The following is a 72089-nucleotide window of genomic DNA, read 5'->3' on the forward strand; positions in this document are numbered from 1 at the left end:
CTTAATGTGGCCATCAGTCCTTTCAAATTAAACACACCTACAGGAAATCACCTGTATGTCTTTCTTGTTTCCTAAATTCATTTGTGTTTGTATTAGCATGACAAAGACAGCCAGAAATTGTATAGAAAGATAAATATTTAGAATATAATGCATAGAGAGTAGCATTTTAGACTCTAAACTGATTTGGAAGGCATCGAGAAAGTGATTGAAGCCAGTACTCCTCAGAGTTATTTTTATTTAGTTTATCCTGGTTGTATGCACAAGATTTATGAAAAAAATCATATTGAGGCACTTAAGAACACCAGGATATAAGATGCTGACTGTAATATTTATTGCTTGGATAAGTCAACAAACTTTGGCACTTTTCACTATTCCTTATTTGTAAGTAAATTGCAGAATAGTTGATAAAATAATATTCCAATATAGTTATTTTTTCAGAACGATAGAATATCTCAAGTTTAAGAGTATCTCAAGTCTTTGCCACTGTACATTTTATTAGTTAACAATAATATTAAAAATAACAGATGATGCCACATTAGAGCCTGAGCTTTCACTCCTTGATGAACAAAACTGTTGAGTATCATTTTATATGCCTAATGACAGTATTTGGTTTATTTGGAGGGATGCCAATGAAATGTCTTTGAAAAATAATTGTTTTATTTATTGCTATTAAGTTATTTGATACGTACTTTGGATATATAACTTTATTTAGATATGTCTTTGTAAATCTTTACAACCATTCAATGGGTTATTTTGAGTTTTTTTTTTTGAGGAAAATTTTAGTTTCCCTCTCCACCTTGAGCAGAGCCCCAGCAGCTGAAGACCTCAGGAACCCAGCCACAGCCATGCTGAGAGCACTCTACACACACTTGGACAAACCTCACGCATGAAGGAACCGGCAGAGGAACCCATATATGCGGGACCCGGGGCTGAGATCTCCAAGCCTGCTTGGTTCAGGACTGGGCCTCCTCCTCCTAGATCTCCCATCTTCCAGTAGCTAGACAATTAAACCCAATAGCTTCCATGTAACGCCATCAATGGCCAAGATCCAGAGACTATAAAACCAAATTTCGGCCACGTGACCTCTTATTCTGTAGTTCTCACTCTCAGAGAACCCGGCAGGCTACTGAGAGTATACTGCCCGCATATATGCCTGACTAGGAATAACTGTAAAGGTGATTAGAAGCTGCCCCCAAAGCCTCCATCCTTCTTGGAGAGGCTGGCAAGCTACCGAGAGTATCCCACCCGCACGGCAGAGGCTGGCAAGTTACCCATGGTGTACTCGATATACCAAAAACAGTAACAATGATGGTCCTTATTCCCCTGACCCTAAAAGAGCCCCCAATATGCCATCAGGCTACACTAGCATGTGACAGGGATGAATGCATACATTACTGGCGCCCGTTCGAGCAACTTGATGAACAATGGGGTGATAGTGATAGTGATTCAATGGGTTTGCTTTCCAGTTTATTTATTTGTATGTTTTTGCTTTTAGGGGCCACACCTGGCAGTATTCTGAGTTACTCCTGGCTCTGCACTCAGTAATCACTCTTGCAGTACTTGGGGGCCATACGGGATACCAGGAACTGAGTCTGGGTTTCATGGCATGAATGGCAAGAGACCTACCTGCTGTATTTTTACTCCAGTTTCTGCTTTTCCTTTCAATAAATGTTCGTTTTTATGATTCTTTAGTTTTATTTAATCTCATTTGACTATTATTTTTTCCCCTATTGGTAATCTATTGAATACATACAAAGTCCAGCAAACAGATGAACTTTCTCTTGGACTCCTACTGCTCTCATCTTGTCATTGTATAGTTCCCTTGATTATAAATATGCCCTGTAATTGAATATAGAAAAGGTTACTAGCTAAATGTTAATATATATATTGCTTCATTTCATCTGTCACTGTCCTCCCATTGTTCATCGATTTGCTCAAGTGGACCCAGTAACATCTCCATTTTGAGACTTGTTGTTCCTGTGTTTGACATATTGAATACATCACGGGTAGCTTGCCAGGCTTTGCCATGTGGATGAGATACTCTTGGTAGCTTGCCAGGCTATCCGAGAGGGGCATAGGAATCGAACCCAGCTCGGCTGGGCTGGCTGCACTCAATGCAAATGCCGTACCACTGTGCTATCGCTCCAGCCCCTTCATTTCATATAAGATTTTAATGAATGTCTTGTTACCCTTAATTTGTTGTCTTTGAAAAACTTGTTGCCATATTTTGAGCAACGATATGGATAGGAAATACAGTACAGAAATTAAAACAACCTGTAGTTGACAACCATAAAAAAATAGTTCTTCAGTTCTACAGCCTGGGAGGAACTAAATTCTTTCTATATTCATACAAGCTTATTGTATCTATATTTTTTTGGAGGGGAGATTACACCCAGTAGTGCTCAGGACTTATTCCTGCCTCTGCACTCAGAAAAAACTCTTGGTGAGACTTGGGGAACTATATGGGGTTTTGAGGATTGAACCTGGATCAACTGCATGCAAGGCAAGCACCTAACTGTATTATCTCACTGGTCCCTGTAATATTTTTAGCTAAGTCCTTGCAAATACTTTGGGAATTTTTCAGAAGATTCAATTAAGTTATGTTTTAATACCCAACTTACAGAAAGTATGAGATGAAAAATGTGCATGGTTTTAGGCTAATAAATATATGATAGAAACATTACACAGTAAAAGTGACCCAACATTTTTTGGGTATATAGAAGTGGCTACATTAGTTTGCTACGGATGCAGTATATTATCAAGAAAATAAATTTTATATTTATTTAAAATAAAATAAATATTTATTTATTTTAAATTTATATTAATTTAGTCACTACAATGAGCAGATTTTGCAACCGTCAGGAAAGATACTATAGCCACAACTTCAAGGAATGTGTAAAGTTGAAATGACTTGGGACTACCATGTGAATGGAACCTGTTAAAAAAGTAATTTGTTATCCTATATTCATCACAACATTATTCATGATAGTCAAGACATAAAAATAACTCAAATAACTCAAAAATGGATGAGTCGATAAAGAATCTATGATATAGACTCACAATGGAATACTATTTATTTATAAGAAAAGATGAAAACATTTAATTCACCATTATATGAAATTAAAGGGTAATATTCTGAGTGACTTCAGTCAAAAGAAGTGGGGAAATTACAGAATTACTTCTATCATAGTTTAAATACAAGGAAATAACAAATGGACAATGGCAACAAACACTGAATGTTAGCCTCCAGAACTAAGTTTACCAAGATAGGAGGGCAAAGTTGAGTGGAACGGAATCTTGAGATAATTGTGGAGAGACATTGACACTCTGGTGCCAAGTAAGATGTTGGAACATTATGCCTAAAACTTTGTTATTCAAGATACTTTGTATAGTTTGTAAGCTAACATTGTAAGTTAACATTTGTAAGTTAACATGGAATTTAAAACAAAAGACACTAAAAATAGAGAAAGATTTGATCATTGGTAAGACAATCAAAGCCTTAAAAGTGGCATAATTTTTCACTTCTAGATTTGTTAAACAATTGTATTTTATTTGTATAAAATACTTGGTGTGATCTGTAATTCTGTCATGTAAAAATTATCACTAGGAATTAAACATAAGCCAAAATAAAAAGATCAATGTTATATCATAAATAAAAACAAAAGCAGTAAAGAACAGATCTCTCTCTCCCTCTCTCTTTCTCTCACAGGTTGATAAAAATAACTGTTGGCATGTTAATCAGATTTCTATATCTGAAAATTTCTGCCAAGCAGAATATAGTAAGTAATAGAGTAACTATATTTATTTTTTAAGAATAAAGAGAATATTGATATTATGTGATTGGAGAAATTTCTGCCAGTATTCTTAATGTCCTCAAATTTTGAATGAGAGATGAGTGGACCAAGTTCAGTTACTCAGTGAAACAGTAAGTATTTCTTTCTTGTAATATACTGATATTATTGTGGTATTGTTAGAAGACACACTTTTTTTGCTTATGTTCTCTGTACACTATTGTCTTGGCCCTTTGTTGCATGCATTTTTAAGGAGGTATTTGTGCCATATTCTGCAGTCTCCGTGGCTTATTCAGAGTTCTGTGCTCAGAAACCACTTCTGGGGACCAAATGCAGTGCCTGGGATGTAACTGGGATATAACTGGTCTGTTTGTAAAGAATCATCCTGTTATTTCTCCAACTACTTTCTTAATCTTAAATATTGGCCTTCTCATCATGCGTATTTTAGCATAAATGAATGACTCCAAGGTGTGGTAAGAGGATTAATATTAGAATATAGGAGATATAATGAATCTTCCATACAAGGCTATAATAGAGAGCCAGTATGGAACTGCTCACATCTGTACAGCATCAATAGTACAGTAAGTAGGGCACCAGCTTTGGATACAGCCTACCCAGTTCAGTTCCCAATATGTCTCCTTAACTCAAAAGGAATGATACCTGAACACAGAACCAGGAGTAAGCCCTAATAATAAGTGTGTGTGTTCACCCAAAAGAAAACAAAACAATCTCAATATGAAACTGCTCAATATGAGAAAGAGCCAATAGTTTGAGAATTGTAAAAGATAACGAATGCTTTAGAATTTTCTATTCAATGTAAAGTTATTTCCTTGGAAGCTTCTCTTTATTAAAATCAATGTTAACTTTAAATAACTCCCCAACATAGAATAGAACTCACAGAACACTCATAGAACAGTGGTAACACCACCAATGACAATAGTTAAATATGGTTATCAGAAACTGACCCATGATGAAAAAACCTGACATAGATTTATTTAGCATGAAGCTTTTAGTTCTGATTTTGCAACCCTTTCTTTAATTTTTAAATTCTGTACACATATACAGAAAATATCATCAATTACTCATTAATTTCTTATGGAAAACTATTAATAAAAAAGCATTCATGTGCAGTATTGTGCCAAGAGGAATTTTTACATTCTAAATATGCTAGCTTCTCCCTTCTTCCATTTCCTGTTTCTAGAAATAATATATTTGATTGATCCTCTGAAATAAAATAGGAATTGGCTACGAAAAATAAACATATTGTAAAAAAACTAACATATTACTATATATGACTTGATCATTATTTATAATTTAAAAATATATTTATAGTTATTATTCAGGAGAAGAATCAAAAGAATATAATAACCCACTTTATTCTAATTTCAATAAAACACCAATTTTCTGTCAAAATAATTCTAAGAAACATCACTGTTCAGTTTAGTTGTCTGTGAAAGATTTACATTATCTTTTGTATTTAGTACCTATTTGCACTTTTATTCTAAAATAGTGGTATCGCTCTCTTTTTCTAACTCAATGAAGAAAATTAAGGGAAGAAAACATAGTAAAATCATTATCGTTAGCTGGAGTCAGTGTCATCATTGCTATTCAAAGACAAGAAGTAATCGGATGTTAGCTTGCAGCCAAGGAAACCGTTTTATTTATAATGGAAGGAAACAAAAGCCAAAGGCTGGTAATGCATTAGGACCTTAAAGAAATACAAGGGAAAGAGAACGGAATCCTTTTTAGTAGTTGCTTTTAACTCTCATTTGACACTTTGTTGTATTTTCTCATTTGACCAAGTATTGCACTTCTAAATTATAGTCTATATATATATTATAGGTTACCAGTTAATTGATAAAGTGTCAAAGTTCCTAGTCTGAGAAATTATTATTCTATTTATGTTAATCCAATGCTAGATTATGTTTTATCCAAATTGAGTATGAGTATTCCTGCTTCTGAAAGTAACTTGGTCTCATAACCTGTATTTTGACCTATATGTTCAGTCAAAGAATACTGGTTAATAATATTTTGTATGTGAGTAATACAATAGTTAATAAAATAGAAAAATCAACCATATCACTGAATCCCAGATTATAATATTTCTAAACATAATTTTCTATATAGTTTATATTTCATTGAAATGTGGAGAACTACTGTTTTTCTTTGTCTGAATATCGAATATTCTTAGGGCTAGAGAAGTAGTAGATTGGTTGAGGCACTTGCCTTATATACCCAGTATTAAGTAGACTTAATACTGGTCTGGTTCCCTGCATCATGTATGGTTCCCACGCATTTCAAGGAGTGATCCATGAGCACAGAGGCAGGAATAAACCCAAAGAACTGTTGGGTGTAGCTCAAATACCAACTAAATGAAAACTCTGAAGAGACAATTAAATAAGGGCTTCTGGAGCCATGGCAGACTAGATTCTAGCAAGCAGCACTCTCCTATAAAGCACAACTAGGATCAACCAAATCACATGCAAATCCCACAAAGTTACAGAATGGGTTGTCTGAGATTCATGGCTGATCTAACCTCGTTGAAGGTCAAAGACAGTGCACCTTATAGTCCCCTAGTGGGACTGAGAGACAGAATCTTACTTCTGGGATCAAGAACTGAGTCTGAGTGTTTGAATCTGGTGTTTGAGACAGCAGCTTCAGGACTGGTTGAGTCCTCCCTGGGAGCATTATCACCAACAGCCCCACCACCCACACCCGCCCAACAGAAACACACTTTCGGTAATGGAATAGATTAAAGAGCTAACTAGGATTAAATGGTTTATATATGAATGCATAGATATCTGTATGGTTATCTCGACAGAAGGGTAACACAAAATATTGCTTCTTCTGTTTTCTTCCTCCTGTTCCACTTCTACTAGTAGCACTGAGGGCTGATTTGGTCCTCTCATTGCTTTCTCCTTACCCACTATGGTCATACTAACACTAAAGTCACAGCACCACCTATAGGAAAACAAAGGAAGCTAACCCAAATTCATAATCAGAAAGGAAATTGAGCAGACAATTAATGAATAAATAAGGTGGAAACATTTAAGGAAAATTATAAATCTCTAGAGAGAAAAGAGCCATAGAACAAAGTTATAAAGTAAGAAAACAAAAATTAATGTTATATAATGATTAAGAAGTCAACCCATCAAGATTATTTAATGGCTATTTATATATGTACATATTATATATGTATATATGTATAAAGCAATTAACATACATTGTTAAATATATTGAGACCATCATAATGATCCTAGGGAATATTAACATAGCACGTACAAGCAATAGTAATGGATGGACAAATAGTACAGGGCATAGGGTGTTTGCCTTGTACGTTCCCATTGAGGGTTTGATCCCCAGTACCCCATATAGTCTCCTGAGACTGCCAGAAGTGGTTCCTCAGTGCAGAGACATGAATAAGTACTGAACACAGCTGAACATGGTTCAAAAGTAAAACGCAGCAGCAACAGCAACAAAAAAATAAAGGCAACATTGATATCATCCATAAAAAACTAAATAAGGAATCAATAGCATCAATTGAATAAATTTACTCAATATATATATAGATATACATCTAAAATCAAATTAATAATACTTTCAAGTATTTGTTTAAAATATATATGTTTAAATATATTTGTATATATATATGTTTGGGGATCAAACTTATATCAAACAGCTTTTGTGATAACTATGACATGAGGTTTGATATCAACAATGAAAAGTAAACAAGAAAAACTGCACACATGTGTAGACAAAACAACATTGTTCAAAGTAAATCCTGGGACAGTGAATAATACAAAGAGGAAATAAATAATTTCTTGGGGAAAAGTGAAAACAAGGAGATGAGCTGTCATATTCTAAGAAATGTAGCAAACTCGTAAAAAATTTACAGGAACACAGGTCAATAGTTATAAGTAGAAAAATATCAAGTAAACTAACTTCTGTGTGAAGGAATCAGAAAAGGGAACAAAAGAACCCAAATTGATTAAAATATGTAAGAATTAAACATTATATCATAAATAAATAAAGAGGATAGAAAAAATATAAAAGAGAGCAATGAAATCTGGAACTGATCCTTCAAAAGAATCAATAAAACTGGAAAACCTCTCACTCAGCTCATCAAGAATAAAATAAAAAACTCTGACAAAAATCTAAGTCACAGACATAAAGTTAGTTAATACTTCAGAAACACAAAGTATCATAAGACTGCTTTGAACATCTATAGGCAAATAAGTTTAATAATCTAGAAGAAATAGATAAATATCTGATAAATGAAGCATCCACCTCATGATACAAAACCAATAAGGAATAAATAGCTTGAATGGATAAATCACCAATAAAGACATTAGAACAGTAATAAAAATTCACCATAGGAACAAAAGACTACAGATACATATTTTATTCAGGCATTGTACAAAACTTTCAAGTAACTTATATCTAACAGTTCAAATTCATAAAAATTTGAAGTGTGTTTGTGAGTCATTTACAAGCATATTCGGTGAAGCCAGAACTACTATTTTACCACAAAACAGAAAAAATAACACACAAAAAGGATAGTACCAGACCAATAGCTCTGGTAAATATAGGTATAAAATTCTTAAATAAGATTTTGGAATATCCAATCCACTACATTTGAAGAGAATCATCTACTACTAACGGGATTCATTCTAGGTATACTGGGAAGGTTTGACATAAAAAATCAATTAATCAGTACACATAGACAACAACAATCAAAAAGATAAAAATAAAGTGATCATTTCAATAGATGCTGAAAAACATTAGATAAGACTCAACATCAATTTATGATTAAAATGTTATTAGTACCCAGGAGATAGCTCAGGTGAAGAGACAAATGTCTTTAATATGAAATGTCTTTAGTCTGACACTAATAGTCCTTCAAGCATCACCATTAATGATGAAGTTCCCACCACACACACACACACATCCAGCACAATCAAGTGGGTCCCACTGAAAAACTATCAATAAGATAGGAATATAAGGAATATAACTCCACATAGTCAAGTCCACACATGACAACCTTACATCTAAAATCATAGTGGTGAAAAAACAAATATTCTTACTTTAGCACTGCGGTAGGGCATTTGACTTGCGTGCAGCCAGCCCGGCCGAGCCAGGTTCAATTCCTCCGCCCCTCTTGGAGAGACCGGCAAGCTACTAAGAGTATCTTGCCCACGTGACAAAGCCTGCCAGGCTACCCGTGATGTATTCAATATGCCAAAACACAGTAACAACAAGTCTCACAATGAAGAGGTTACTGGACCCACTCAAGCAAATCCATGAACAACAGGAGGACAGTGCAGTGCAGTGCAGTAGATTTAATACAGTGGTGTCAATTTTCAACATTACTGTTCTAGTTTTAGAAATGCTAGTCTGAGAAACTTAGCTACAAAAAGGCGTGAAAAGGAATATAAATTAAAATATATTTTACTTATTCATCAAGAAATAAGTAGATGATTTTTATATTTTGAATATTGTGAGTAGTACCGATACATATTTTACATGGATTCAAGCTACTAAGTGTATCTCGCCCGCATGGCAGAGCCTGGCAAGCTCCCCCGTGCATATTCGATATGCCAAAAACGGTAACAACAATCTCACAATGGAGACATTACTGGTGCCTGATCGAGCAAATCTATGAACAATGGGAGGACAGTGCTACAGTGATACTTATTTTATATCTTATTTTAATTTTCTTTGGACGCATATTTAAAAGTAAGATTACTAAATTATATAGCAGTTCTATATCTAATTTTTTGAGCAAGCTCTGTACTGTTTTTCATGGTGTATGTACCAATTTAACATTCTCACCAACAACATTCAAATACTTCCTGTCAACTGAGACAAGGTTTTTGGGGACGAGGAGCATGTTGAAAGTTAAAGATTTACTTGAGAAAAATAATTTTTCATATATGCCATATTTATGTATTTTTGAACAATTTTATTTGAAAGAAAGAATGAATTTTTGTTCTAGCTTGGAGGTAAAACATGTATATTCCAAAGTACTAGATAGTAGATTGGTGGAAGAATTTTTATTAAATAAAAGTTTTATGTGTATAAATATGTTTATGTATATACATATATTTATATAATCTTCAAAATTCACTTTAAACCATCAGTGCCAAATAAAATATCCAGGATGAATCAGAATTGAGAACAAAGAAAAAAAAAACAATGCTAAGTAGTAAGTGGAATACAACCATCTTCAGTGTTTTCTGTGTTCCAATGTTTTGCTTTTCTTAAGGATAGTAGCTACTACAGATATCAATTGCGATCTGTTTTGAAAACACTGCAAAAATGGCTGTGTACATGTGGTATTTTTTCTACTATTTTGTCCAGGTGAAACGCTGCAAGCCAAGAGAAGTACAGTGAAAGAGAAGCATATGATTAAAACTGGCTGAAATACTTTGACATAGCTAATCAAAAAAGACAGTATAATAGAGCCAGCTAAGTAATTCTATTTGTGTTTTCTCAAGGACTGTGGGACAGTTTGAATTTTGTGTATGTGAAGTGTGAATTTATGCTGGTTAGAGATAGTTAATGTTGCAGATAATATATCACTTACAAAACTAATAGATAAATAAATCGTTGATTAAATAACCTTTGGAAGGTTATCAATGAAGGCATCATGTATTTACACTGCAATATCTCTTAGCATTATCATCTTTTGAAGGAATAGAATAAAACTTGGTCTGGAGCTATAGCACAGCGGGTAGGACGTTTGCCTCACATGCCGCTGACCCTGTTCGATTTCTTCTCCACTGTTGGAGAGCCCGGTAAGCTACTGAGAGTTTCTCGCCCACAGGGCAAAGCCTGACAAGCTCCCCGTGATGTGTTTGATATGGCAGAAACAGTAACAAGTCTCACAATTTGTTGTGAGACATTAGTGGTGCCTGCTCAAACAACGGGAGGATAGAACTACAGTGCTACAGTGCAGAATAAAACTTACGTTACAGATCAGATTTCTAACCCAACATAATACTCATATTTGTATACTTACGTAAGAATGGGAAAAGTCAAAATGATTTTCTTATAACGTTTCATTTTGTTTTCTGTGATCAGTTAGTATAATCATTATTTGCACTTTCAAATAACACCTTTTATTACAGCATATGACAAAATATAATCCAGTTTATTTTTGCTAACATGTGAGCCTCTCAAGATATTAAGCATTATTTTGTCCTTTGCCCTGATATGAACACAGTCCCTGGAACACAGTGGTCATTTAATAATGTTTGCAGAAATAAGCAGAATTTTTGCACATATATTTCACTTTCATTGATTTTGTATGAATGGGGAAAAAGGTACATGAAAATAATCCTATCTTATTAGACTGAGCACTTTGTGTAAGTGGACAACATAAAGAAAAAATTAAAAGGCATAATTTGATTCAGAGTTAAGCACTATTGGGTTAAAACTTTTGCTCTTATATATAGGCTGTGAAATATGAGGCTAATTACTTGATCTTGAAGCTTTAGATTTTTTTATTCACAAAATAGGATAAAATTAGACCAGCCTCATAAGATTGCCGGAATAATAAGTATATAATAATAGGTATATAAAACAGAACAGTACCTATCTTTGGTTAATTATAGTTTAAGAGAAAAGGTGTTACAATCTTTAAGAGGTTGGTACAGGAGATTTTTTGACTTAATTATGCCTGCATGTTTATCCCATGTATTGGTGTGACTTAACTCCTGTTATTCTGCCCTGTTCTTAAACTTACTTTCACACTTTATAGAATTCTTCTTAGGTACAAAAGAATATTATAATATTAAAAAAGGCAATTGTTATTTTACTTATGTTTTCAGGGGAGAATTAAAAAAGAATAATACAGCAGCATTCAGAGCACACTTCAAAAAACAAACACCCCAAATTCATTAATATTTATGCTTTCTTGAACTTATTCTGCATAGGAGAGCTATTGCAATCTCTCCATTTATTTTCTCTGCTCTCCAAATACTTCAATTTTTTTTAGACAAGCTTGTTGCAGCTTCCTTCCCCCCATCAAATATGTTTCAAAACCTTGTCAGATGAAGAATATGAAGAAAAATAAATCTTAGAAAAAATATATCAGATCATTGATTGCTCTTCATATACCCTCTGTAAATGGCACTGGAAAAAGTGAGGAGCAGGTAAAAATTTTCATTTTTCTGTACATGCAAATTGTTTTTAAAATGGGGATGACAGGGACTAGGAAATGCTTCACAGAAATACCCCATCCCTGTTTCTTTGTTGCTGAGGCATGACTTGCAAGTTTTTGTGCAGTGCCTCTGCCTTTGTAAAGGACATGTGACAGGAGGAAAATACAGAAGCTAAGACACTTTTGCCTTGCCTGTGGCTGACCCTGGTTCAAATCTCCAGCACCACATAAAGACCCCAACCATAACCAGGGCCTACTTATGAGCACAGAGCCAGGCTTAGCTCTTGACCCCTAAGTGTCACTCACTTTACAACTCCAAATAAATTAAAAGAAGGAAGAACATCTTTGGGCTCACAAATCCAGCCAAACCTGATATTTCACAACCTTTGGTACAGAGACTTGTTAAAGAGGCCTTTCTTGCTACATTTCATATTTCTTTCCCCTTTATCAAAGAATAGTTAATCATGTATTTGGGGGTCGGTGTCAGGATATTCAACTCTGTTCCATTGATCTGCGGGTCTTCTTTATTCCAAATACCAGATTGTTTAATTACTGTCATTTTGTAGTACAGTTTCAAGTTAGGGAAGGTGATTTCTTCCATCATTTTTCCCCCAAAGATTGCTGTAGCCATTCATGGGGGTTTGTTGTTCTTGTTGAAATTCAGAAGAGTTTTATCTATTTCTTTGTAAAATGTAATGGATATCCTTATAGATTCCATATTGAATCTGCATAGTGCTTTGGGGAGTATTGCCATTTTGGCTATGTTAATTCTCCCAATCCACGAGCAGGGGATGTGTTTCTATTTCTTAGTGTCCTCTTTTATAGTAGTAATGTTTTGTAGTTTTCTTTATATAGAAAGAAAACTACAAACTCTTCATTTAAGCTGCTTCTGAGGTACTTGATTTTCTGAGGCATGATTGTGAATGGCATTGTTTTTCTAATCTCTTTCTTCTCTTTCATTATCTGTATATAGGAAAGCCATGAACTTCTGGGTATTGATTTTGTACCTGCCACTCTACTATACCAAACTATTGTTTCTAGCCCATGTTCAGCTTTGTAACTCGGTATCTCATGGTAAAAAAGGCCGTCCCGTTGTTCGTGGATTTGCTCGAGCGGGCCCAGTAATGTCTCCATTGGAGACTTTGTTGTTACTGTGTTTGGCATATTGAATATGTCACGGGGGGCTTGCCAGGCTCTGCCGCGCGGGCGAGATACTCTCGGTAGCTTGCCGGGCTCTCTGAGAGGGGCGGAGGAATCGGACTCGGGTCGGCCATGTTGGCTGTGTGCAAGGTAAACGTCCTAAGTCAAGGAAGTTCAAAGTCAAGGCAATGCTGTTAGTCTTGCGAACATTCTTGTTTGGAAGAAAATACTAGGAACTAAAAACCCAGCTATGAGCAGAAGCAGTGGCCTTTCCAGGGCTGTGAAGCTTGGTTCAATTAAGGCAACCTAGGCTCCGGCTCTGTGATTGGGCTCTCTATTTTCCTTCACTTTCAAAACATCTGAAGATCTACAGTCTGAGGAGTGCAGATAAATTGGGAGAGGATAACAGAGTTAACAACTGGAGCATTATGTTGTCTACATCCTGTGTGGATAATTCACAGCATAATTACAGAAATGCATGCTCAAAATGCTCCTAATTTTCCCGATTGTTTCAGAGTATTAATATGTGTTGAAATAAATATTCTATACTTTGATATGTGAGAGATGTCAGTGGTTTAAAAGAAAATACAAATCCACATGGGAATGGTTAGAGACACTACTATAAAGGATTTGGGAGATGAAGCAAACTGATCAGGATCTGCAATCAAATCACTTGGGCTCAAATGCTGGCTTAACATTGGCTAACCAATTATTACTCTGATTTTCTACTTTGTGAAAATAATCACTTTACATTATAATATCAAGATAATATAGATTAATATAACAAATTAACTGAGATAATAATAGTAGCAGGTATATAGAAATGCGAATATTAAGTAAGATAATTCATAAAATATTCCTAACACTGGCACATAATAAGCATTTAACACATGCTGGCAATCATAATTCTTATTAGATTTGATAATATTGTACTTAACTCTTTTCTAGGATGCCAATATTTCTGTGTTTTTATTGGCTATTTTTCTTTCTTGTTTTGTTTGTGTGTTTGTTTGGGGGCACACTAGGTAATGCTCAGAGCTGACACCTATTTCTGTACTCAGCTACCAATTCTAGTGAGATACCCTAGGGTACCATGTATTGTACCATCCGACTGAAGTGGGATGGGTTATGTGCAAGGAAGAGCCGGACCTGCTATACTGTTATGCAATCCCTCAGTCCCTGTTTCTTGATTCTGATGGCAGGTATAAATTGATCCATTATAAACTTCCAGGAATGTACATATGCACACACATGTATATGTGTGTAAATCAAGTTATATGTATTAATCTACAAATCACAATATATATGTCTCATATATATTATATATATATTTACATTCTGCCTCATGCTAAACAATCACATAGTCCTTAGTGTGCTTCCTACTTTATTTATCAGTGACACACAGTGTGAAGATTCTCTGAGGGAAAATATAGAAATAACCACTAATTAACAATACAATTATTTAACACTTCACCTCCTCTTTCTAAAAGGCAGAAGTCCTCTTCCTCACACTGGAAGCTCTAATTTCCTTCTATCTTGATGTTGATCTTAAACTTGTTTCACTTGTGGATTCATGTTCAGAAATAAGGATAAAAATATTATTCAATTTCATTTGAAAAATATTTAAATATTTATTCAAGCCTACTATGTATTAAATATTATTCTCTGAACATATCAGTGAACAAAACTGATATCTGCCTTTTAAAAATTTATATTCTAGAACAACGAGGCATAAAAATGAAATAGAGAAAAGTAAGTTATATAATCATAGGTTTTTAAAAAATGAACAGAAGTCGAATGAAGTAAAGTGGAGATGGGGCAAGGGATGAGAGCTGGGTGCTCATTCACATATGTGGCTCAGGATGGCATTTACTGATAGGTTGAAGGATCACTAGAAGAAGGTGAGAGAATGAGCGTTAAGATGCTGAGAAAAGAAGCTAGTATCTTATGCAAAGACCCCGAGCAGATACTAAGCACAGTTAAAGCTGATTCTAAGAGTTGAAAGAGAACAAAACATTAAAGCCATTGTTGTAGACCCAGCGATGGATCGCCTTGTTCCAGCTTTAAGGATTTGCTGTGAGAGACAGTAATCGGTACACAGACCGCTGCTGTGCCCCTGTTCAGAGTTGGCTTCAGTTACAGCGTTCCCTCATCCAACAGCACATGCTTCCCACTTGCAGCCAGTGTCAGAGAACAAAGTGGTTTCCAGGCCATTCTGCTTTGGCTTTGTTGTGAACACAATGATGGACTCCTTGTCAGGTTGGCTGAGACTTTGCTGGACTTATATATGGCAAGAGTTCAACAATTTTTCTGTCCTATTATATTTTCTCTTTTTACTTTCACAGGTTTTAATCTTACAGAGAACCTGCTCCATGACAACACTGAATTAATATTGTTATAATTTGTGGAACATGGATTAACACTAACATTTTGTAACTTTTAGGAGAAGAATGGCATGGTAGAAAGAGAAAAGTGTTTGGATAACAGCTCTTATTATTAATTGTGTGCTGTTTAATATGTTTCTTACTCTATTTTGGGGGGGTGAGGGCACATCCAGGGATGATCAGGGGTTACTCTGGCTCTGCAGTCAAGTATGACACCTCGTGAGACTGGGGGAACCATATCGAACGTTGGGGATCGAGCCTGAGTTGGTCGTTCACAAGGCAAATGCCCTAGTTGCCTTATTATTGCTCTTGCCCCCATCTCTTGCTCTTTTAGTCATAAATGATTTCATTTCGAGTACTGGAATAATTTTCACTCCCTTGATTTTCATGTCCTTTTGTGAGTTTAGTAAAATTGTAGGACTGACATTCATACAGGTATTTGGAAGAGTATATTCAATATAGTTATGTGCTTTTTAAATGTTGCTAATGTAGAAATAGGTTGTCAATAACTGTGGGTATTTTATAATATATATATGTATATATATAATATGTACATATGTACATAGCAGAAGAATACTATGCCATAAATGAATTTCACAAGAAGAACATTTGAACATAATCAAAGTACATGGCAAGGAAAGGAACATTATGCAGACTTTACAAGCCGTTTTTATGTCTTTTTCAAGCCAAGGAATCAGTTAATGTACCACAAGAGATTTGTTTCCTATTATTTGATTTGTACAACAATGGAATAAACAAAAGGAATTATTTTATATCTGTCATCTTTTGCTTTGAGCAGGCCCAGTAATGTCTCCATCTTTGAGACTTGTTGTTACTGTGCTTGGCATATCAAATACATCACAGGTAGCTTGCCAGGCTTTGCCGCGCAGGCAAGATACTCTCAGTAGCTTGCCGGGCTCTTCGAGAGGGGTGGAGGAATTGAACCCAGCTTGGCCAGGCTGGCTGCATTCAAGAGTCTGGCAGCTACCGAGAATATCTCGTCTGCACGGCAAAGCCTGGCAAGCTACCCGTGACATATTGGATGTGCCAAACACAGTAACAATTGTCACAATCGAGACGTTACTGGGCCTGCTCGAGCAAATCTATGAACAACGTGAGGACAGTGACAGTGACAGTGACATCTTTTGCTTATGCTTTGGCTTTGAAATTCATCTCTAGTAATCTGCATAGTACCAGTTTATTAATTTTCATCACCATATAGCATTCTACCAAATGAATGGGTCAAATCTCATTTGTAACTTTCATTTATATGAGTAGTTTTACTATTATGTGTAGAGCTGTTATGAAAATTCCTGTCCTTATCTTTTTAGGAATAATGGATGGTCTCACAAATATAACTTCTCTAGGTATTTTCTAGAAGTGAAATGATACTTAAATCATAAGTCTATATATCTGCTGTCAATATATATTTTTAATATATATATATATCTATATCTATATATATATATGTCTGGCAGAGTCTCCTGCCCCCATGCCTGGCTGTCCTGGCTGGGGCCCCTTGGAGGGCAGTGGGTTGAGTTTCCCTCCCCGCCTCGAGCAGAGCTCTGGCAGCCGAAGACCTCCAGAACCAGCCACAACCATGCTGAGACCACTGTCCACATGCATGAAGGTACCAGCAGAGGAACAGAGGCATGCGGGTCCTGGGGCTGAGATCTCCAAGCCTGCTCGGATTGGGGCTGGCTGAGCATCCTCCACCCAGATCCTCCATCTTCCAGTAGGCAGGGGCCACACCCACCAACTGGCCCCCTGGCGCCGTGTAATCCCGTCAACAGTCAAGACCCAGAGATTATAGAATGCAGCTCCCAGAAGCACGCAGCCGCATTTGCGGCCCCGTGACATCTTAATATCTCATTCCTACTTTGGACAACCTGGCAGGCTACCGAATGTAACCTGCCCACACGGCAGAGTCTGGCAAACTCTCCGTGGCATACCCAATATGCCAAATACCAGTAACTATGATGGGTCTCATTCTCCTAAACCTGAAAGAGCCTTGAATATGGCACTTTTTAAAATCTCAGGGCTAGGGCGAAGGAGACATTACTGGGGCCTGCTTGAGGCAATTGACGAACAACAGGATGATCGTAATCATGATATATACGTCTATCTCTTTCACATACACACGCATATATATACGATCTGAAGAGAAATACATATATATTTATTTAAAGATATATACATACGTATATATATTTCTATCTATCTGCTTTAGAGACAGGACCCACTCATTTCCTGAAGTCATGGTACCAATTCGTATGCTTTTATGCAGGATATGAACATTTTGGTTTCTCTGAAAACTTGCCAACACTAAATAACACTGAAAGCAAATAAATGTTTAATTTTCATTCTCTGAAGACTAATGTAGTAGTCTATTTTAATATATTATGGAACCTCATTCTTCTGCTGTATCATTCTTGTCACAAATTAGCTTTTTCTATATGTGAAGGTAAGTTTTTTAACCATTACTTTAGTTTTTGAATTTGCTTTTAATCGCACAACTATGGTCAACCTGTTCAATGTTAGACATGTTCTAAACAGATGGTGTCCTATTATTTTTAGTGTTAATTTCTACTTGTTTTAAATTCTTCTTAACTTGCTATTCAGATTGATCATATTTTTGTGATCCTTCAATAGCTTTTTTACTATTATCTAGAAGGAAAGTGAATATAATTCTTTTATGGATGCATGTCTGTATGTTTTTTTTCCCTCTCAATGATGGTCCATTTATTTTTTTATTATTTACTTTTTAAATTTTTTATTAGTGAAACACCATGAGGTACAGTTGTAGACCTACAAATTTTTGTGCTTGGTTTTCAGTTATACAATGATCCAGTACCCATCCCTCCATGGGTGCCCATTTTCCATCATTTACTTTTTTTAAAAAAATTTTGTTAGTGACACACCATGAGGTACAGTTGTAGATTTACAATTTTTTTGTGCTTGGGTTTCAATTGTACAATTATCAAACACCCATTCCTCCACCAATGCCCATTTTCCACCACCACAGGTCCCAGTATCCCAGAATGTGTGTGGTTTTAATGGTGTGTGCTAGAGGCAAAACTAAGTGCCTCACACAGGAAAACCAAACTCTTTCTCTGGCCCTAAATTTCTCCCTTTACTTCTATCTATACTTAGTTTCTATAGTCTGCATTTAAATTATTGGGAGTATATAGGTTTGTTGTTCTGATATCTTCTTGCTATCCTGACTTTTATTTCTTTTTGGGTGACACCCAGTAATGCACAGGGTTTACTCCTGGTGCTGCACTCAGAAATTGTTCCTGGAAGTGCTGGAGGCAAGGCGGGGGGACCATATGGAATGCTGGGAATTGAACCTGGGTCGACCACATACAAGGCAAATGGCCTACTGTATATGCTTCCGCTCCAGCCCCTATCCTAACTTTTAATCATTTTGAAAATCTTTTGTATTTTTCATTGCAATGATTTTTTTTTTCATTAGGATCATTAGGGTATATATTATTGCACAATGGGTAGGCCGTTTGCCTTGTATGCGACTGACCCGGCTGAGCTGGGTTCGATTCCTCCGCCCCTCTCGGAGAGCATGGAGAGCTACTGAGAGTATCTCGCATGCATGGCAAAGCCTGGCAAGCTACCCATGATGTATTCGATATGCCAAACACAGTAAGAACAAGTCTCACAATGGAGACGTTACTGGGCCTGCTCAAGCAAATAGATGAACAACTGGAGGACAGTGCTAGAGTGCTACTATGTTGCTTTATCTAAACACGATTTTTTTTGGGGGGGGCATGAATGTGATGGGTTCTATATTATCTTTTAATCTAGTCTTTCCCAATGTTTTTCTCACTATGGCCTCATTCCTACCTCATTTTCTTCCTGTGGACCTAGTGTTTAACCTCTTCTAGTCTCATACTGCACCTTCCGTTACATTTCTTTCTTTAGTTATCTGCTTCAAATAGTCTGGGGCCCTACCAGGGACCATACAGACTGGGTTGAGAATCGTTAAATCAGGTCTGTGGTGATGTTTAAAATGTTCCTTTAGGATCCAGTGCAAAAGTACAATTGGTAGAGTGCTTATATTGCATGTAGTCAATGTGGATTTGATCCCTGGCATCCCATATGATCCCCTCAGCCTTCCAGAATGATCCCTGAGCTCAAAGCCAGGAGTAAATCCTGAGCACTGACAGGTACGGCACCAAACCAAAAATAAAACAAAATAAAAGGTCAAACAAATAATAAAATAAATAAAGTATCCTCAAGGATGAGAGGTGACAAGGTGCCAGTTTTGCATGTAGTCCATTCTGATTCAATTCCCAGCACTACAGATGGTCCCTAAATATGACCAGGAGTTACCACTGAGCACAGAGGTAGGAATCAGCTCTAAGAACTCCCTGGAATGTATAGCTTGTAGCATTCCCTAACAGGCACACCCCTTCCCCCAACATGTTACATGTAAGGTAGCATAGAGTTTACTTTACTTCAGTCTGGCTCTTCATCTTTAATTATTAAGCAAAATATTGTATGACTTCAATCAAAAGCATTTAATTCAGTAAAGATTAGTGATCTCATTACTTTCTTACTTTTTAACACTTGTCTTATGAGCCCATTTTCCTTGTTTCTTGATCAAATTTTGTTTAATCAAATCTCTTACAATATTTGTATTATTTTATCTCCTTTTACTTCTATTAACTGGTCAGAAAGAAATTTCCAACTTTTAGATTTTTTTCTGGGTTAACCTGTAGATTTCAATATTTATCCTTCTCGTATTATAATTTGAATTTGTTTTTACTTCCCATGATAACTGTCCGTCACAGTTGTGGTCCTCCCATTGTTCACTGATTTGCTCAAGCGGGCCCAGTAACATCTCCTTCGTGAGACTTGTTGTTACTGTGTTTGGCATGTTGACTATGTCACGGATAGCTTGCCAGGCTTTGTCGTGTGGGTGAGATACTCTCAGTAGCTTGCTGGGCTCTCTGAGAGGGTCAGAGGAATCGAACCCGCTGGGTTGACTGCACGCAAGGCAAAAGCCCTGCCGCTGTGCTATTGCTCTTAAACTGATAACTATAATTAAAAAAATAATAAATTCTATTCCTTTTTCTAAAGGAAGATTTATTTACTATAAGGAAAAAAAATAAAAATGGGACAGAAAATCTCCTCATTAGAGGGGTTTCCTGAACAGGACTTAACTTTATTTTGTTTTGATTCTGGACTACACCCAGTTATGTTTAGGCATTATTCCTGGCTCTGTGCTCAGAGACCACTCCTGGTGTGCGTGGAGTGCACAAATCACATATGTTCCCTGGGGATTCAAATCAGAGTTGACCACATCTAAGACAAGCACCTTAACCTCTCTCCATACTATCTATCTAGTCCCTAATTATTTTTAATTTCCTCATGAAGCTTGCTCTGTTTTGTCACATAGTGTCACATGAAATACTTTTATTTATACAAGTCACTGCAGATATTAATATGCTCAATGTTCCTTTATGTTTACATGCACATGCACATTTGCTTTTTTTGAAGTGCTTCGGTCTAAATCGATTTTTTTTCTTCTGTTGAAAAAAATTTTCCTTCTTTAGAGTATCCTCCTTTAATTGTCAGTCAGCAATAAAATTCTGTGTAAGAATATTTGAAGCATGTTTCTTTCATCTTTTTAAAGAAAATTTTTGTGAGTATAGTTTTAGATTAGCATTTATTTCCTTTCAACACTTAGCTGTCATCTCCTGGTCTTCTCTTTGAAAACATTTTAATTATTGAAAAGTTGATTACTCTTAAAAGGAATCAGTCCTTTTATTGTCCTTCAAAGGTTGTAGTAGGCTTTAAAGATTTTTCTCTTTGACTTCACTTCTAAGCAACTTCATCGGGATGAGTCTAAGAGTCTCTTTCTTTCTATTTATCTTATTAGGAGTTCCATAAGCTTTGTGATTATGTAATTTATATATTTTGTATTTTATTATTTTAAATGATTGATTATAAAAAACATGATGGTTACAATGGATTCTTTTTTCTTCTTTAAGCTATAATTTCAGAAATATTCTGTTTTTAACTTTCCCTACAGATATTGTAGGCTATCATCATTATTTTCACTCCGTATCTTTCAGTTTCTATGCGTCTTGTGATTTTTCAGTTTACTAATTTTGCATTCTGCTGTGTCCAAACTGCTGTTTAATATATTTAAATTATTTAAGTTTAGGTAATGTTATAAAATATAGAGCACACAACTTTTTATTTATTTTTTGTTTTTGGGTCACACCAGAGGTGCACAGGGGTTATTCCTGGCTCATGTACTCAGGAATTACTCCTGGTGTTGCTCGGGAGACCATACTGGATGCTGGGGATTGAACCTAGGTGGACCGCATGCAAGGTAAATGCCCTGCACTCTGTGCTATCACTCCAGCCCCAACAACACACAACTTTAAAAAAAACAAATTTTGTCTCATAATTTTCATCTCTCTTTGTTTTGTTCAAATTGCATTTCCTTTACTTTCTTGATATTTACAGTTACTCTTTTTAGTTAGTTCCAGTATTATCTAAGATAGGCATCTCTTTCCATTACATGATTTTCCATATGGATGTGGGCCTTTCTACGTGATCTCTTAGCATGACCATGCAGTGAGTTAACGAGAAACAAATGGATTTGAACACTGTGAGGCCACACAGGCTTGTAATTGTTTCCTCTCGACAACTTAATAAACACTTCTAATTCAAGTTGTTGAATACATATCTTTCCAATCACTTCCTAAAGCTATGAGGTTAGAGATATTTCCAGAATATTCCAAAATACAGATTACAAATAAGTAAGGCAGAATAACATACATAAAATTAATTTATTGAATGGCTGCTCAATTGTCTGATGGCAACTATCTCGATAGAAGTTGGGAAAAAAGGGCCATTTACATGGGCAGCAGAAACAACTGTAATTGCTATAGTAGTCTGGATCACCCAATGCTTGCATCATATCTGGTAATGTAATTTATGTATAACTGAACTAAGAGTAAATTACTCATTCTTTCATCTGAAGTAAATCTCCTATCACACTAGAACAGTTGTTAATGACAGTAGAAGCTTCAATATTCTAATGAATATTTCTGATTTTTAGACTTCCAATATTGAAGTTAAATTAGAATCCATATGGGGCCCAACCTCCTCTGATTCTGTCTCTCTTCCCATGCCTGTCACTAGCTCTTTGTCTTTATGTGTCTGCTTTTTCAGAACTGGAATTTGATTAAATTAATTGGTTTAAAAATACACTGTGTGTCATGCTGTGACTATTGGGTTTAAATACAATTGCAGTAGGTTTCACTAATTAATTAATTGGGTTTTATTTTACAAGCTTAGAGTTAAGGATGCTTGAACGTAATATGCAAATTTATGCAGAATTTACAAATCAGTATTTTGATTTAAGCATCCTGTCATATTGAAAAAATGTAAAAATTATGATGAAAACTTGATTTATTTATTCTGTGGGTTGAAATAACACCTAAATAACTCTGAATGAATTGGTCTGTGTTGAGAGGAACTGATGTTTAGGAAGGATATCATTTAAGGAGATTCAAATTTTATCTTGTTTAAGCTTTGTATTGTTCAAATGATTAAAAATAAGGGTAAAAGTATTAATTGAAATGAAAGATTTTCTGGGTTAGTTTTGAAGAACATATTTATACCTTTATTATGAGCTCCATTTTTAAATCAACATTTGCTGAGGGTGACCTCATATGTATCCATTTATTCTGCTAACAGTTACTAAGCTATCAAAGTGTGCCTGTTCTTGCAATAAGTTTGGATATAGATTAATAACATGCAATCCTTTTAATTGAGGGTCTAATATGTTATCTATATGTATACGTAATTAAAGTATAATTCGCTAATAATTCTAATCAACCTTGGAGTTCCTGGCAGTTCTAGATTGGATTAATGTTATATTCATTACTAAAAATTCTTTAAGTATTCAACAATGAGATGTTTTCTTGATTCTAATGGATTCTAAACAATCCATTTAATGCAATAAAAAGAAAAATTCAAGTATACCAATTTTTTTTTTTTTGCTTTTGGTTCACACCCAGCGATGCTCAGGGCTTACTCCTGGCTCTGCACTCAGGAATTATTCCTGGCGGTGCTTGGGGGACTATATGGGATTCCAGGGATTGAACCCAGGTCAGCGCGTGCAAAGCAAATGCCCTACCTGCTGTGCTATCACTCTGGCCCCTCAAGTATACCAATTTTGACAAATAGTTTATTTTTCTTATGCTGCAGAAAAAGTAGTAACCCAAAAACTTAACTCTTTAGTTAACTCAATAATTAGTTCTTAGATTTATATAATTTTCTTTTATTCCATAATTTTATTTATTTTTTCTTCTTATATTTATCTATTGAATAACTGTGAGAAAAGTTACAAAGATTTCAGGTTTAAGTTTCAGTCATACAATAATCAAAGACCTTTCCCTTCATCAGTACTCCACCAGTACATCAGTACACCATTTTTTACCACCAAGAACTTCAATGTACCTTCCTCCCACCCCTTCCAATGCCTGTGAGGCAGATGATTTCTACTTAACTCTTCTCTATATTGATTACACTCATTATTTTGACAGAAGATGCACCATTATTGTTCAGAATTTCCCACCCAACAATCAGAATTGCTGAAAAGGCATTGTGAAATACTTTGTTTTCTATAGTTGGTTATGAGAATCATATAATGATTTTAGATTTCTGCAAAGAGCCAGATAATTACGAGATTGGTTTCTGTGCGTCTGATGTTATTGCTGTGCCGAAGAGCTGTGGGTCAAGATGGCTTCTCAGACAAAGTCAATAATTTAGCTTCAAGGTGAAAATAATGAAGAAAAGAGACTAGGAAAAAGAAGACTCTTATTTTCTATGTTTATATTTTATTGAAGAATAAAGGGCACTCTCCTCTCATGATCATACTAAGCATTTTATGTGTGTGTGTGTGTGTGTGTGTGTGTGTGTGTGTGTATGTGTATAGGTCAGATCGAGGAAAGATGATGAAATTCAAAGCAATTGCAGGCCTATATGTGTGTGTGTGTGTGTGTGTGTGTGTATGTATTCATTGGCTTGTTTTATATATATATATATGTATGTATATGTGTGTGTGTGTATCACTGTATCACTGTCATCCTGTTGTTCATCAATTTGCTTGAGCAGGCGCCAGTATCATCTCCAATCATCCCAGCCCTGAGATTTTAGCAGTCTCTCCTTGCTCATCCTTCCCAGTGGTGCTGCATCGGAGGCTTTTTCAGGGTCAAAGGAATGAGACTCATTATTGTTACTATTTTTGGCATATCAAATATGCCACGGGGAGTTTTTCAGGCTCTGCCATGCAGGTGGGAAATTCTGGGTATCTTGCTGGGCTCCCCGAGAGAGATGGAGAATGTATATAAGAGAATACAAGCAAGTATATTAAAACCAAACACATGTGTTCTGCTTTAGGTATATCAGTGGGCTAGACTATTCTGGAGCTTTGTTTGATAGTCTCTGGATCTCATCAATACACTGGCTCGGCTCTTCACACGCTACCTATCTGAATGCAAGATTCCGTCCCAATGGAAAACCAGCAGGACCGTACTACTGTTCAAGAAGGGAGACATCCATGACATTGGCAACTATTGCCTGATCTGCCTATTGTCTGTCATTTACAAGTTGTTCACTCGAGTCATCCTAAATAGGATTGGCAGAACACTAGATGAAGGGCAACCATGCGAGCAAGCCGGGTTCCGCAAAGGATTCAGCACCATCGACCATATCCACAAGATAACCAAGCTCATTGAGGTTTCTCTAGAGTTCAAGATGCCGCTCTGTTTAACATTCATTGATTTAAAGGAGGCCTTTGATTCTGTTGAGACGGAAGCACTCATTGAAGCCCTAGCCAGTCAGGTCATTCAAGCCCAATACATCAGGATCCTCCGTGAGCTGTATTGCGGATTCACTACCAGGATCTCACCATTCTACAACGAAGTAATCATTGATGTCTTTAGAGGGGTTCGGCAGGGTGATACCATTTCACCGAAACTCTTCAGTGCCACCCTCGAGAACATCATGCGACGACTGGAATGGGAAGGAATGGGAGTGAAGATAGATGGTCGGCAGCTACACCACCTCCGCTTTGCTGATGACATTGTTTTAATAACACCAAACATCAGCCAAGAGGCACAAATGCTGGCCAACTTTGATCGTGAGTGTGGAAAGGTAGGACTACAGCTGAATCTTACGAAGACAATGTTTATGAGAAACAGCTTCGTTCCTGATGCCCCATTCCCTCTCAACGGAACGACCATCTCTGAATGCAACAGCTATGTGTACCTAGGTCGAGAAGTCAACATGACAAATGACCTGGCACCCAAGCTGCACAGGAGGAAGAGAGCTGCTTGGAACGCCTTCAAGAGCGTCAAAGAAATTGCTAAGAAGACAAAGAACCTCCACCTCCGGGCATATCTCTTTGATTCCACTGTTCTTCCTGCATTAACATACGCCTTAGAGACCTGGGCCCTAAGCAAACAGGATGAGAATGGTATTCAGGTCTCCCAAAGAGGAATTGAAAGAGCTATGCTTGGAATATCACGTTTCACTCAAATGAGAGAAAGAATCCGGAGTTCCGACATCCATCGATGATCAAGAAACAGGGACGCTGTCTCATTTGCCAAGGTGTCAAAAATCAGATGGGCTGGTCACATAATGAGATTTAAAGACGACTGCTGGACTAGAGCTGTTACCGACTGGATTCCACGGGATGTCAAAAGACCGCGTGGCCGCCCACCTACCAGATGGTCAGACTTCTTCATCAAGATCATGAAGGATTGGTTTGAGGCTTTTCATGTTCCCAGAGCGAACAGATGCCATTGGGCTACACTAGCACGTGACAGGGACAAATGGAGACGTTACTGGCGCCCGCTCGGCCAAATCGACGACTAACGGGAAGTTAAGTGATTAAGTGATTAAGTGGATCTTGGCCATTGATGGGATTACATGGCACCAGGGGCAGTTAGTGGGTGTGAATGCTAAGCTACTGGATAATGGGGGATCTGGGTGGAGGAGGCCCAATCCCAATCTGAGCAGGCTTGGAGATCTCAGTCTCAGGTCCCGCATACCTGGGTTCCTCTGCTGGTTCCTTCGTGTGTGTGTGTGCATATCTATATCTATATCTATATCTATATCTATATCTATATCTATATCTATATATTATTATATAATATATATAATATATAATATAATATATAATATAATAATATATATAATATATTATTATATATAACTAAAAGGACAAAGAACCTCCAGCTACAAGCACATCTCTTTGATTCCACTATTTTTCCTGCATTATCATATGCCTCAGAGACCTGGACCCTACGAAAACAGGATGAGAATGCTATTCGGGTCTCTCAAAGAGGAATCGAAAGAACTATGCTTGGAATATCACGATTCACTCAAATGAGAGATAGAATCCGGAGTTCTGATCTTCGTCAACGCTCAAGAATCAGGGATGCTGTCTCATTTGCCAAGACATCAAAAATCAGATGGGCTGGAGACGTAATGAGGTTTACAGACAACCGCTGGACTATAGCCATTACTGATTGGATTCCACGGGACATCAAAAGATCACGTGGACGCCCACCTATAAGATGGTCAGACTTCTTCGTCAAGACCATAAATGATCGGTTTGAGGCTCTGCATGTTCCTAGAACGAACAGATATCATTGGGCTACGCTAGCACGCAACCGGGATGAATGGAGACGTTACTGGCACCCGCTCGAATAAATCGATGAATAACGGGGATTAAGTGATTAAGTGAAGTGATATCTATATCTATATCTATCTAGCCATACCTTTCAGTACTCAGTACTTACTACTGGTTCTGTGCTCCAGAATTAGTGCTAGTAGGCTGGATTAACATATATGATGCTGGGGATCAAATCCTAGGTCAGCTATGTCTGCTATTGATCTGGACCACAGGACAATGCAATGTTAATCCAGGAAGTGATTATCAGATCATGCATTGTATCTTTGCCTTGTTTTACTGCTCTTTTATATTAAGATCTCCTCTTACCTACCATTGGAAATTTGTTTTTATTTAAAATTAGCAAATGAGAGAGACAGCCATAGTTTTATATAAATAAATAACTTTCTGTTACTTCTCAGAGTTTTATTTTTAAATAGATCTCTTTAAGTAGTAAGTAAAACTCAACAAAATATCTCTTCTGGAGGACTTCTGAGCCCTGCTGCACTGCACTCAGATGCTCCACTGGTAATTCTATTTCAACCAAGCCTGATTCAGGTCCAGAGCCTGAGGACTGATTATTCTCTCTCCCTGTGGTTTGGTGGATTACCCAGGCCACTCTAGTCTAGCTTGGCCATATACAGCAGTGCATGGTAGCAATCTGATGCTATGGGGACCATATGGTACACATAGGTACATAGTAACCATGACCCTTAACTGCTGGTCCATCACCCAGATCCACAAAAATTATTTTACAAAATATATTTTTGTTTTCTTTTGGGAGCAAAACCAGTGGTGCTCAGGGCTTTCTCCTAGCACTGCTCAAAGGTCACTCCTGGTGGTTCTCAGAGAACAATATGTTCTGCAGGATTAAACTGCGTGAGCCTCAAGAAAGGCAAGTGCACCCGCATTATCCCTGCAGTACCCCTCAAGCCCCAACACAGCTTCTTAGTACAGGTTTTCCTCATTTATTCTCTTCAACTTCTTCAGACACACACACATAGTTGCCCTAAAGCCCTTGCTTTTTTTTTGCCCCTCCCTCTAAGATGTGCATTAAAACCCAACATTTATTTACTGAAATCCAATGCTAGTTTCTTGGCAATTTCCCAAATTCCCCGCCCCCCCTCTTTCACTCACACTACTATTCGGATACCTTCTATTCACATTATATTTTATGACATCCAATAATTCTTCCAGTATTTCTACCTGCAGTTTCCTCTTCAGAAATCTAATTTGATATATCCAACTGAGCAACGATTCTTGCAAAGTAGAATTGTTTCTAAACTTGATTGTCTTCCTCTAGATTCTCATCAACTTACCACTCAAACTTTGCACTAATGGGGGTGACTCAAGAAATAGTTAGAAATGCCACTATTCTGTAAAAAAGAGGAAAAGGAGGAGTTAAAGGTAGAGGGAAAGCGAGAAGTAGTTATCTGCAAATAATTTTGTTCTTGCTACACGATAGATCATGCAACAGATAATTAAATAAATATTAATCAGTCAAGTAGCACAAATGAAACATTGAGAAACTGTGCTGCTGACTCTTTGATCTTTTTCGGTGAGATAATGTATAGGGGAAGTGGCTGAATAAATGAGACTCAGCCATGATAGAAAGAAATATGAACGCAAATATTGTAGAATGATATGTATACCTTTATCTATTCCAAATTTATTTTTCCTTCTTTACTTTCATTAAGCTTTTATTTTAATCACTCAATATTTCCAACCTTGTTTTCTAGTTAAACTATGTTTAATCAATATGTAAATCTGTTCTTATTTTTAAAAAATCAAGTAAATAAAATTTCCTATGCTCATTTAACCACTATACTGGTTCTTAATGACTTTGTTTTTTTTACATCAGACTGCTTTGTAGGCAAAGGAAGAATAATTGCACAATGCTCTAGACTTTCAAAACCCCTCACGTTGAGGTGAACCATCTTTATTAATCAAAGAATTGCATGTAGGCTAAGTAGATCACCTGAGAATGGCCGTTTTCACCCTTAGTCAGTGGGGGACAGGGATTGAGGCACACCTCGCGAAAACAAAGTTGAACCGCTCAGGGCACTCTCTTCTCATTCATTCAGGTACCCGCCTGGCTGCAGGGCCCCTTATTGGAGCCGTGAGTTATTCTCCCATTACATATCACATAGGAACCATAAATTACCCTCTTAGATGGAACTTTCACTAGGTTAGATTAACCACCAGAAATACATTAGCCAATAATTCATTAAGCCTATCTTAATTCATTCTGCATGTCAAGCAGAATAGTAACAGTGAGCATGAAGGTTTAACCACACTGGTCACAATGGTAGAGCAACTCAAAAGCCCACCAAGCTTTTTTATAGAAGAGGCTAGCCCAGAAGACACCAACAGCAGTGAAGTGCTGGACAACCGCTCTGACAAGGAATTTAGAAGAAGTTACTGTGGATGCTTAGGGAGCTAAAAGAAACAATGGAAAGCAATACCAATAAAAGACAAGAGGATTTGAAGGTAGAAATGAGGAAAATGCAAACCAACATGTGAGACCTGAAAAACGTTGTAGGCAAATTGAAAAACTCAGTGGAAGGCCTCAGCAGCAGAGTTAACAGCTGCCGAGGACAGAATAAGTGAGCTTGAAGATGAAATCCAGAGACTCTCCAGAAAAGAGGAGAAAATGGAAAAGAGACTCACAAATTGGGAACAGACTGCAAGAGAAGATCATGATGAAGCCAAGAGGGGTTACATAAAAATTATTGGAGTCCCAGAGGGACAGGAAGAAAACCCTGATGAAGAAGAAACTGTCAAAGACATCATTGCTATGATATTCCCAGAGCTGAAGAAAACATGTGACCATATTTGGGAGGTCCGAAGGGTACCAGCTAGAAGTAATCCAAATAAAAATACCCCAAGACACATCCTGATCAAACTGACCAAAAGCTTACATAGAGACGAAATTCTGAAAGCAGCAAGATCGAAGAAAGAAATCTATAAAGGAGCATCCTTAAGATTCACAGCTGATTTGTCTGATGAAATCCTCATGGCTCGAAAACAGCAGTGGGATATAGTGAAAAAACTCATTGAAATAAATGCCTCACCAAAAATACTTTACCCAGTGAGACTCTCATTCATAACAGAAGGAACAACACACAGATTCACAGACAACAGCTCAGGAACTTCATACACTCAAACCATGGTTACAAGAACAACTATATGGACTACTTTACGATAAGATAGGCCCCTCAAATACACAAAATTTCAACAGAAAAATGGGACAAAACCCCAGAACAATAATCTCTCTCAAGGATAATGGGCTAAATGCACCAACTAAAAGACACAGAGTGGCAGGATGGATTAGAAAATTGAACCCAACATTCTGCCTCCTGCAAAATCTCATCTCAATAGTAAAAGCAAACACAGACTCAGGGTCAAAGACTGCAAAACAATCCTACAGACAAACAGCTCCCATAAAAAAGCTGAGGTAGCCATCCTAGTATCAGACCACATTGATTTCAGAGTGAAGACGTTCACAAGAGACAGTAAAGGCCATTTCTTACTGATCAAGGTATCTGTACAACAGGAAGAGCTTACAATACTAAATGTATGTGCATCTAATGAGGGACCAGCAAAGTACTTAAAACAACTACTCATAGACTTGCGGGCTGGAGCGATAGCACAGCGGTAGGGCGTTTGCCTTACAAGCGGCCAACATGACTGACCTGAGTTCGATTCCTTTGCCCCTCTTGGAGAGCCCGGCAAGCTACCAAGAGTATCTCGCCCGCACGGCGAGCCTGGCAAGTTACCTGTGACGTATTCGATATGCCAAACACAGTAACAAGTCTCATGATGGAGACGTTATTGGGCCCGCTCGAGCAAATCGATGAACAATGGGAGGACCGTGATCATAGACTTGGAGAAAGACATTGATAGCAACACAATACTAGAGGGAGACTTCAACACCACTTTGGCACCTCTTGATAGATCAACCAGACTCAAACTTAGCAAGGACATACTTCGTCTGAGGGGAAAAAATGGAAGAAAAGGACTTAGTAGATATATACAGGACACGTCATCCTCAAAAAGCTGAATACACATTCTTCTCAAGTGTGCATGGAACATTCTTCAAGATAGACCACATGCTGAGCCACGAAACATACATCCATATAATTAAGAAGATAGAGATTGCATCAATAATCTTTTCAGACCATAATGCACTGAAATTAGAAGTAAATCACACAGAAAAACAGAAAACTAAATCAAACACCAGGAAATAAAACAGTTCACTATTGGACAACAAGTGGCTTAGAAAGGAAATCAAAGAGGAAATCAAAAGATTCTTGGAAACAAATGAAAATGAGGACACGAGTTACCAAAGCTTATGGGACACAGCAAAAGCTGTGTTAAGAGGAAATTTTATAGCTCTACAAACATTCCTCAGGAAGGAGGAGCGAGCCCACATATGTAAACTCACCTCACAGCTTAAGAGATTGGAGAAGGACCAACAAAAGGAGCACAACTCGAACAGGAGGAAGGAAATAATAAAACTCAGGGAAGAGATTAACAAGATGGAAACCCAAAAAACAATCCAAAATATCAGTGAAACCAAGAGCTGGTTCTTCGAGAAAATAAACAAAGTCAATAAGCCTCTAGCAAAACTCACAGAGAAAGGAAGAGAGAAAACCCTAATAAACCAAATCTGAAATGAAAAGGGGATCATTACAACAGAAACTACAGAAATTCAAAGGATCCTCAGAGAGTAGTTTGAGAAACTTTATGCCACGGAACATGAAAACCTCAAGGAAATGGATAAATTCCTAGATTCCTGTAGACTGCCAAGGCTGAATCAATAAGACCTGGAATACCTTAATACACCAATCACCATCAAGGAAATTGAAAAGGTAATAAAAAGTCTCCCCAAGCACAAAATGGGGAGATGCAAAGAAGGATTCACCAGTGAATTCTTCCAAATCTTGAAAGACGACTTATTCCTAATCCTCTTTTAGATTTTCCACAAAATTGAAAATCAAAAACACTACCCAACAGTTTCTATGAAGCAAATATCACCCTGATACCAAAAGCAAACAGAGATACCAAAAAGAAAGAGAATTTCAGGCCGATATCCCTGAAGAACACAGACACAAAGATCCTCAACAAACTATTAGCAAATAGAATCCAACGACTCATCAAAAAGATCATACACCATGACTAAGTAGGATTCATCCCAGGGATGCAAAGATGGTTTAACATTCGGAAATTGATCAACATAATCCATCATATCAACAAAAGAAAAGATAAAAAGTATATGATCATATCAATAGATGCAGAGAAAGTATTTGACAAGATCCAACACCCATTTATGATGAAAACCCTTACAAAAATGGGTATAGAGGGGACTTTCCTCAATATAGTTAAAGCCATCTACCACAAGCCTACAGCAAGTATCATCCTCAATGGGGAAAAACTGAGAGCCTTCCCTATAAGATCAGGGACGAGACAAGGATGCCCACTCTCTCCACTGCTGTTCAATATAGTACTGGAAGTACTTACAATAGCAGTTAGGCAAGAAAAAGGTATTAAGGACATTCAGGTAGGAAAGGAAGAAATCAAGCTCTCACTATTCACAGATGATATGATAATATATTTAGATAATCCTATAACCTCTACCAAGAAACTCCTAGAAACAATAGACTTGTATAGTAAAGTTGCAGGTTATAAAATCAATACTCAAAATTTCTTGGCTTTCCTATATGCAAACAGTGAGAGAGAAGAAAGTGACATGAAAAAAACAATCCCATTCACAATTGTGCTCCAGGAAATCAAGTACCTAGGAATCAGCTTAACTAAGGAAGTAAAGGACCTGTACAAAGAAAACTACAAAATGCTCCTTCAAGAAATAAAAGAGGACATGAGAAAATGGAAAGATATCACCTGCTCATGGATCAAGAGAATCAAAATTTCAAAATCTCAATACTTCCCAAAGCATTGTACTAATTCATTGCCATCCCTATGACGATACCCATGACATTCTTCAAAGAAATGGAGCAAATACTCCTGAAATTCATATGTAACAATAGCCCCCACAAGTAGCTAAACAATTCTTGGGGAAAAGAAAAATAGCATGGTACTGGAACAAAGGCAGAGCTTCAGAAAAATGGAACAGGGTTGAATATACTGACATCTCCCCTAAAACATATGATCATCTAATCTTTGATAAAGGAGCAAGAAATTTGAAGTGGAGGAAGATAAGCCTCTTTAAGAAATTGTGTTGGCAAAACAGGACGGCTACACGCAAAAAAATGGGCTCAGACCTCTGCCTAACACCATGTACAAAAGTAAGATCAAAATGGATTAAAGATCTCAACATCAGACTGGAATCCGTAAGGTACTTTGAAGACAAAGTTGGCAAAGTTGGCATTCTTCCATGACATTGAAGCTAGTGGTATCTTCAAAGTTGACATGCCACTGGCCAAGCAAGTGAAAACAGATAGACAAATGGAACTATCTTAAACTAAGAAGCTTACGCACCTCAAAAGAAACAGTGACCAAAATACAAAAACAGTCTACAGGATGGTAAAAGATATTCTCCCAATACACATCCGACAAGGGGTTGATATCAAGGATATACAAAATACTGGTTAAACTACACAAGAATAAAACATCAAACCCCATCAAAAAATGGGGCTACAAAATGAACAGAAACGTTCTCAAAGAAGAAATTCAAATAGCAAAAAGGCACATGAGAAAATGCTCTACATCATTAATCATCAGGGAGATGCAGATCAAAACCACAATGTGATATCATCTCACACCACAGAGACTGGCCCTCATCAGAAAGAACAAAAGTAACTGGTGCTGGCACGGCTGTGGCGAGAAAGGGACCCTCCTTCATTGCTGGTGGGAATGCCGACTGGTTCAGCCTTTTTTGAAAACAGTATGGACTATTCTCAAAAAAATCAGAAATTGAGCTCCCATTGACCCAGCAATAGCACTCTTGGGAATATATCCCAGAGAGGCAAAAAAGTATAGTCCAAGTGACATCTGCACTTGTTTGTTCATTGCAGCACTGTTTACAATAGCCAGAATCTGGAAAAAACCTGAGTGTCCGAGAAAAGATGACTGGTTGAAGAAACTTGGGTACGTCTACACAATGGAGTACTATGTAGCTGTTATAAAAGATGAAGTCATGAAATTTACATATAAGTGGCACTACATGGAAAATATCCTGCTAAGAAAAATGAGTCAGAAAGAGAGGGACAGGCATAGATAGATTGCATTCATCTGGGGAACATAAAGTAACAAATAGGAGACTAACATCCAAGAATAGCCGAGATAAGTACCAGGAGGTTTACTCCATGGCTTTGAGGCCAACTACACACACCAGGGGAAAAGGCAGCTCAGATAGAGAAGGGAGAACCAAATAAAGGGTGTTGGGAGATTCATGATGAGAGTAGACTATAGACCGAACATGATTGCCACTCAATGCCTCTTTTGCAAACCACAGCACCCAAAAGGAGAGAGAGAACAAAAGGGAATTCCCTGGCACAGAGGCAGCGTGGGAGGGGGGTATGGTGGGTGAGAGGGATACTGGGATCCGTGGTGATGGAAAATGAGCACTGGGAGGGATAGGCACTTGATATATTTGTATAATTGAAACCCAAGCACGAAAATTTGTAAGTCTACAACTGTATTTCATCGTGTTTCACTAATAAAAATTTAAAAAAAGAATTGCATGTAGTTATTACTGGTTCCATGAGGGTACGACAACTTTTTGGTCATCAAATTTGCAACTATTCTGGTTATGGTACTAATTTTGTAGAAATTTCTTCATTTTTTAAGAATCTGATTTCAATAATTTCTGCATTGATGTATAAGCAATCTTTAACTAGGGCTTTATTTATTTATGAAATAAGTATTGATGAAGTCTAATAATAAATACATTGATTTTGTTGAACTCAATACAGGAATACCAGAATTCAATTTTCCTCAAGGTCCATTATGGTCTCATGTGTAGAGTCGAAATTTATTATCCCAAGAATGAACTGCCAAGAAAGTTCCATAGATTTTTTAGACACTAAAACAAAATTGCATATTTATTTTCTGAACCATGAACAAAATGTTTCTAATAATCAATGTATTTGGTTGATTTTAACAATAAAAACTTAATTCCCAACTAATAGAAGTGCTGAGGTATAGGGGGACAGAGGAAGAGCATGTTCACGTGTTTTGGATTTCTCTTGCCTTCATGTTCCCTGTCCCTCCCATCCCCCACCCCCAACCACCAAGGATTGTTTTATGAATTGCTCCAATTGAAAGTTTCTAAATCATTTCCTATCTCTGTCTTCTGACCGGATGCTTAAAACTTCCTGTTTTACCTACTTCACAGAGACATTATGAAAAATCAATGACATATATACAAATAGAGCACATTGTTTATTTAAAAAAATCAACTCTTCATGGAATAAGGTGCGATCATGATCACGACGATCACGACCATCCTGTTATTCGTCGATTGCCTCGAGCAGGCCCCAGTAACGTCTCCTTCATCCTAGCCCTGAGATTTTTAAAAAAGTGCCATATTCAAGGTTCTTTCAGAGTTAGGAGAATGAGACCCATCCATCCAGTAACCAGTAAGGTACAACACTCACAAATATTCATAATATTATTTTAAAATAACTTGTGGTTAACTTGATCACAGATTCAAGTTCATGGGAAATCCATTTAATAATATTGAGTTTTATATTTGCATTTTCTTTTAAGTATAATTTTTAGTGCCCCATTAATTTATAGATGTTGAGATTATTTATAATCAAAATTAAAATTTGATAAAGCTTCATTGAACTAACCTCTAAGCTTGAAGATGCTCATACATATATATACACATGCACATGTATGTATATATGTATGTATGTATGTATGTATCTATCTATCTATCTATCTATCTATCTACATACTTGAAACATAGACACTTATTGGTGCCTCTAAATTTTCTCTTTGCTCTTTTCTAGGACTAATATAAGTCCTTGTTCTTTCAGCTGTGTAGGGGCAGTTTAGTCCTAGTATAGCTCTCTAACTGTCTTCTGTTTGGCAAAAGAAGTGAAAGTGGCCATGCTTCATCCATTTTACAATAATTAGGCACATGTTAGTTTCCAACACTAAGGTCTTCACACACTCTAGATGACATATACACAGGACACTTTCTTGTTTGTATTGGGAAGGTCACAGTAGGAAGTGCTTCAGGCTTACTCCACCACTCAGGAATCACTCCTGATGAGCTTGGCAGTTCATAAGGGATTCTGGGGATTGAACTTGGGTCAGCCACCTGCAAGGTAAGTTACCTGCAAGATATACCTGCTGTAGTATCTCTCTAGCTCCTCAAAGAATATTTTATCTGCTAGTTTAGACGTCAGTAAAAATACTAACATATAAATATTCTGTTTCCTTTTCTGTTTTTCTCCACCAAAACTATGACTCACAAGGACTACATATGAGATTACATTCCATATTAGTCATTTTTAGTCCTTCGCTTCTTTTGAGCATATTGTTTGATGTCTACAGGTACAGAATCAGTTAATTTTTGCAACAAAATTCTACTCAGGGTACAATATTTTCTGTAAGTACATTATCTTTGTCATACTTTGTAGGGCTTTCACATTACTCCTTAAATGCTCTAATAATTTTGTAGAAGTCTCTTTTGAACATATTCAAACTTTTGTAACTTGAGTTAATTAAGGTACCTTTTTAGGATTCTTGGTGATATTTTGTATCTTACTTGTGTTTCTTGGAGAAACCATGATTCATTACAGAGTTTGGAGAAACAATGATTCATTACAGAGTTTGTATCTATCACTGGGTAAAACTTGGTGAAAAGTAAATTACCTTAAATTTTGTTTGAGAGGGAAAATAATATGCCACAGAATTCCTCAGATTCAAACATAATAAAGAACAAGTCATCACCAAATTAGTAATACATAGTAATAGCTCACTGGGATTCAAAATATCAATAAATGATTTAGGCGTATAGAATAAGGGAAACCCATTATAATTAGAGTTGCCTTGTCGTTCTCTAGCAAAAAAAATTTCATTTGACCTTTATCGAGGCAGCCTCTTCATCAGATGAGGGCATTAGTTGGCTGAGGGAAATAAAACAAACCTAAGTTTAGTAGTATTTGTACTGAGGTTGTAATTAGGTCTCAATGTTTTAAATTCAATTTCTGTCTTGTCATTTTCCACTCTGTTGGAAACAGTGTATAGGAAATAATAAAGCATGTTTTTCTTCACCATGACTAGTGACCCAAGGTGTTACTGTGACAAATAAATTTTGGTTCTGTGAGGGGAAAACACTATTCACATTTTACTTCTCACTGCTATGTAGTGCTTTTGCTGTCCAGTGAGGGATCTGCAGATAAATGGCAAGTTATATAGGATAAAACTATTTTGTCCCTAGTCACTAAAGCTTGTAGTAAATAAATATGTAACAAGTTTCTTTTCTACTGCTATTTGAGGAAACTCAGTTGACTATTTCCTGAAGAACTTCTAGACAAGTTCTTTGTCTAGGAAAAGATCTGTTAACAAAAATGATTCTGAAAAAAATTTATTTTCTATTTGATTATTGAGTCCACATCAAATCAAACAACACTCTTCCCATTTTGGCTATCTGTATTTTTAGTAAAAGAGTTTCAGAAATAAGACACTGGGAAATAACATTATCCAATCACTGCCTGATCTAAATATAAAAGTAATAAAGATGGAAGAGCAACACACAATAAAAGTTCACATATTTAAGCAATGAAGTTGATTTTTAATTTTTGGGTTTTTGGGCCACACCTGGCGATGCACAGGGGTTACTCCTAGATCTGCACTCAGGAATTACTCCTGGCAGTAGCTCAGGGGACCATATGAGATGCTGGGAATCGAACCTGGGTCAGCCGCGTGCCAGGCAAACGCCCCACCCACTGTGCTATCACTCCAGCCCCTGAACTTGATTTTTAAAAAAAAAATTATTAATCTTCCTCCACTCAATAAAAGCTAAGTCTGATCTTTGGTAGAGAAATTCATGAGAACTCAAATAACATTTGGGTATGAAATGAGAAGAGGAAATTCTCAGGGTCAAGGGATCTAAACAGAATCACATTTGCACAGGGAGCTAATAAAGGATGAGAAATTCAAGCTACACGAGCAAAGACAGGATTTGGAAGTGAGCAAAACATGGATGTCCAATGAGGGAGGAGAGTCACTGACTGAAGACAGTGCTACTAATTTTAGATTAGGTGGAAAGGAAGATTAGAAAGGGCATAGTCCTCATGTAGGTTCATTTATGAGCCTGTGTGTTTACATCTTAGGCATTGGAGAGGCACTTTTAATTATGACCTGGTAAAAATGCTACTTTTTAACAGAAAGGTTTAGGCCATTTTTATTCTTCTCTATTTCTGTGAAGACCTTCCAACCTGTTTGTCTTCTTTGACCCTTTGTCCTACCCATTGGTTCTCTAACCTCCTATGTGACCCTTATTTGTGAGATTTACATCTTTGACCCTGTCGAAATATCCTGGATTCTCCCCCAGCTGCTGTATAGACCCTGACTGAGGAAAGCTGTCATAGGCCCTGACTCTTATTCTAAGGAGCACAGAAGCAGCAGGCCTCAATATTGGGGATGCAGTTCCTCAAGGTTTTCTGGAAATTTTCAAGGACATGGTTCCAAGGAAATTAATTCCTGAATGCTCAACTTTAATTTTTACTTTCATTCTGAAAATATGGGTTTTGTTTCTGGTTTCAGTTCCTACCTCGATCCATCATGAATACTTGCCTATCACTTCATTAAAGAACTTTCCTCAATTCAGTCTCATAAAGGCATATTGCTTCAGGATAGATGAGCCTTCTGCATATCAACAAAGGAGACTATTTAAAAATTTGTTGATAAGAAAACAAATGACTCTAAGGAAGAACCTGAATAAATTCTTTAGAAGACTAATGGTTTCAATGCATTTCTTTCAACAAAAGGAAAACAAAAACCTAAGTAAATTGACCCTTAATTTAATATCAATTTTGATTTTTATAATGTGTGTTAGTTTTTACATAATCTTGGGGGAATTTTAAATAACTAAGTGATATTACTGCAGGAAAAAATTTATTTCTAGTGACTTATCTGAACAACAACTTATCACAACAAGCTCCCGGAAGAGCACAAGGCAGAGTCTCCTACCCTGTGCCTGACTATCCTCGCCAGGGCCCAACAGCTGAAGACCTCCAGACCCCAGCCAAGGCCATACTGGGACCACTCTCCACAGATTTGGATAAGCCTCACGCATAACAGAACTGGCAGAGTAACCCAGGTGTGTGGGACCCGGGGCTGAGATCTCCAAGCCTGCATGGTTTGGGACTGGACCTGTCAGTAGCTAGACAATTACACCCACCAACTGCCGTGTAACCCCAACAATGGCCAGGATCAAAAGATTATCACAACAAGCGGCCGCGCGACTACTTATTTACTTTTCTCTAAGTTTTCAGGGTACCTTTAAATATACCACCCGCACTGCAGAGCCTGGCAAGCTATCCGTGGTCTATGCCAAATAGACCAAATTGATATGCCAAATCCAGTAATAAATGGATCTCATTCCCCTAACCCTGAATACGGCAGAGTCGAGAAGGATGTGGAAGGAGAGGCTGATAAAATACCAAGGCAGAAATAGGCTGCCAAAAGGAAGAAAAACAAAAATGATTGTCTGTACTTTTAATGCTCGTACGCTGGCATCTGCTGCATCCATTGAAGACCTTATGGTACAAGCGCGAAAGATCAGGTACGACATCATTGGTCTGACCGAAACGAGAAGACATCAATCACATCATGCCGTTTTCGACACTGGAGAAGAACTGTTCCTTGGAACATGTGACAAAAGAGGCGTCGGTGGTGTCGGTATCCTTGTCACACAAACTTAGCCACGAGCATTGATTCATTCGAATGCCTAACAACCCGAATCAGACGATTACACTTGAATAGATGTGGCTAACTAACGGCAGTTTCTATCTTTGTTGTCTATGCACAAACATCCAGTTATGGTGAAAGAGAAACTGAGAAGTTCTACATGGAGCTGGAGAAGTTCTATAAAGAAGATCACACCTTCTACAAGATCATTGTCGGTGATTTTAATGCCAAAATAGGACCAAGAAGATCAGCCGATGAAAGCCACATCGGGACCCATGGCCTAGAATGGAACGAACAGGGTGACAGACTGTCTGAGTTCATCATGTCAACCAAAATCTTCCATGGTAACTCACAGTTCCAAAAGGCCGAATCTAAACGTTGGACATGGGATTCTCCCAATGGACGGTTCCACAATGAAATAACAGATCACAGATCATCCTGTTATTCATCGATTGCCTCGAGCAGGCCCCAGTAATGTCTCCTTCATCCTAGCCCTGAGATTATATTCAAGGCTCTTTAGGAGAATGAGACCCATCATTGTTACTGGTATTTAGCATATTGGGTATGCCACAGGGAGTTTGCCAGACTGCCGTGTGGGCAGGTTACATTCGGTAGCCTGCCAGTTTGTCAAAGTAGGAATGAGATGTTATAATAAGATGTCTCGCAGCCGCAAGTGCGGCGGCGCGGTTCCGGGAGCTGGTCTTTATAGTCTCTGAGTCTTGGCCGCTGATGGGATTACATGGCGCCAGGGGGCCAGTTGGTGGGTGTGACCCCCGCCTACTGGAATTTGGAGGATCTGGGTGGAGGATGCTCGACTCCAATCTGAGTAGGCTTGGAGATCTTGGCCCCAGAACCCACGTGGCTTTGTCCCTCTGCTGGTACCTTCATGTGTGCGGAGAGTGGTCTCAGCATGGTGGTGTCTGGTCCTGGAGGTCTTCGGCTGCCAGAGCCCTGGTCAGGACGGGGAGGAAAGCTCAACCTGCTCCTCCAAGGGGCCCCAGAGAGGAATAGCCAGGCGCGGGGGCAGGAGACTGCACTGTTCTCCCTCCGGGATCTGATTTTTATAGTCTCTGAGTCTTGACCGCTGATGGGATTACACGGTGCATCAGCACACTCAATGAAATAAACCACATCATATTCAATCGGCGGTTTTGCCTAACCGATGTTGCTGTTGTCCCAAAATTCCAAACGGGATCAGATCATCATCTTCTTCGTGCAACATTCTACCTCACAGAACGAGGAGAAAAGAATGCAAGGTTTAAGAAGAGGACTCCCAGAACGACCACCAACTGGGAGCTCTTTGGCTCTGTTGCGGCCACATGGGAAGATGCCGTCATTGACAACATTGATGAGGAATACGATCGAATGATTCAGCACCTCCATGATTGTGCAAGGAATGCCAAGAGAGAGATAACCACAAAAAAACGCCTTTCTTCGAACACTCTTGAACTTACTTGCCAACGTGGCTTGGCACATGCCTCAGGCAACCACAAACGAACATCCGAACTGGCAAAACAATGCAAAGAAGCCATCAAGGATGACCTCAAAAACAGGAGAGCAGCAGTACTGGTAGATGCAGCAGAAGCTGGGAAAAGCATTCGTAATGCCCGCCTGTCCTTCACCAACTACAAGACCAAGATGACTGCCCTCCAACATCATGATGGATCTATAACATCTTCCAGAAGGGCAATGGAGAAGATTATTCATGACTTCTACTCAGATCTCTTTAATAGCCACATCCACTTGCCCACATACCACATACCACATGATGGATATGTTGTTCCCAATGTTCTCCCTTCCGAAATCCAACATGCCATCTCGTCGGTAAAGAAACAAAGAGCACCTGGCCCAGACAAGATCAGACCTGAACACCTGAAGAACTTACCATCAGCACTCAATACACTGGCTTGGCTCTTCACACGCTACCTGTCTGAATGCAAGGTTCCATCCCAATGGAAAACCAGCAGGACTGTACTACTATACAAGAAGGGAGATATCCACGACATTGGAAACTATCACCCAATCTGCCTATTGTCTGTCATCTACAAACTGTTCACTCGAGTCATCCTGAATAGGATTAGCAGAACACTAAATGAAGGACAACCATGTGAACAAGCCGGATTCCGAAAAGGATTCAGTACCATCGACCATATCCACACGATTACTAAGCTCATTGAGGTTTCTCGGGAGTTCAAGATGCCGCTCTGTCTAACGTTCATTGATTTAAAGAAGGCCTTTGATTCTGTTGAGACGGAAGCGGTCATGGAAGCCCTAGCCAATCAGGGTGTACAAACTCAATACATCAGGATCCTTCGTGAGCTCTATTGCGGATACACTACCAAGATCTCACCATTCTACAAAGAAATAATCATTCATATCAAGAGAGGGGTTCGGCAGGGTGATACCATTTCACCAAAACTCTTCAGTGCCACCCTCGAGAACATCACGCGACAAATGGAATTGGAAAGCATGGGAGTGAAGATAGATGGTCGGCAACTACACCACCTCCGCTTTGCTGATGACATCGTTCTAATAACACCAAACATCAGCCAACCGGCACAAATGATGAACTACTTTGACCGTGAATGTGGAAAGGTCGGACTACAGCTGAATCTTACAAAGACAATGTTTATGAGAAACAGCCTTGTTCCTGACGCTCCATTTGCTCTCAATGGAACCACAATCTCCGAATGCAACAGTTATATATACCTAGGTCGAGAAATCAACATGATGAATGACCTGGCACCTGAGTTGCGCAGGAGGAAGAGAGAGGCTTGGAATGCCTTCAAGAGCGTTGAAGAAATAACTTAAAGGACAAAGAACCTCCAACTACGAGCACATCTCTTTGATTACACTGTTCTTCCAGCATTAACATATGCCTCAGAGACCTGGACCCTACGAAAACAGGATGAGAATGCTATTCGGGTCTCTCAAAGAGGAATCGAAAGAGCTATGCTTGGAATATCACGATTCACTCAAATGAGAGATAGAATCCGGAGTTCTGATCTTCGTCAATGCTCAAGAATCAGGGACGCTGTCTCATTTGCCAAGACATCAAAAATCAGATGGGCTGGACATGTAATGAGGTTTACAGACAACCGCTGGACTAGAGTCATTACTGATTGGATTCCACGGGACATCAAAAGATCACGTGGATGCCCACCTACAAGATGTTCAGACTTCTTCGTCAAGACCCTGAATGATCGATTTGAGGCTCTGCATGTTCCTAGAATAAACAGATACCATTGGGCTACGCTAGCACGCAACCGGGATGAATGGAGAGGTTACTGGCACCCGCTCGAGTAAATCGATGAATAACGGGGATTAAGTGATTAAGTGACTTATCTGAAAAGGTTATAGGATGCTTATTTCCATAAATGAAGGGAATTGATACAGAACCACATATTTTTCTCACAATAATTGGTGCACAAATGTATTTAATGTACTAACACTAATTAGACACATAAACTCACTTGAAAATTATAATCTCTTCAATTAGAATATGCATTCTGCTAATATCAAACATTGTGTATTTACTAAGTATCAAAATATCAGGGACATTTACTGTATGATTTGTCTAATTTTACACTAATTATAAAAATAATTGAAGTATTTAGTACTATCATAGTATGAAATATAGGAATTTATATCATTTCACCGTACAATCATCGCATTGCTTTTTCAATATAAAAATTATATAACTTTTCATCACATAATTATTGAAATGCTGCTTCAAAAGTAAACAGTGCATGATATATTCACCAGTGCATGTGTATGCATATTAGTCTTCTAGTGAGGATTTAGCCTTGAATTACAAACACACACACACACACACATACACACACACACTCTGCTCTTCTTCTTTCTTTCCTTCCTTCCTTCCTTCATTCCCTCCCTCCTTTCTTTCTTGCTTTCTTTCTCCACATGTATTGGTGTTTAGGATTTATTCTTGTATCTTCAGATATCACTCTTGGTGGTACTCAGGGGACCATAGATGATTCTAAGGAGAAAATCATCAGTATACAACGCAAGTGCCTTACCTACTGTTCTACCTCTCTTACCCCCTTCTTTTGGTTATTATTATTTTTTATTTTTTCTACTGAGGCACTGTGATTTGCATTTTTCTCAGTTGTCTCAAGACACACCAATTCAAAATACTATTTTAAAAAAGTTTTTATTTATATTTATTTATTTTTGCATTTCAGGCCACATAGTGGTGTTCAGAGCTTTATTTTGGATCTGCACTCAGGGATCACTTCTAGTGCTGCTTCATGGACCACATAGTGTGCTAGGGTTTGAACTTGGGTCAGTTACATGCAAGGAAAGAGCCTTATTATCATTTGGCCCCAAGACTGTTTTTTCTAGATTTATTCATTTTGTACTTTCCTCCCCCCATTCCTCGCTGTTAATGGCTGTAACAAACCTTTTGATGAAACAATGAAATAAACTATCTAGATGCTTTAATTGGGAGTCATAAAATGATAATAGACAATATTGGAAGACAAGTATTGCTTACATTTCAAAGTATGATCACAGCACAATATTAAAAATAGCTAACATTAATTGGGGGAGTTAGACAGATATGTCTTTAGAAAATTTACAGTCTGGATCAGTCAGGGTCCCAGCAGGCAACAGATGGTGCTCTTAAATGAGGATGCTTTGAGTGGATTTTAATAAGGGACTATTTGTAAACTTGTGGGATGGGTGTAGATAAACCAAAAGCAATAATGCATTTCCCTGGGGCTAGCAATGGGGTGGGGTTGATTTCCATCCTTAGACTCAAAGAAACAGAGGCAGGCAGAAATATCCCTTTGTCGTTTATGATTTCCAATTAGAACATCTTGATTGTTCATGCCATTGTTTCATCAAAAGGTTTGTTACAGCCATTAACAAACATAAATTAAATCAGATAAAGTTAAGAATATTAATACATACAGTCAGGAGCATCCTTTATAAGGGACATTTCAACTCACATTTCCCATTACCTGCAGGGGTAAATCTCACAGAGGAAAGAGTAGACAAAGAGTTCCTTCAGAGGAACTAGGACATCCTCACACAGTCAGGGTTATGTTCTGGGAGTTGAGAGGAGAACTCTGGAGAACGCCAGCAGAAATCTCAGGCAATGGCTCAGAGTTTTATTTTTATTTTTTAATTTTTTGTTTGTTTCCTCTTTTTAAAAATTGAACCACAGTGAAACATGCAGTTACAGATTTGTTCATGATTGGTTTCAGTCATATACCCATCCTTTCACCAGTAGATATTTCCTACCACTTTGGTGGTGGCACAGAGTTTTAGAGTGAGGCAGAAGGAATACTAATAAGTGATCAAGATGAGTATTGAACTGAGACTCCTAGAATTTCCCAAGTAGTGACAATGACCAACATAAATATTGCTCAATTCTAAGAGTATACACGCTTGGACTAACAAACATGAACCAAGGCCCCTTCCCAGCTCCTTGATGCTATGTATGTCTCAGAACTTAGACACAGACCCAAGGAGATGGAAAAAAGGTAGGTGGATTCAGGAATTCATTGACTAAGAGCTTTCAGTTCTCAGATAAATGGAGCTCAAAACAAAATAACAAAATAGTTATTAGAAAAATTAACTTGACATATTTCGTGTTCAAGATTATGGGCACATTCATACAAGTTAAATGTTGTTATTATTACATTTTAAATGTTTGTGATCCCTGAGTCACCAGAGAGTGGGGAAACAGATAGAGGATCTCTGTTCCTGGGTCCCATTGTGTCCAGAGTCCAAGGTCACAAAGTTCTGCATTATTTGGATTTCGTGGGACTTCATTCATAGGTAAGGTTTGGCTTGAGCATCCGAAAAGCATCCTGGAGCATAGCGGCGGTTGGGCAGTGGATGTTGGCTGCTGGGGCTGGGTTCCTTGGGTTGGGGAGGGCTCTCACCCTCCCCACAGCCTGGCACAGAGTCCCTGCCACACCCTGCCGGCACCAGATAATCTCCTCATCGGCCACCCTCCAGAACTCATGGATGCTCCTCCCAGACAGGAGTATAAAATGAGGCTCCCAAAATCATGCCACCAAACTCTGCACCAGGCTGTGGGGCAGGTGAGAGCCTTCCCCACCCCAAGGGACCCAGCCCTGGCAGCTGACCTCCACTACCCAACCATCGCAACGCTCCATGCCGCTTTCTGGACCGTGCACTTCCTACCCATTTTCCACAATTACAACACCATATCTGATGGGGTTGAGACAGTAGGCAACAAATCATAGAGAATAATATATAAATATATTCCTCTCGGAGAGCCCGGCAAGCTATGGAGCATATCCCGTATCATTGGCAGAGCCTGGCAAACTCCCCGTGGTGTATACAATATGCCAAATACAATAATGACCACAGGCCTCATTCCCCTGACCCTGAAAGAGCCTCCAATAATTGGGAAAAGATGAATAAGAAGAAGCTGCTAAAAGCTCAGGATGGGAGGAATAGAGACGTTATTGGTGTCTGCTGGAATAATTCGATGATCAATGGGATGGCAGTGATACAGTGATACAATGATCATTTAAAATAAATTGTTAATTTGTTTTTTATTTCTGTGACAAAATGGTAAAGATATGGAGATTCCTCCTGGCAGAGTAAATTCTAAGGTAAACAGGTCTGAGAGAAGTTAACTCCATTAGGGAACTTTTCACACGTGGATTTGGATGGAGAAGTAGATTAATCAGACCTGACAATTGGGGACCTATTATAAATGATAATAACACTTAATCAAGCAACTTCTATGTAGTAGACCATGTGCTATTCATTATAGCTTTGCTTGCATTGAATTCTGCTCACAACCTGCATTTTATAGGGAGAAGTTAAACAAACGGAGTTGAGTAAGTAACTTAAAGACAAAACTAGTGAGTGGTAGACCTCAGGGTAGGCCTGGAGTTTACAAAACTATAACTAGTGTCCAAATAAATAACAAATAACATACAGCTATGCCTCAGTTGCGGAATGCTATACAAAGAAAAAAATTACAAAATTAGTGCTGTCTTTAGATTTGTGCTCCAAAGGCAGACATTCTGATAACTGTGCAAAAAAAAAATGCAGGAGTAGTAGAAAAGAAGGAGGAAAGTTCAGTGGATTACTGATGGAATTGGGGAGGTCACAAATGTCAGAAGATGAGGAGGAAAGAGGAAATAGATGGAGTATCATCATCCAATGTGACTGTGAGTATGAGTAGTGGATAGAGACAAAGAACATGAAAACATTCTCCGAATGAAGTTTCCAGGTCAGTATTAATGCAGGCGCAATAGCTTTGTAGTTGTTTGTTATTAGGAGATTTTGCAAGATTGTGTGTAAGTGTATTCCCATGATAATTATAAAGGAGACAGGAAATGACTTCAAGTTTCATGAAACTGGTGGAACTTGGAGAATGGGTAGAAATGTGACCCAGAGAGAGAGAAACAGAGAGAGAGAAAAAAGAGAGAGAATAAAAAACACAGGAGAAATAATGGGGATAGGAAGATGGATTAGTTACTCATTTTCAATATGGTGAGAGTATTTTAACTCAAATATAGGCACACACACACTCATACACACACACATATTCCCTATCTCTTCCTGCCCTTTTTTTGTTGCAGTAATACACTCTGTTGCAGTGCATTCAGGCATGAATGTGGTACTGCCTGGGGGTTGCACTCTTTAATTGTGGCACCAGAGGCGCCAAACGGAAATGGCAGGAATCTGACTCATGGTCTTGCAAGATAGGCGCTTTGTCTTTGACTATCTCCAAGACCTGACTCAATCATGCTTTGAGCCACAATATTTATTTTGGTCTCTGATTTATTAATTTTTAAATCATTTTTAAATGCTAAGTATAATGTTTGTCAAAAGTATGAAAAAATTAAAGGGTATTGGCGAGAATGGTAAAAGGTACATTTGGCTTTGTAATCTCATGTTTCAGTAATTACTTATGTTTCATTTCTTTCTTAATTGTGGCTACCAAGTTCCAGTTGTGAGCTATAAAAGCTCAATGGTGAAAGAGGGCTTCTTATTAGAGGAATAGCAAATATCACAGGAATTATGATTCATCCCCTGATGGTCTTCAGTATAGAGAAGTGCAATAATGTAGGAGTTGCTGAATAAATCTGTGTGCAGGCATGTGAATTCTAATTATTTCCGTAGTATCAGCAGCCTAAAAGATCTCAGATTGACTATTACATGCCAAATATTGGCTTCACAACTTCTACTGTTGATATTCTCATTGTCATTGAGAACTACATACTATTCCCATTTCGCAGAGGAGAATATCAAGCTTGCAGTAAAGATGTAAGTCCATCCATATTTTCTCAAGTCAAAGTTTGGTATTTTTGTCTAAGTACTTAGTGAGCTACTGAATACTTTCACTGTGATAAGAAAATAAAAGAGATGCATTTACCACAAAAAATGTGAATATAACATTATTTGATGATCCTGCAATAGTTTGGAAAAAGAACATTCTGTGAAAGAACCATGAAAACATATTCTTTACATACTTCCTTTTCCAAAGCAGGAAACTATATATATATGGAAATGCAGAACAAAAATTCAAACAATGCAAAGGTATGAGAACACGTAGAGGCAAAGTAGTCAATTTTCTCAGTTCTACTCTAGAATGTTCCAGCTAAGAGATTTAGCTCCAGACCTTTTTTTCTTTTTGGGTCACACCCGGGGATACTCAGGGGTTACTCCTGGCTTTGCACTCAGAATTACTCCTGGCGGTGCTCAGGGGACCATATGGGATACTGGGAATCAAACCCGGGTTGGCTGCGAGCAAGGCAAATGCCCTACCTGTTGTGCTATCACTCCAGCCCCAGCTCCAGACCTTTACTTTGAACCTCATGCTATATTACATGAAAGAAGTTGCCTTCCTTGTTATTTATTTACTTTTCAACAGTAGAATATTTGATTATATTTTTAGAAATTGAAAGAAATCTCATAAAAAAGCATGAAGAACATTCTTCAAGGAGCAAAGCGATAGAAAATATACATTTTAAAAAAGATTTTGAAACTTTATTTATTTTCTTAGCCTACACATTTCAATAACTTAAAAAACAGTTCAGAATTTCAGGTTCCACTTTAGAGTTCTGACTCATCTAGAAATCATTTGTTCAAAAGTATAAAAAGGAACAGATTTGGAACATAATTTAGATGTAGTAATTTCAGGTCTAGCTTTTAAGAGATTTTTAATGCATGAAAATGGAGCATTGACTTATTCTTTAAAAAATAGATGAGAATATAAATATTTCTTATTTATCATATAGAGATTGCTGTGAATGCCTTTGTGTATGGGGGGAGCTAATTGATTATATTTTTAATACCTTTTCCTGTGATTTCTGAGAGCTAAACCTCATAATCTCACCTAGATCATGAAGCTCCAAGAAAGAACTTCTTGAAAATTTTTACTGAGGAGCAACTTTGTCTCTTGAATCAGCTGGAGAAGAGGGCAATGATTTGCTCTCAGAAGAAAAGAGAAACATGAGCTGAGATCATAACCAGGCAGCTGAAGGAGCATGAAACTTTTCTTGTCAATCTCTGTTCTGCTCACATTTAACTAATTCATACATATCAAATTATTTTAACATGCATATGAATACATGTGTATACATGCAACACATATGAATACATATATGCATATAGAACAGGTGGCATTGTTTCGTTTGGGGGTCAGTTTACCTAAAATGCTAAGATAATTAAAAAATACCTTTTGTTAGAACATGAATTTTGTACCACCAAATTTATTGTATAAAATTTCCTTGGAATTTTTGTATCTTTTATTTGAAGTTTTATAAATCTCTTTTCCAACATTTTGATATTTTCTAGATAACTACAAAATTCCTGCCACCATTTTTTATAAATGGGATTCTTGTATTCAAATAGAAAAAAATAATAAGATACACAGGCATGTGTACATAATTGCTGTGACGGTTCTAGGTGGTTTTTCTGTTAGTTCTTTTGTACGTGTATTTTTGTGATAAAAATAATTACCATTCAAGTGACTTTTCCATAAAAAGTTTAAAAAGCTTATTGACAGTATATGTCAGTCTCTTATTGGTTGTTTTGTTTATTGGGGATAGTCTAGAGAAAGCAATCTTACTTCCTTTTCAAATCAATCGTTCAGAATTCAATGTTGGAAGGTTTATTTTTTTAATGTAAAAATATGCTGTGAACATTAAAAAAAACACCCTAGAAATGAATTGAACAGACAGACAAGGGATGCTTGGTACTCCTTATCATTTTGTGTGACATATGTAACTACTGTAGATCTCTGAATTGTATTTAAATGTTTCATCATATCCGAAATCCTGAGAGTTCACAAGCTAGATTCTTCGCCACATTACAAAATTTGGCTGTATCACGTTCCCCACTATGAAACAGCAAAAGGATTGCACGATTTTCAAGAAACTCCTACACATCAGCAACTATAAAACTTGTTTCTTTTGGGTGAGATAGAATCAGCTTGATTCATATTCTTGTCTCCACCTTTTAAAATTTCATAATTCTGGTAGAATTATAGAACAACTTGTATAGCAATTAAGTAAAGGGTATATAATTAGTGCTATCAAAAACTGCTGTGGATAAGTTATTGACATTTTCCTATTATTTAGAAATTGAGCAAACTTTGCTTTTGAGCATTATTGCCATGGCTGAGTTTACCAGAGAATCTGCAAACTGATATGGTGACTGGTCTAGCTGAGCTCTGTAGGTAAAATCAACATGCAAAGCCTTCAGGTGTTTATGAAATTACAATTATTTGGCTAACAGTTTCCAGAAGCTAATTTCAGTTCCCCTAATGCCATTTATCCAGGCTTCACGCTGTTTTCTTGTCTGGAATTGACCCTGGAAGTCCTGAGTTCCAGTGCCACCAGTGTCCTCCTGGTCCATCCCGATGACCTATGATCTGACTCTCCTTGCTGGTGCTTGCTGCTTTGTCCCTCTGGCTTTCTTTGATATCCCTGTCAATGGGCTCACAGGCAGATGGGATATACTGATTCCTGCCCTCAGCCCAGCACTCATCAAAAGAGAGTGAACCTCAAAGAGGAAGATTAGGCTGCCTGATCTTTTGTTATTGTCTCTGTCTTTTTCATTACCAATCTATCATCATTTAAAATGTAAAAACTTAGAATGACCAATTGTGTTAACTCGATCCCCTGGCCCCCCTCCCCTTCTGCTCCACTTTCACAGTAACAATTTTTTTTTTGCTTTTGGGGTGACAACCAACAATGCTCAGGGATTACTCCTGACTCTGCACTCAGTAATTACTCCTGCCAGTTCTCAGGGGGAACATATGGGATGCCGAGGATTGAACCTGGGTCAGTCACATGCAACACAAATGCCCTACCCACTGTACTATCACTCCGGCACCACAACAATAACAATTATGTTGCCCATTTTTTTGATCGTCAATTGAAAAAAAAACCTATTAAACCAAATAGTTAAACAGCTAGTTTGTCTTTTATAGTGAAATTACTTCATGGTCAGTTCATTTAATGCAAAAATGAAAAAAGGAAGAAAGAAAAAAACCAACTTGCCACCAATCAGTTTGATACATTACTGGTATGAAAACTCCTGTATATAGATTGTAAGTGAAAGAGGGGCAATACAAAAACTTAGGGCTCTTTAAAATTTTCTGACTGATGGAAGGAATCAGCAAAGCCAGGGGGAAATTATTTCTATGGTTTTACAAACTATTAGAGTAGAGAAAATTGGAAAATTGCTGACATTTAGAGACAATTTTTTTCTATTTATAAATTCGTATGGGCTGGAGCGATAGCACAGCAAGTAGGGCATTTGCCTTGCACGCAGTCAACATCACCAACCCGAGTTCGATTCCTTCGCCACTCTCGGAGAGGCCAGCAAGTGACCAAGAGTTATCTCGCCCACAGGGCAAAGTCTGGCAAGCTACCCGTGATGTACTCGATATGCCAAACACAGTAACATGTATCACAATGGAGATGTTACTGGACCCGCTTGAGCAAATTGATGAACAACGGGAGGACAGTGACAGTGATAAATTTATATTATAACACTGAAAGTGTATAGACACTGAGTGTCTATAAAGAACAGACACTCTCCTTGACTCCTGGCTAGCTTTTCTTTTAAGTTTAACAGAAAACTTTTTGCACAGGTGGTAATCTGTATTACTTTGAAAGATAATGAAGTTGAAAAACTTGTCTGGGTGCTATAGAGAACTTCTCTAGGGACCAACTGCTTTGATACTATCTTGTAAAAATACCCTTGCAAATTTGTGTGATCTTCCAGCTATTAGAGTGCATTAATTTTTCATATTGCCTATAAATAATTGTATATATCAATATAAATGGTTTTACATCCTATGCAATGATGAGAAGGAATCTTAAACTAGATAAAACATGTCCACATAACATGTTATGAAAGAAATGAATTGAAGAGGATTGCAAAGAACGTACAGTTTTGGTGTTTACAATTTTTCAGTAATGTTTATTTCCTGATAGATTCATCTTATGATTTTTGAATTGACAACTAGATGCTATTACCAGTCAAAGTAACTGCAGCAAATCTTTATTTTTTGGAGGGGGGAGTGCAGAGTGGGCAATTCCCAGTGGAATTTAGGAGATATTTCCTAATCTGTACTTGGGGAACCATATGCAGTGCAGTGGATCAAAAAGTATCTGGTATAAGTACCTTGCCTTATATAATATCACTCCAGGCCCTGTAAGCAAATGTGTGTGTAATATAGCTAAATATTCTATTTGTGACAGAGTGTATTTTCAAAGCAGACAAACAAATTATTCAAGAGAAATTAGTGTCATATATTGGGATAGACATATTAGAATTGTCATTAGAAAGTGGTCAAATAATAACAGCTTTGTTTAAATTAGAAATGCCAATTTCACAGGTGAATATCTAAGGCTAATGGCACAATGCGTATTTAACCTTGACATTGAATTGAGTTTTGACTCTAAATAAAGGAAGGAAAAAAAACACGAGAGAAAGAAAAGTGAAGGCAAAGGTAGCATGAGATAAAGACTGGGGAAATGAAGAGTGTGCAGAGTCCACAGGGAAATTTTGTACAACACAAACTGGATTAAAAAAATGTCCAGAAATATAAAAGGGAAGTGTCTACATTTTCACTCCCTTTGCTTTTCCTTTCTTCTTTCTATTTTTTTCATATCTTGAGTCAGTTAATATTCTTTTCACTAAGTCTGTTGTGGTGGCCTGAGAGGCTGGTAGGATTTGCTTGCCTGAAACTATTGATGCATAATACATTATATGGAATAATATTCTTACTGTCCTTTGAGCCTTGAGTTTCATTATTATTGAAGTCCTTTGATAGCATTAAGCTACTTGATAGTCACTGAAGAACTCAGTATACTCTGCTTGGGGTTGTATTTATCTGTGTGTATTTACAGAGGTACTTAAACTCTAAACTATTAACAGAAGCATTATCTCAAGATAAAGTTATATCTATTTCTATTTAAATATTCTGTGTAGCTACTTTTGTCCTAAACATTTTATATTAGCCAAGCTAATTATATGCAATGTTATAATACAAAGGAAGTTTTACATTTTATAACTTGAAATAAAAATGCTCCTTTTCCTTTTACCTATATACTTAGGTAGGGGTACATGTTCTTCAAAGAATAAAATTAATAGCAACATAATTCTGGTGAATGTCTGGCATTTCCAAACTAAATAGTACCAAATCATCCATGAGATGCATATTATCTTTAATATTACACTGCTTAGGAAATACTAAACTGCTAGAAAGGAGACTGTTAAAAAGGAAGAAATTCTATAAAATGACAGAAGGAGAAATCAGGGACTGCCATAAATTGGAATTGTGTAAAGTTAGCAATAAAGAACTGTAAATTAAATGAATTAAATATACTATAATTAAAATGAACAAAATTCTGGTTATAAAACTTGTATAGGGCTGGAGCAATAGCACAGGAGGTAGAGCGTTTGTCTTGCACGCAGCCAAACCAGGTTCGATTCCCAGTATCCCATTTGGTCCCCGAGCACCATCAGGACTAATTCCTGAGTGTAAGAGCCAGAAGTAACCTCTGTGCATCACCATGTGTGACCTAAAAGGGTGGGGGGAAACGTGTATATTTTTATTATGGCAAATGAAAATTTTTTTTTATCACATATCTCATTAATTCATTAAAGAAACATGTTCTAAATTGTTTGAATAAGCTGATAAATTTGTGTTCATCTATCTCCTAGCTACTTTTAAAATCTCTGTATATATTTTTAAGTTGTTTAACTTGGATATTCACTGCAGTTATGGTTAAGGTGATTAAATGAAAGGAAATACTCTATAAAGAACAGACACTCTCCTTGACTCCTGGCTAGCTAAGTATTTCATTTAGCATTTCTGCTGATAGTAATAATGTAATATTAATTAATTTATTTATAGAGGATGTGAAACCTATCTTCTAGGAAGTTAATCACTAAGGGAAAAAATAGAGTATATAAGCCCTCTGATTCATTTTTTCTTTTAATCCTAAACATTTTCAGAATTTGATGATGTTTTTAATTGAGTGTTGGAATAGTTGTTAGTGAAGAGTCATAAAGTGCAGAATTAAAGTTTAGTTCTGGATTTCAAAACAAATAAGTTATATGTAAAAATATAAGGTTCATTGGGCCACATTTTATATATTATATAGATCTGATCTATTGCACATAGTTGTTATCCTGAAATTTAAAATTTAGATTATCTAACATAGTATAGTGAGGTATTTGTAAAGAAGCATCAATAATATTTTTAAAAATATTTGGATGGTCACGTCACTGTCACTGTCCTCCCGTTGCTCATCGATTGGCTCGAGCAGGCTCAGTAACGTCTCCATTGTGACAATTGTTATAGTGTTTGGCATATCGAATTTGTCATGGGTAGCTTGCCAGGCTTTGCCATGTGGGCAAGATACTCTCAGTAGCTTGCCAGGATCTCCGAGAGGGGTGGAGGAATCGAACTGGGGTCGGCCATGCTGGCCACTTGCAAGGCAAATTGCCCTACCCGTTGTGCTATGGCTCCAGCCCAAAATATTTGGATTAATAAGTAAATAAAAAATTTGTATTGAAAAGAAAATTACTGGGTGGATTGAGATCTCAGAGAGCTATACTTTATGCTGTACACAATGTAATAATATGCAGCTGCAAAGAATAATGTTACAATGCAATTAGATGAAGCTGGAAAAAAAGTATTGCTAAGTGAAGTAATTCAGAAGAGGACAAATCAAATGCCAGATGAATTCACTTATTCATGGTACATAGTACATCATGACTAGAGAATTCAAGATATCAAAATTGGACAAAGACTCGGCCCTAGATTATATAAATGAAAAGTGCAGGTAGGGAGAGAAATGGAGCAGTGTTGGTGGGGGGGCTGGGAGGAGAGTGAAAAAAAGATAGTGGGGGAGGTTAAAAGGGGCAAGGCTCAGGGGACTTTGACACTTAGATGATACAGAGGTGTTGTATATACATATGTCAAACCACAGCCATGATTATTGCAAGCATTAGATGAAAAATAATAAACTTAAAATATGTGCCTGTTTTGGAGACCAAATGAGTGAGATTGGAGGGTAGGGGATATGAGAAGAAAACTGGGAATATTTGTGAAGAGAATTTGACTTTGGTGGTGGGATTGGTGTTGTAACAGTGCTTGCAACATTATTATGGGCATCTTTGTAAATCAGAGTGACACAATGAAAAAAAACACCTTTTTGTGGGGTGGGAAGAGTGTTAAGAGTTTGATTTAGGATTACTATGTATACATGCTCACAGTTAACTGAGAGTGATATGTGGTTATAACTTTAAAAATTGGAAGAGGGGAAATGTGAGCTGGAGATGAAATATCTCAAATCTTAAAAGTCCCAACTTTGATTCTGGCTTGAACTCCACGTTGATATTTTCCTTTGAGTGGTTATTTCCTCCTAACACTCTTCATTTGCAAAATGGTGAAGTAATAACTACTGTGTAGAAATAGTCTCAGGTAGTAATCAACGCTTTCCCCAAGATGAAAAATAATTTGTATGTAGAATGATGGGTCTCATTCTCCTAACCCTGAAAGAGCCTTGAATATGGCACTTTTTAAAAAATCTCAGGGCTAGGATGAAGGAGACGTTACTGGGGCCTGCTCGAAGCAATCGACGAACAACAGGATGGTTGTGATCGTGATCCTGATCGTAGAATGAACAATGTTACTTTAGTTTCAAACATGTGCTGTACATAAAATAGACCATTAGGCAAAGTATTTCTTTAATACAAAAGCAGAATGTGATAAGATAGAGTGAAAATGCACTATTTTACAGACCATCTCAGGTTAGAAGTTGAATATTTGCTGAGCATGAAACTCCATTAAAAGGTAAAGGTAAAGGTAAAGGCCCTCCCGTTGATCGTCGATTTGCTCGAGCGGGCCCAGTAACGTCTCCATTGGAGACTTTGTTGTTACTGTGTCTGGCATATCGAATACTCTCGGTAGCTTGCCGGGCTCTCCGAGAGGGGCGGAGGAATCGAACTCGGGTCGGCCATGTTGGCCGCGTGTAAGGCGAACGCCCTACCCGCTGTGCTATCGCTCCAGCCCAAAGTAAAGGCCCTCCCGTTGATCATCGATTTGCTCGAGCGGGCCCAGTAACGTCTCCATTGGAGACTTTGTTGTTACTGTGTCTGGCATATCGAATACTCTCAGTAGCTTGCCGGGCTCTCCGAGAGGGGCGGAGGAATCGAACTCGGGTCGGCCATGTTGGCCGCGTGCAAGGCAGACGCCCTACCCGCTGTGCTATCGCTCCAGAAACTCCATTAATGTTCAAAATATCATGAGGATTAGGTGTTTATTTTTATGATAAATAATTTTGTAAATTCTTGGGAGGAGAGAATGAAAGCCACTGAGACTGCTAATGGTAGACTCTAGAACTCTTTCATCTTCTTGTTCTTAGCTTTGTTGTAGGTAATATGCATATTTTTTCTTTGTGTTCATTAACTTTCCTGATTCATTATTTGGAAGGATTTGGAGAGTACTTTAAAATTAGACTGCTGCCATGATTACCTTTCCAAGTATCAGTACGTTTTGCTATTAAGAGGATTAATCTTTTGTTTACATAATAAAATAAATTGGTACTTTCATTATAGATTGACTTAGAGATGTGAAAATTGAGATAAAGTGCAGCAGGTAGCACTTAGGTGGCATCCAGCTGACCCAGGTTTTATCCCCAGCATCCAATATAGTCTCTTTAGCTCCAACAGGAGTGATCCTAGAGTACAGAACTAGGAGTAAGCCCTCAACACTTTAGGTGTGTCTTCCCCCACTCCACACACACAGACACACACACAGAGGAAAAGGAAAGAAAGATATATTGATATTGGAGCTAGAGAGATAATATAGCAGATAAGGTACATTTGGATTTTATTCTTGATAGCCCATATAGTTGTCTGTGCCTGCATGTGACCAAATACACGCACACACACAGACATATATATGTATATAAGTTAAATATTGTGATATTTTATTTCTAACTCATATATCAGTGATTCGGTAATGCATTGTTGGTTGATTATCTTTTTTTAAAATTTTTATTAGTGAATCACCGTGAGGAACAGTTACAGACTAACAAACTTTTGTGCTTGTGTTTCATCATACATTGCTCGAGTACCCATACCTCCACCAGTGCCCATTATCCACCACCGATGTTCCCAATATCCCTGTGGCAGGACATTCCCTTTTGTTTTCTCTCTCCTTTTGGGCATTTTGGTTTGCAATAGAGGTATTGAGTGGCCATTATGTTCGATCTATAGTCTACTTTACAGCATGCATCTCCCTTCCCAAGCTGGTCCTCCAACCACACTTTACTTGGTGTTCCTTTCTCTATCTGAACTGCCTTTTCCTCAGCATGTGAGGCCAACTTCCAGTCTGTGGAGAAAACCTTCTGGTACTTATCTCTACTAAACTTGGGTGCTAGTCTCCCATTCTCAGATCACAGACCACAGATCACAGATCATCCTGTTTTTCGTCGATTGCCTCGAGCAGGCCCCAGTAACGTCTCCTTCATCCTAGCCCTAAGATTATATTCAAGGCTCTTTAGGAGAATGAGACCCATCATTGTTACTGGTATTTGGCATATTGGGTACGCCACAGGGAGTTTGCCAGACTCTGCCGTGTGGGCAGGCTACATTTGGTAGCCTGCCAGTTTGTCAGGGTAGGAATGAGATGTTATAATAAGATGTCGCGCGGCCGCGTGGTTCCGGGAGCTGGTTTTTGTAGTCTCAGAGTCTTGGCCGCTGATGGGATTACATGGCGCCAGGGGGCCAGTTGGTGGGTGTGACCCCCGCCTACTGGAATTTTGAGGATCTGGTGGAGGATGCTCGACTCCAATCCGAGTAGGCTTGGAGATCTCGGCCCCGGAACCCACGTGGCTTTGTCCCTCTGCCTGTACCTTCAGGTGTGCGGAGAGTGGTCTCAGCATGGTGGTGGCTGGTCCTGGAGGTCTTCGGCTGCCAGGGCCCTGGCCAGGGTGGGGAGGAAAGCTCAACCCGCTCCGCTCCAAGGGGCCCCGGCGAGGAATAGCCAGGCGCGGGGGCAGGAGACTGCGCTCTTCTCCTCCGGGAGCTGGTTTTTATAGTCTCAGAGTCTTGGCCGCTGATGGGATTATACGGTGCCAGGGGGCCAGTTGGTGGGTGTGACCCCCGCCTACTGGAATTTGGAGGATCTGGGTGGATGATGCTCGACTCCAATCCGAGTACTTTATATTCTATTACTTTATATTCCACAGTTGAGTGCAATCTTTCTATGTCTGTCTCTCTCTCTTTTTGACTCATTTCACTTAGTATAATACTTTCCATGTTGATCTACTTATATGCAAATTTCATGACTTCATCTTTTCTAGCAGCTGCATAGTATTTCATTGTGTAGATGTACCAAAGTTTCTTTAACCAGTCAACTGTTCTTGGACACTCAGGTTTTTTCCAGATTCTGGCTATTGTAAACAGTTCTTCAGTGAACATACTAGTGCAGATTTCATTTTGACTATACGTTTTTGCCTATCCGGAATATATTCCCAGAAGTGGTATTGTAGGGCCAAGTGGGAGCTCAATTTCTAATTTTTTGAGAATTGTTCATACTGTTTTCCAAAAGGGCTGAACCAGTCGGCGTTCCAACTAGCAGTGCAGGAGGGGTCCTTCTCCCCACATCCACGCCAACACCATTTGCTTTTGTGTTTTAGATGTGTGCCAGATTTTCTTTCTCACAGCTTAGTGGGTTATCTGAGGGCAATGATTTTGTCTCATTTGTCTCCACTCTTCCTCTTCATCTGACCACACACAAGTAAATGCCTGCTGAAAAAGCAAATGTGTGTATGTGTGTGTGTGTGTGTGTGTGTGTGTGTGTGTGTGTGTGTAATCATTGATTAGTGATAATGAGGCTGACATTTTACCTCTGATCCATATCCCTGGCCAGTGAATAACAAATTTGATTAATGATATTTTATTATGCTTCAAAAAAGTTTCTACTTTTGTTCAACTTATATAAAAAATTGGGTGTGACCCCCGCCTACTGGCCCCCAGGCGCCATGTAATCCCATCAGCGGCCAAGACTCAGAGACTATAAAAACCAGATCCCAGAAGAGAAGAGTGCAGTCTTCTGCCTCCGCCTCTGACTGTCCTCGCTCGCCGGGACCCCTTGGAGGGGAGCGGGTTGAGCTTTACTCCCCGCCCATATCAGGGCTCCAGCAGCCAAAGACCTCCAGGACCAGCCACCACCATGCTGAGACCACTCTCCGCACACATGAAGGTACTGGCAGAGGGACAAAGTCATGCGGGTTCCGGGGCCAAGATCTCCAAGCCTACTCGGATATGGGCCGAGCATCCTCCACCCAGATCCTCCAAATTCCAGTAGGCGGGGGTCACACCCACCAACTGGCCCCCTGGCGCCGTGTAATCCCATCAGCGGCCAAGACTCAGAGACTATAAAAACCAGATCCCGGAACCACGCGGCCACATTCGCAGCCGCAAATGTGACATCTTATTATGACATCTTATTATCTCATTCCTACTTTGGACAAACTGGCAGGCTACCGAATGTAGCCTGCCCACACGGCAGAGTCTGGCAAACTCCCTTTGGCGTACCCAATATGCCAAATACCAGTAACAATGATCGGTCTCATTCTCCTAAAGAGCCTTTAATATAATCTCAGGGCTAGGATGAAGGAGACGTTACTGGGGCCTGCTCGAGGCAATCGATGAATAACAGGATGATTTGTGATATAAAAAATTAGTGCCAACCTTTTGTAACTATAAATTTCTATTCTCATATTCTGCTTCCCAACTTTAACAAATGCGAAACCAAATATTATATCTAATTTCTGTTTTTAAGTCATCCTCCCGCAACTCCCACCAATAAAAGTATGAGTTGCATGAAGGCATGAAGGTAGGAGTTTTATCAACTTTTATTTTCAGTACTGTATTACTAGTACTTAGACAAATAGCTGACAGCTAATAAATATTCAATATTTATTTTTGAATGACTAAATCTTGGGTGTAACTTTGTTTGCAAATAAACATGAAGTTAAATCAGTTAAATGATTTAAGTTCTACTTTCACAGAAATCTGGTTAAAATTAACTAAAAAGAGAAAAAATGAGTTAATATATTTATTATTTAAAATCTGAACAAAAGACTAGAGGACATTAAAAATGGTAAAAGTTTATATTATTTACAAAATACTAAATCACTTTTGGGGGGTCCACACTAGGAAGTGCTCAGGCCTTACTCATTTCTCTGTACTGGGTGCTGAGGATCAAATTTGTTTGACGCATGCAAGACAAGTGCACTACCCCACGTACTATCTCACTGGCCTAAATATTAGCTAATCTTAATAGAAAATTCTTACTCATTTAAAAAATCAAGATGTTAATTTTTTATATAATATATTCAGAGTTTGCTTTCAGAAAATTATCATAACAGTTTCTTTTATTTGTTTTCATCTATTTTTGTTTTCTGAAATATTTCACTGAGAGAACTTTTTGCAACCATATTAAAATATTTTTTCTTATTTCAGTTACAGGGGTCTTATTAGATTAGGACACAATGTACATTTATTGCTTTGCTGTTACCTTTCATATAATACTATACATGTAGATTTCTCAAAACAGGCATTTATTATTATTATTATTATTATTGTTATTATTAGACGGGTTGGGCTATTCCCAACAGTGCTCCTGACTGTTAGCTCTGTACTTAAAAATCCCCCTGGTATTGCAGAGGAATTGTATATGTTACCCCATGCTATTTTTGTGCAAAGCAAGTGACTTGCCCCCATACTCTCTCCTGCCTGAAGCTTGTATGATTTTCATTTTATATATTTTTTATATTTTTAGTGAAGCAAATTTATTTTATTTAAATACATCTACTGAGAGAAATGTTAGGTGAGGGGATAGGAAGAGAAAATATGTATTTGAGGGAGAACATAAGCTCTGGAGTGGAAAAAGCCAAGCTGGTATTATTTTTAATCCCTTTTCTATCCATAGCAGCTGGCATAGTACCCAAAACATGATATATGCTTAGTAGAAGTTTATGAAAGAAATTAATTTCCATTGTAACTCCTTGAAAGCATCCATATTTTAAAGAATTGAAATTAGCGCTACAATAAATCTCTTTTTACATAGACGTACTAACTACAGTGACCAGAAAATACATCTATCGGGGGGCTGAAGGGTTTGTACTTGACTGACAGTCCCCAGTAGTTGCCCTTCATAGCCCCATCACACTTGTTCTGAGACCCTCCTGGCTGCTGGCAGTTCATAGGGAAACTTGGCCTGCCTTTTGCAGTTAGATATAAGACCTCCTTTGGGTAACATTGACTTTAAGATGCCCCATCATTGAATGAAACTTTTCTGAAAATTTGTTATGTTGAGTAGGTCAGTCCTACTAAATAAATCTCATTCTAATTCTCATTCCACATGAATCAGAACGTAATTATACTTCCATTCCTAATACATCTCTTGTACATGGAATTCCTTCATTTTAGAACATCTACATTAATGTAATATCACTCTTTAATATTTTATTTTCTCAAGTACCTAAAAAAGTTAAGACAAATGTACAGTATTATGTATAGTTCAGACATAGATTGATATTTATCTCCAATCTATCATTATTTACTTTACATCTCACACCAAATAATCAGAGAAGAGGAGTAGAAGAAAGCCATCTTTTCTAAATCATCTCTGAATTCGGTATGCTATCTTTGATGAATAATATTTGTATAAAAGTGGTAATGTCAATCTATCTATGTGGTCAAATACCATTTCTATGACCAGTGAGAGAAAGTTTCTCAGGCTACTGAAAGGTAAAATTTAAAAGACAAGAGCTTAGGAACAAGAAATATAAATTCAAAGATAGTTATGCACATAATAAACCACTTGAGTTTTTATAACTAGAACAGTAAAACAATAAATTCATTTGAATTTATTTTTCTTTAAGAAACAGCTGATCAAGTTTGATGTATAACAGTCTTGTATAAAAGAACTTCATAGAAACTCTAAGTGAAGTTTAGTTAAAGGTAAAGACATTGATAACTAAGATCTACAGTAAAGGTTTTACATAGCTTGTGACTTTTATGATATGTCAAATATGAAAAAATCTTTAAGTGTATAATGAATATTTTTCCTTCACATATGTTTTTCCAGGAATCATTTTATAAAAATAAAACATATAACATAAAACATATAAAAATAGATCATTATATAAAAATGAAACAAAAATAAGAATATTAAAATCCTTATGAGTAAGTAAGATGATTTAATATAATTTTAAAAGGGGAGGGATTATAACTGACATTTTTCTAAAGACATGACAGCATTAAAGGGAATTGAAAAGGTACCCAGCATAGCTCATTACAAAAAAAAAAAAAAATCTAAATGTGGTATCATCTCATTTGTGATAAAATGATTAGTGTCAGAGAGGTAAGAAGCAGCAAATGTTGGTGATAGGCAATTCTCTGAACTAGGGGTAGGGATGCAATCGTAGTTACTTTGGAAAAGGTCTCTCAAAAATTAAAAATAGAACTAATATCATGCACCAATTCTAATTCTGGGTATTATATGTAAAGAAAGCTGTATAAAAAAGATATAGTCACTTTTGTTTTTCCCAGCATTATTTGTAATATTCAACACATGGAAACAACCTAATGTATTGATGGATACTAGATACTAGACTGACTTATCCTGATCACAGTCACAGTCCTCCTGTTGTTCATTGATTTGCTCGAGCGGGCCCAGTAACGTCTCCATCATGAGACTTATTACTGTGTTTGGCATATCGAATACATCACGGGTAGCTTGCCAGGCTCTGCCATGCGGGTGAGATACTCTCAGCAGCTTGCCGGGCTCTCCGAGAGGGGTGGAGGAATCAAACTCGGGTTGGCCATGTTGGTCGCTTGTAAGGCAAACGCCCTATCTCTGTGCTATCGCTCCAGCCCGTATTGATGGATAATAAATAAGAAAGTTGTTGTAATATAGATATATAATATGTATATACATTCACATACATATATATGCATGCATATAAATACAAATGGACACAAATAATTGAACATTATTTAAACATAAAAGGAAGAAAATATTGCCATTTTGATACTATTTGACCTGCAGAGTGAAATATGTTAGAGAAAGATAAATAGCAAATTATCTGACTTATATGTGGAATCTGGGCTGGAGTGATAGCACAGTGGGTAGGGCACTTGCCTTGAACACAGCTGACCCAGGTCTGATTCCTCTGCCACTCTGAGAGCCTGGCAAGCTGCCAAAAGTATCTGCCCACCCGGCAAAGCCTGGAAAGCTACCCATGATGTATTCAATATGCCAAAAAACAGTAACAACAAATCTCACAATGGAGACGTTACTAATGCCTGCTCAATCAACTTGATGAACAATGGGAGGACAATACTACAGTGCTATATGTGGAATCTACAAAGAAAACATCACAAACAACTCATTGGTTCAGAATAGGGGTATGGGAGCTGTGGTAAATGAAATGGAAAAAACTGGTCAAAAGTACAAACTCTCTAAAATAAAATTACTAACCACATCAGTGTAATGTACTATATGCTGCCAATAGTCAGTGATATTATATTGCATATTTGAAAGGTAGTAAGAAAGTAAATACTTAAACTTTCATTAAAAGAAATAGGTTATAGCTATGCATGGCAAACTATGCTACCTGGACTTGTAGTTATCATTTTACAATATGCATTTCAACAGAGTAATCTATTTGAACTCATTAATTTTTTAAATTCAAAATTTTGAAAACTTAAAAATAAACCTTGGTGAATGTGAACTTCATTATATTCTTTTCCTTTTTGAAAATTTAGTCTTAGATGACTTTGATTAAAGATAAAAATTTGGTATGATGGTGGTAACTATATTACAAGGGTGAACCTACATTCATGTTTAAATGAGCATAAAACAACTATATTCTTAGGGTTCAGCAGGCAGATAGTTTTGCAGTTTAAAAAAAAACTCTAGTGATTTTTATATGACCTCATTTATTGAGGAGTATCAGCCTACCTGTAGGGCAAATAATGAGTTACACCTTTTTTCTCAAGGCTTAATGTTCTTTACTTTTTTTTTTTTTGCTCTTTTTTAGGTCACATCCAGCGATGCTTGGAGGTTACTCTTGGCTTTGCACTCAGAAATCAATCACTCCTGGCAGTGATGGGGGACCATATGGGATGCTGGGAATCAAACCCGGGTAGGACGTGTGCAAGGCAAATGCCCTACTTGCTGTGCTATTGCTCCAGCCCTCAAGGCTTAATGTTCTTGATGTGATTTTGTTTCAGAAAATAATTGAGGTATTTGTTCAATAAAATGAGAAAATCCTGTTTATTTTTAAAAACTCATAACGAATAGCTTTACATGCAAGTTTCTACTGTTTAGATTTATGGAATTAATCACGTTGCACATTGAATAGGAGGCAGAATAAACCATGGGGTATATCACATACTGATAAGTAAGAGCAAAAATGAAAAAACAAAAAGAGGATGATACAGTTCTCCTAAACTCAGAGTACAAAGATAAGCAACAACCACTCTCTATACAATCAGTAGAAAGTTATCTTTATTCTCCACCAGTTACTATAATTTTAATTAAAATGAAATTTTGGGGTCCTGCATTTGCTTGTCTGGTTTCATTCAACACCATATCTTTATCTGCTGGTTCTTCAAAGTTCAATCCAATTTTCCACTGACTTCCAATACACATTGTTTCCACTACCCACTTCTGTTTGATTGCTGCCATTTTTGACTCTGATTGCAATTTTTTCTGCTGATGAAATTAACCTTTTACTCCAAACAATCTGTGACCCAGTGAAAATCCATCAGTTCATTTTATTTCTTCATCAGTTGTTTTTAAATTTCCATCTTACTTTGGAAAGAAATTTTTGTTCATAAATGAATTCTATTCTGACAGAAATTTCTGTTCATATATGAAATTCTATTCAGTTACTTAACTGAAAGTAATATAAAATCATGACTGCAATTTGGACATAATGCACAAGGAGAATATATTTGTGCTACACTTTGCACAAAGTCTAAGTTTAGCTGCAATCTAATGGTAAGGAATGAAAGCTAATTTGTGAGACCTCAGAATAATGAAGAAAGCTATGACATTCTAGTGTTGCTGGTAAAAACAGGTTATTTCTTCCTTTTATTAAAATAATACTTTTCCCCTTTTTATTACAGATAATAGAAATGGAATTGCCCATGGCAACCTCTTTTCTTCTCATATCTTTAGCAGTTAAACATTCTGTGCTACTGTAATGGATGGTAAAGTCTATAACTCAGCACAAAATAGAGGAATGGTAGGATTTAGTATTGTGAATAGGCTTATTTTCTTCTAAATATATGCCTCTTCAAGATTTTAAAGATATGCCTACTCATTCTTCATGGTATTCATAGCTAGCATTCATCTCTAAAGCACACATCCTCTTCTTATAGTCTTTTTAAAAGGAAAGTAGAAAGAAAATGATACATGTGATAATGCAAGATTGCTTTTCTATGTATCATGAGCCAACACGCTGTTTGAGTTTTGGCTGCATGATGGTAAAGTCGACTTGCTTTCAATTATTCAAACCCATTTATGTTTTTCATGCCAGCTTGAATAGGTTTATGTTTCTATTTTTCCCATTTTGAAAGAGACTCTTTGGATGAATTATATCATCTCTAGGCTAGCACATATGAAGGTAACTTCTAAAGCCTTTTAAGAAGTTCATAGACTTCCAAGCAAGGATTCTTTCCTTATTACTTGCTAGATAACCCCTTTTGTTTGCTTTTTGACTCTAACAGTCAATGTTAGGTTCTCTCATCCAATTATATCATCCAAAGTAGTTTTTCTCTTAAAAAGAAGAGTATCACCTAAAGCAAGATCCTTTTTACAGAAGTAATTTCATGGACCACAATCTGTTAACTGACAAAGCATAAACAACAACACAACATAAAAAAGAAGAAAAAATATATATATCAGGGGTTGATTAGTCGATTTAAACCCTGTAAGGCTAAATCTACCTATACTACAATTCTGTGTGTATTCACAGCAACAACTACTACTGTGTTCGTTCACATTTGTTATTTATTTATTTTTACCCTGAAGCAGTAGCACTGATTGCAACAATTGAGTGACTTGGTTGGGAGGGTGAGCTGTGAAATAACAGTCCATGTCTGGCTGGTCATGTGGATAAAACCAAATAGCACCAGCCAGCTCCTGCCTGTGGCTATGTCAGCTGAGCTATCCAGAAACATTTTTTCTCTCATTGATTTTTTTTTTAATTTCTATAAAACTAGGATTGGGACCCAGCAGGGTTGGAATCAAGCCAGAATCCTGTTGAGTCAGAAGAAAAGGCTGAGAATAGGAAGTATATTGACCCAATTTATTGGACAAAGTGCAGTAGAGAGGACAGAACAAGGTACCAAGGTGTATGCTCCCGGAATGCTTTTTAGAACAAGAGATTCGGGACAAAGAACTACAAACGAAACTGGCGCTCAGGGTCGAAGGAAATTCCTTTTAACTCCTTTTGTTTGAACAACTCTCTTTGATTGCCAGGCAGAATTTTAAAGAACTCCACATTCTCTGTAATTTTTTTATACCGTTAATTGCTAATGACTCTTTGAAATACTGGCATATCCAGATGCTGTCTTTGAATGAAATGACTTCAGGAAACAAAAATTAATTGGTGTATTCTTCTTTTTTTGCTTACATTATAGTTCAACATAAGAAAATTAAGTAACGTATTTAGAGTATGTCTGTTCTCTTGCTTGCAAAATATTATGAAATGAGACTTAAGAATAGTATAACATGTAAGATTTAAGAAATCTCTGTCTTATAAATAAATTTATTTGCTACATATTAAATAGATAGGGCCCTTTCCACCTCAGAGCTGATTAGACAGTCAGGTATGAGTTGGCAGTGACAGGGCAACTGAGGCCTCATAGGATGGAGGGTGGAACTGGCACATCCTTCCCCTGTGTCAAGGCCGAGAGTTGCCCCCCACAAGCAGCTCTCCAGCATGGCCATGGCTCCAGAGGCACACAAACCAATCTTGTAACTATGTGGCTTTTGGCAGAAATTCCTCCAGACTTATTTGGTAAAATATCAGAAATCATATGGTCTTCATACGATCTTCATAATCAGAAATAGAAAACAAATTATTTCACAATGCCTTTTCAGCAGGTCTTAGTGTTGGGAAAAATTCCAAATAATAATGGTGCATCTTTTGTTAAAATAATGAATGTAATCAAAGTAGAGAGAATTACGTGGAAATCATCTGCCTCGCAGGCATCGGGAGAGGTGGAATGGGGCGTATAATGGAGTTCTTGCTGGTGGAAAATATTCACTGGTGAAGGGATGGGTGTTTGATCATTGTATGACTGAGACTTAAATCTGAAAGTTTTGTAACTTTCCTCATGGTTATCATGACTTTATTCTGAAAAAAATACGTAAAATGTAAAACAAATAGATAGGGCCCAAGACTTTTTTCCCCTATTAGGCTCTTGTATTCTTCTCACTGTCAATCGTTGGAACTAATGTGTAATTTAAAGAATACATGCTAACTGCATCAGAAAGGCTTCTATAAGAACATTTGGCCTCATCTCTCCAGACGATAAAAACTTTCCCTTTATGTATACTGGAAACGTTAAGAAAATACAGACAAGAAGCAATGTTTGGGAGAACACTTCCATAAGAAACCAGTAATAATAGAAAATGAGAATATCTTTACAAAAAAATTAACAACAAGAAAAATGGGGGAAAAACATCTAATTGGTCTCTTTATTTGAAATGTTGGGAGGGAAAATTATATCCTAGTATGACAGCCTTTAGAGTAAAATATATTTAAGGATATTAAAGAAAACCTAAGGATCTGGAGAGAAAGCACAGGAATTAAAATATTTACTTATACACAGCTGGCCATGGTTATATTCAGGATAGTCTCTCAAGCATGACCAGAGTGATCAACTGAGCACAGAGCCAGGAGTAAAAATCACCAGGTATGGCTCCAAAACCATGAAGTAAGGGAGGGAGGAAGAAAGTCTAGTTGCCTGAATTATCATAGCCTGATATTGCTGAATTGGTGGTAATAAACTGGAGAAGCATATATCTTTCTTCTGACTCTATTAGTATAATGATAAATTGAATGCTTATTAATGTTTCAGGTGATTTATAATGATATATCATAGATTAAATTAGTAGTTTTAGAAAACACAAGAATAAATTATTTCTAATAACAAAATTAATTGATAGTATTAATTTATACACTTGGTAAAAACTGACGGAATGAGGATAGGAAGCAAAGAGAGCTGGCATGGCACTTGGATGCTACGTTTCTGTTATAAAAGCCAGTGAAGTCAACGAACGGGTTAAAGATCTGAAGGGATCTTTGGATGCACACAAAGTTTAACTGTCTGTAGGCCATCAAATCAAATTTATTTGTCACAAAGAGGCTCAAAATAGAAATGACTCTGAGTCAAGCAAAGTGAATCATGAGAACTTAAAGGGTCTTTCACTACTTATTTGGTTAATTGGTACTAATATTTCATAAAGATCTCCTATCACTGACTTCAGTGTTGTTTTCTTTATTAATCACTGCTTTTTTAAATAGCAAGCCCTTCATATGAAGTCCTTTATTCTCATTTCTTAGGAGAGAAAAATGAGACAGAGACGTTAAAAGACATATTCAGTAAACAGACTAAGTGACAAGCTGCAAATTTTATCTAATTCCAAGGATCTTTTCTTTACCAACTGTGCTACAACAACAAAAGATTAATTGCTCTGCAGGTGCAATATACTCTCGACCCTACCCACCTATCTGGATGATTCCTTGCTATACCTTCAATCCACAGTTTGCTTTAGTTGGCAAGAGTCTTTGTCTCAGGCTTTGCTTTGATTTTGTTATTCGCTCAACTAGGGATAGCCTCTTTCTTGGACAATCTACTGACCCCAAAGTTGGCCCTTATAGGGGCTCTTGATTCTAAAAAAAATAAGTAGAATAGTTCCCCCTCTCTAATTCCAAAGACCTTAGAAAACAAAATAAAACATTCTTTTCAAATAATAATACTCTATTTCTTTTCTTTTCTTTTTGGGTCACACTGGGCAATTCAGAGGGGTTACTCCTGGCTCATGCACTCAGGAATTATTCCTGGCAGTGCTTGGGGCATTGTATGGGATGCTGGGAATTGAAACTGGGTTGCCTGCATGCAAGGCAAATGCCCTACTCGCTATGCTATTGCTCCTGCCCCAATAATACTCTATTTCTAACATTTGTTTCCGTATTTCAAAAACTTCCAGTCAATAGCAAGCTTCTAGATAGGAGCTGTGTCTGTTGTCTTTTCTCAGAGGATTCAGAATTGCTTAAGTCTTACAATTATCAATAATTCAAAAATATTTTTTAAATTGAAAGAGTAACAGAGATGACTATGTTTATTGACTTGGAGAGAGAAAATACTCTCAGAAATGTCACAACAATTCTGATAGAATGAGACACCTATTGAAATATGGGTTGAATCTAATAGGTTTATATAAAACCATGATATTATGGGACCAGGCCCTTATTCATTGATTTGCCAATGAAATTGTTCCTGAACAGAATAAAATTTTTACCTCAACTTTTCTATCATAATTGTTCTTATTTGTAGCAGTTTACATTAGACCAGGGAAAACTAGACTTGGAAGTATAGGTGTCAATTTTTACAATTGTCTTTATCTTAGAAAATGTATGATGATAGATGTAGTAGAGTTGAAGGTAGTGATAGATTTCCCAGATAAGCATGACAAGATATAAGTATAGAAACCAAACATCAAACTTGGCTACTATACTGAGTGGAAGAGATGCATTTTATGTATGACAAATCAAGCCAAAGAAGTAGTCTACGCTGTATGGAATCCAACCATTCAAAGAATTTTCATATATTTGCTGAGTAACTCAGAGATATACCAAAAGATTTGGTTTGAGATTAGCTATGTGACCTTGCAACTATGTAATTTCTCTGAGGTTCAATTTCCTCTCCTATAAAATGGAAATAACATGCTAATTTTATAGTGCCATTGCTAAGTCATTGTTCTAGTCAATGTTTAGAACAGTAATTTGTACACAAAAGTCAAATATCTGTTAGCTATTATATTGTTATTCATATACATATGTAATAAGTGGCATTTTCTGGACAATGTTATGTCCAGATCAAAAATATTTGCCATCATTTTTTGTAATATATTATGAACGGCTTATTTAGTGGTACTGTGACCTCAAACAAGTCAACCATACAAGTCAACCATACAAATTTAAAAAATGTAAATTTATTTGTAGCTTTTAAGCTCCTGGTATGATTTTTCTGCTAAAAATGGAAAGGGAAAATATCTGATGACTCATTGAGAGGTAGACAAAGAGATTTCTACTGGTCTCCAGAGCTTATCTACAGTAGAAGAGCCCTTCTTTGCAGTTCTACTTTCTGTTTATTGTCATTCAATTGCTAGAATACATTTCTTTAGCTAAAGAGTCACATTATCCAAACTTTTGAGATTAAGTTACAAAATCAGAAGATCGATTTATCACTTAATATTGAAAACAAAATCACTACAATATGGCTTATGTAGGCAAACTGGCATGTCTATTACACTTTATCTCCGTCAGCAGAACCGAATAGAAGGCTAGAAGTTTGAGATGAGTCATCAGGACTAGAATCCCAGGAAACAGCATTTTCAATGCTGATTAAATGCAGGTCTGTCCTCCTGAGGTATCTATCTAAACAATAGTGACAGAACAGCAAAGGGATGAAACACTTGGAAACAGCATAGACTTCCTGTTCCTGGTATGCTTAATTTTAATTTGTTTTGTTTTCTTTTGGGGAGCCACACCTGATTGTACTCAAGTCTTCTGCTCTGTACTCAGGGGTCTCTGTGGCAGAGCTCTGGAGAATAGGGTTTTAGGGGATTAAACAAAGGTTGGTCTGATGCAATACAGCGTACTGGACTTCCTGGTATGTTTTTCAATTGGTGCATATCTTGTTTTACTGAGTTGTTTTTGCTGACATGGAGCACGAGGATGAGTCTTTTCTTCTGAATAAGGCTTAAACACAGGCGGTAACAGAAATTTAAAACAAGAGAACTGCTGTTAACATCTTCCCCATTTAGACCTGGCTAATTAGGGCTGGAGCGATAGCACAGCAGGTAGGGAGTTTACCTTGCACGCAGCTGATCTGGGTTCCATTCCTCCGTCCTTCTTGAAGAGCCCGGGAAGCTACCAAGAGTATCCCTCCCGCATGGCAGAGCCTGGCAAGCTCCCTGTGACATATTTGATGTGCCAAAAACAGAAGCAGCAAGTCTCACAATGGAGACATTATTGGTGCCTGCTCCAGCAAACTGATGAACAATGGGAGGACAGTGCTATAGTGCTGAAGAGAGGACAGCGTTTCAGAATAGATGGCCATTTTTGTAATGCTTTTCTTCCTCCTAGACATATTTCATTTGAGTTAAGTGAGAGTAGGTG

The sequence above is a fragment of the Sorex fumeus genome, unplaced genomic scaffold (genome assembly GCF_029834395.1).
Source record: "Sorex fumeus unplaced genomic scaffold, SorFum_2.1 ptg000128l, whole genome shotgun sequence".
Classification (NCBI taxonomy): Eukaryota; Metazoa; Chordata; class Mammalia; order Eulipotyphla; family Soricidae; genus Sorex; species Sorex fumeus.